General features: G+C 48.7%; 1 protein-coding gene across 6 annotated transcripts; it reads left to right on the top strand.

The window, feature by feature from the left end:
- The first annotated feature begins 14,805 nt into the window (after positions 1-14,805).
- Positions 14,806-70,023, top strand: LOC140711234 (presequence protease, mitochondrial-like). Of its 6 annotated transcripts, XM_073014162.1 has the most exons (7): positions 14,808-16,211; positions 51,807-51,919; positions 56,979-57,081; positions 57,201-57,290; positions 57,723-57,805; positions 57,931-58,206; positions 60,940-61,186. In XM_073014162.1, the coding sequence occupies exons 2-6, from the start codon at positions 51,868-51,870 to the stop codon at positions 57,948-57,950; spliced, it is 348 nt and encodes a 115-aa protein (XP_072870263.1). In that variant the 5' UTR covers positions 14,808-16,211; positions 51,807-51,867; the 3' UTR covers positions 57,951-58,206; positions 60,940-61,186. The 6 variants fall into 6 exon arrangements, with proteins under 6 accessions (XP_072870261.1, XP_072870260.1, XP_072870259.1 ...); XM_073014160.1 differs by lacking the exons at positions 57,723-57,805; positions 60,940-61,186 and adding an exon at positions 69,952-70,023 and having other exon boundaries at positions 14,806-16,211; positions 57,835-58,206; XM_073014159.1 differs by lacking the exons at positions 57,723-57,805; positions 60,940-61,186 and adding an exon at positions 63,936-64,264 and having other exon boundaries at positions 14,806-16,211; positions 57,835-58,206.
- The last annotated feature ends 1,148 nt before the right edge of the window (positions 70,024-71,171 follow it).

The following is a 71,171-nucleotide window of genomic DNA, read 5'->3' as shown; positions in this document are numbered from 1 at the left end:
GGGCGGGCCGGGGGTGGCGGCTGGGAGCCCGATGGCGGGGGGCGCCTGCACCCCCGGCGATGGGGCTCCCAGAAGCCAGGGGGGCGGGCCGGGGGTGGCGGCTGGGAGCCCGATGGCGGGGGGCGCCTGCACCCCCGGCGATGGGGCTCCCAGAAGCCAGGGGGGCGGGCCGGGGGGTGGCGGCTGGGAGCCCGATGGCGGGGGGCGCCTGCACCCCCGGCGATGGGGCTCCCAGAAGCCAGGGGGGCGGGCCGGGGGGTGGCGGCTGGGAGCCCGATGGCGGGGGGGCGCCTGCACCCCCGGCGATGGGGCTCCCAGAAGCCAGGGGGGCGGGCCGGGGGTGGCGGCTGGGAGCCCGATGGCGGGGGGCGCCTGCACCCCCGGCGATGGGGCTCCCAGAAGCCAGGGGGGCGGGCCGGGGGTGGCGGCTGGGAGCCCGATGGCGGGGGGCGCCTGCACCCCCGGCGATGGGGCTCCCAGAAGCCAGGGGGGCGGGCCGGGGGTGGCGGCTGGGAGCCCGATGGCGGGGGGCGCCTGCACCCCCGGCGATGGGGCTCCCAGAAGCCAGGGGGGCGGGCCGGGGGTGGCGGCTGGGAGCCCGATGGCGGGGGGCGCCTGCACCCCCGGCGATGGGGCTCCCAGAAGCCAGGGGGGCGGGCCGGGGGGTGGCGGCTGGGAGCCCGATGGCGGGGGGCGCCTGCACCCCCGGCGATGGGGCTCCCAGAAGCCAGGGGGGCGGGCCGGGGGTGGCGGCTGGGAGCCCGATGGCGGGGGGCGCCTGCACCCCCGGCGATGGGGCTCCCAGAAGCCAGGGGGGCGGGCCGGGGGGTGGCGGCTGGGAGCCCGATGGCGGGGGGGCGCCTGCACCCCCGGCGATGGGGCTCCCAGAAGCCAGGGGGGCGGGCCGGGGGTGGCGGCTGGGAGCCCGATGGCGGGGGGCGCCTGCACCCCCGGCGATGGGGCTCCCAGAAGCCAGGGGGGCGGGCCGGGGGTGGCGGCTGGGAGCCCGATGGCGGGGGGCGCCTGCACCCCCGGCGATGGGGCTCCCAGAAGCCAGGGGGGCGGGCCGGGGGTGGCGGCTGGGAGCCCGATGGCGGGGGGCGCCTGCACCCCCGGCGATGGGGCTCCCAGAAGCCAGGGGGGCGGGCCGGGGGTGGCGGCTGGGAGCCCGATGGCGGGGGGCGCCTGCACCCCCGGCGATGGGGCTCCCAGAAGCCAGGGGGGCGGGCCGGGGGTGGCGGCTGGGAGCCCGATGGCGGGGGGGCGCCTGCACCCCCGGCGATGGGGCTCCCAGAAGCCAGGGGGGCGGGCCGGGGGTGGCGGCTGGGAGCCCGATGGCGGGGGGCGCCTGCACCCCCGGCGATGGGGCTCCCAGAAGCCAGGGGGGCGGGCCGGGGGTGGCGGCTGGGAGCCCGATGGCGGGGGGGCGCCTGCACCCCCGGCGATGGGGCTCCCAGAAGCCAGGGGGGCGGGCCGGGGGTGGCGGCTGGGAGCCCGATGGCGGGGGGCGCCTGCACCCCCGGCGATGGGGCTCCCAGAAGCCAGGGGGGCGGGCCGGGGGGTGGCGGCTGGGAGCCCGATGGCGGGGGGCGCCTGCACCCCCGGCGATGGGGCTCCCAGAAGCCAGGGGGGCGGGCCGGGGGTGGCGGCTGGGAGCCCGATGGCGGGGGGCGCCTGCACCCCCGGCGATGGGGCTCCCAGAAGCCAGGGGGGCGGGCCGGGGGGTGGCGGCTGGGAGCCCGATGGCGGGGGGGCGCCTGCACCCCCGGCGATGGGGCTCCCAGAAGCCAGGGGGGCGGGCCGGGGGTGGCGGCTGGGAGCCCGATGGCGGGGGGGCGCCTGCACCCCCGGCGATGGGGCTCCCAGAAGCCAGGGGGGCGGGCCGGGGGGTGGCGGCTGGGAGCCCGATGGCGGGGGGCGCCTGCACCCCCGGCGATGGGGCTCCCAGAAGCCAGGGGGGCGGGCCGGGGGTGGCGGCTGGGAGCCCGATGGCGGGGGGCGCCTGCACCCCCGGCGATGGGGCTCCCAGAAGCCAGGGGGGCGGGCCGGGGGTGGCGGCTGGGAGCCCGATGGCGGGGGGCGCCTGCACCCCCGGCGATGGGGCTCCCAGAAGCCAGGGGGGCGGGCCGGGGGTGGCGGCTGGGAGCCCGATGGCGGGGGGCGCCTGCACCCCCGGCGATGGGGCTCCCAGAAGCCAGGGGGGCGGGCCGGGGGGTGGCGGCTGGGAGCCCGATGGCGGGGGGCGCCTGCACCCCCGGCGATGGGGCTCCCAGAAGCCAGGGGGGCGGGCCGGGGGTGGCGGCTGGGAGCCCGATGGCGGGGGGCGCCTGCACCCCCGGCGATGGGGCTCCCAGAAGCCAGGGGGGCGGGCCGGGGGGTGGCGGCTGGGAGCCCGATGGCGGGGGGCGCCTGCACCCCCGGCGATGGGGCTCCCAGAAGCCAGGGGGGCGGGCCGGGGGTGGCGGCTGGGAGCCCGATGGCGGGGGGCGCCTGCACCCCCGGCGATGGGGCTCCCAGAAGCCAGGGGGGCGGGCCGGGGGTGGCGGCTGGGAGCCCGATGGCGGGGGGCGCCTGCACCCCCGGCGATGGGGCTCCCAGAAGCCAGGGGGGCGGGCCGGGGGTGGCGGCTGGGAGCCCGATGGCGGGGGGGCGCCTGCACCCCCGGCGATGGGGCTCCCAGAAGCCAGGGGGGCGGGCCGGGGGTGGCGGCTGGGAGCCCGATGGCGGGGGGCGCCTGCACCCCCGGCGATGGGGCTCCCAGAAGCCAGGGGGGCGGGCCGGGGGGTGGCGGCTGGGAGCCCGATGGCGGGGGGCGCCTGCACCCCCGGCGATGGGGCTCCCAGAAGCCTGGGGGGCGGGCCGGGGGTGGCGGCTGGGAGCCCGATGGCGGGGGGTGCCTGCACCCCCGGCGATGGGGCTCCCAGAAGCCAGGGGGGCGGGCCGGGGGTGGCGGCTGGGAGCCCGATGGCGGGGGGTGCCTGCAACCCCGGCGATGGGGCTCCCAGAAGCCAGGGGGGCGGGCCGGGGGTGGCGGCTGGGAGCCCGATGGCGGGGGGTGCCTGCACCCCCGGCGATGGGGCTCCCAGAAGCCAGGGGGGCGGGCCGGGGGTGGCGGCTGGGAGCCCGATGGCGGGGGGTGCCTGCACCCCCGGCGATGGGGCTCCCAGAAGCCAGGGGGGCGGGCCGGGGGGTGGCGGCTGGGAGCCCGATGGCGGGGGGTGCCTGCACCCCCGGCGATGGGGCTCCCAGAAGCCAGGGGGGCGGGCCGGGGGTGGCGGCTGGGAGCCCGATCGGGGGGGGTGCCTGCACCCCCGGCGATGGGGCTCCCAGAAGCCAGGGGGGCGGGCCGGGGGGTGGCGGCTGGGAGCCCGATGGCGGGGGGTGCCTGCACCCCCGGCGATGGGGCTCCCAGAAGCCAGGGGGGCGGGCCGGGGGTGGCGGCTGGGAGCCCGATGGCGGGGGGTGCCTGCACCCCCGGCGATGGGGCTCCCAGAAGCCAGGGGGGCGGGCCGGGGGTGGCGGCTGGGAGCCCGATCGCGGGGGGTGCCTGCACCCCCGGCGATGGGGCTCCCAGAAGCCAGGGGGGCGGGCCGGGGGGTGGCGGCTGGGAGCCCGATCGCGGGGGGTGCCTGCACCCCCGGCGATGGGGCTCCCAGAAGCCAGGGGGGCGGGCCGGGGGGTGGCGGCTGGGAGCCCGATCGCGGGGGCGTGCCTGCACCCCCGGCGATGGGGCTCCCAGAAGCCAGGGGGGCGGGTCGGGGGTGGCGGCTGGGAGCCCGATCGCGGGGGGTGCCTGCACCCCCGGCGATGGGGCTCCCAGAAGCCAGGGGGGCGGGCCGGGGGTGGCGGCTGGGAGCCCGATGGCGGGGGGTGCCTGCACCCCCGGCGATGGGGCTCCCAGAAGCCAGGGGGCCGGGCCGGAGGTGGCGGCTCGGGGCCCGGTCGCGGGGACAGTTGGAAGAGTATCACATGGCGTTGTACATTGTGTGTGATACTGAGATTCATAACTGGGTGAACTTCCACCCTGTGCCACATTGCGAGTAATATCAACCTGTCCCCTCCGTGAATATTAGAAACAATATCCCAGACTGGTGTACGCCTTCTGCTGTACAGAGTGCAGTATCATCCTCTCCCTCCCAGGATAGTAATTACAATATCACTGGGCGGGAGCACGCAGCCTGCGAATTATTATCATCCTCTCCCCCTCCGTATACTAGGAACAATATCTCAGAAGAGCTGTACCCGCAGTGCCATATTCGGACTAATAGCATAGGTGTCTTCCGGGAGTATTACGAGTAATATTACCGGGTAGCTATCCATTCATTGTTATGTTTGGAGTCATGTGATACTCTACCCTCCTTTATATTAGGATCAGTGTCACGCGGTGAGTGTACACCTACTGCGATATTAAAACTAAAGTCCTGCTTTCCGTCCCTGGATATGAAGAACAGCATCACAAGTAGGTTTACACTTCCTGTGGTATTAGGAATAATAATATGATTATTAATCATCAATGATCGATTTTAATAATTATCAATGATACTAAAAATTCATAGGATACCATTATTAATGATGGATAATGATTTTAAACACATGATTACGCATGTTTTCAATTAATTATTAATATTAATGTCATGCAATAATATTATTAGTTCCTAATACTAACTATTATTTGATTCCCAGCGTCTCTGGGTATTGATTTAAGTCACATTAATAGCTAATATCATAATATTATTATTAATAGTGATATTACTAATAATTATTATTACAAATCGATACCATTTTAAGCCAGTATTAATTTTTACTCTCTTTATTGTGATCATTAGTATCAATAATAATAATTATTATTAATATAATTATTAATATTAATGATTAATAGACTTCTTCCTGATATCCACCGGGGAGAGGACGATGTTAATTTCTATATCACAGATGGTGTACACCCCCCGTGATAGTGTTTCGAACTTCTGCTTGGGAGAGGAGGAAATGACAATCAGTATCACCGGAAGTAGCAACACCTGTGAGATACTGTTCTGAATATTCAGGGAGGAAGAGGCTGATATGACTCCTAATACAGAGGGGGTTACTCCCTCTGAGGGTGTGCACACTGGGGGTGTACAATTGTCTGAGAAGAGTTGAAAATTTTCAGATGGGGAGATGATATTACTCAAAATATCAGAAAGAGGCTGTGAGTCCACAAGGGTCCCAGGAACCAGGGGGGCGGGCCGGGTGTGGCGGCTGGGAGCCCGATCGCGGGGGGTGCCTGCACCCCCGGCGTTGGGGCCCCCAGGAGCCAGGGGGGCGGGCCGGGGGGTGGCGGCTGGGAGCCCAATCGCGGGGGGTGCCTGCACCCCCGGCGATGGGGCTCCCAGGAGCCAGGGGGGGCGGGCCGGGGGGGTGGCGGCTGGGAGCCCGATCGCGGGGGGTGCCTGCACCCCCGGCGATGGGGCTCCCAGGAGCCAGGGGGGCGGGCCGGGGGTGGCGGCTGGGAGCCCGATCGCGGGGGGTTGCCTGCACCCCCGGCGATGGGGCTCCCAGGAGCCAGGGGGGCGGGCCGGGGGTGGCGGCTGGGAGCCCGATCGCGGGGGGTGCCTGCACCCCCGGCGATGGGGCTCCCAGAGTCCAGGGGGGCGGGCCGGGGGTGGCGGCTGGCAGCCCGATCGCGGGGATATTTGGAAGAGTATCACATGGTATTGTACAGTATGTGTGATACTGAGATTAATAACTGAATGAATGTCCACCCTGTGCCACATTGCGAGTAATATCACCCTGTCCCCTCCGTGGATATTAGAAACAATATCCCAGACTGGGTGTACGCCTCCTGCTGTACAGAGTGCAGTATCATCTTCTCCCTCCCAGGATAGTAGTTACAATATCACTGGGCGGGAGCACACAGCCTGCGAATTATTGTCATCCTCTCCCCCTCCTTATACTAGGAACAATATCTCAGAAGAGCTGTACCCTCAGTGCCTTATTCGGACTCATGGCATAGGCGTCTTCCGGGAATATTACCAGTAATATTACCGGGTAGCTATCCATTAGTTGTTATATTTGGAGTCATGTGATACTCTACCCTCCTTTATAATAGGATCAGTGTCACGTGGTGAGTGTACACGTAGTGCGATATTAAAACTAAAATCCTGCTTTCCGTCCCTGGATATGAAGAACAGCATCACAAGTAGGTTTACACTTCCTGTGGTATTAGGAATAATAATATGATTATTAATCATCAATGATCGATTTTAATAATTATCAATGATACTAAAAATTCATAGGATACCATTATTAATGATGGATAATGATTTTAAACACATGATTATGCATGTTTTCAATTAATTATTAATATTAATGTCATGCAATAATATTATTAGTTCCTAATACTAATTATTATTTGATTCCCAGCGTCACTGGATATTGATTTAACTCACATTAATTGCTAATATCATAATATTATTATTAATAGTTATATTACTAAGAATAATTATCACAAATCGTTACCTTTTTAAGCCAGTATTAATTTTTACTCTCTTTATTGTGATCATTAGTATCAATAATAATTATTATTATTAATATATTTATTAATATTAATGATTAATATACTTGTTCCTGATATCCACCGGGGAGAGAATGATGTTAATTTCTATATCAGAGATGGTGTACACCCCCCCCCGTGATAGTGTTTCGGTCTTCTGCTTGGGAGAGGAGGAAATGACAATCAGTATCACTGGAAGTAGAAACACCTGTGAGATACTGTTCTGAATATTCAGGGAGAAGAGGCTGATATGACTCCTAATACAGAGGGGTTACTCCCTCTGAGGGTGTGCACACTGTGGGTGTACAATCGTCTGAGAAGGAGTTGAAAATTTTCAGATGGGGAGATGATATTACTCACAATATCAGAAAGAGGCTGTGAGTCCACAAGGCTCCCAGTAGCCAGGGGGGCGGGCCGGGGGTGGCGGCTGGGAGTCCCAGCTACTTGGGAGGCTGAGGCAGGAGAATGGCGTGAACCCGGTAGGCAGAGCTTGTAGTGAGCCGATATCACTTCACTGCACTCCAGCCTGGGTAACAGAACAAGACTCTGTCTAAAAAAAAAAAAAAAGAAAAAGGAAAATGGGCCTATAGAGCTCCATTTAATGGCAAAAAATTAAGGAAAGAATAAAAAGACTCTGCTAATAATGATGACATGAGCTGCTCATATTGTCATTTTCTCTGGGACCTAATATTGGGGAGGAGGTGGGATCACCACCCACCAGGCTCCAGGTGACTTTCGGGCTGTTGCCCCAAATCACTGCAGCCTCTTCCCTGCTGGTCCCTTGATCCTGCTGCTGTGCCGGGCGTCCTGAGTGACAGGAGGCACCTCGGCAGCTTCCAGTGGGATAGGCCTGCGGCATTCTGAGCCAGAATGCCGTGATCACTAGGAAGTAAGGAGACATAAGCAGGAAGGGTTCAGGGATAGAGCGGCCACTTCTCGGGGATCAGTCTTGGGCCCGAGCTGAGAAGAATCCCCTTTCAGGATGATGGCTCCAGGCTGAGGTCAGTGCTGTTTCTGTGCATTATGATGACTGACCTGCATCCACAGGGAAGCGTATCCGGGCTCCTTTTTCCCAGGCAATGTTGGGAACACCTTGAAATGGGCCCTGGTGGATTTCAATTCCAGCCTTCCAGAAGCCACTCCAAATGGAAATTGAGCTAACGGATACAGGTGGAGTAAGTAAACAACTTTAGGTCCCAAACAACAATTTTCACATACAATATAGTGTACAGGGAAAAACAAAGCCTCGGGACCCCAACTCACAGCCAAAACGGAAAAATATCATTAAGTTGGAAGCTGAATCATGCAAGAAACTGCCTTTCCTTTTGTTCCTAAGCAGATAGCTACAGATAGCTACATCTCCACAGGAAGCTGGTCTACGTTCACCTTATCTTATATAAAGGCTTATGTAGAGGACTGATTTACTGCATGTGAGATGAAGACGTAACTGATCCTTCCCCATCTGCTCTCTTTCTCTTGCAACCTGAGGAAGACCACAGGTTCCCTCTCTCCCCTCCTGCCCACCATTTTCCTCCAGCCCACCCTTCCCCTCCAGCCCACCCTTCCCTCCTGCCCACTCTTTTCCTCCAGCCCAGCCTTCCCCTCCAGCCCAGCCTTCTCCTCCAGCCCACCTGGAAGAGGAAGAGGTCTGCAGCTTACATCAGAATCTCGAAGTTGACACCCAAAAAAGGTAAAAGATCCTGTGGGATGCTGGCATGTACAACTAACGAGATAACGCTCTGGGTGTACATCCTAGCATACAGGAAGAGCATTCTTGTTCATGGCGGTGGTTTCAAATATTTCAGTGGGTTTTCCCTTGAATGCCTCAGTCGGGAGCCACTTCAGTTCAGCGCAGGCAGCAAGGGAGCTTCAAGGACTGGTAGTTATGAATTCAAGCTTATACACAGCAACAGGTCACAGGTCTGTGGAAGATACTTGTCAATCAATATTCAGAGGTAGCATTCCATAACTGAAGCATAGGGCATATCTGACTTCATCTGACAAGGCTAAAATCATGATTGTTTTTCTAACTGGGAAATTTATGTCACTTATTTGCCAATAAACAACCATCTCTCTCTCCCCATTTTCTGACATAACGCTAGTCGTTAGAGAAATGTTCCGATGATGTTCATGAAAGAACAAACCAATGTCTTCCGCTTTAATACCACCTATTTCACACATATGACTCTTGCTGCTTCCATGTGACACTAAAAATATCAGGAGTGCCAGGAAGTCTCTTTAATCATCATTCTCCAATGTGCTCAGGAGATGAAGTCATTCTGTGAAATGGACTTCAGTTGACACCACTGAGAAAATGTCCTAGAGAAAGTAAAACTTGTAGTGGCCTCATACTTTACAGAAATAATCCAACTTCTTTCTTTCATTTCTTTCCAGTTTTTGGACATTAATTTTAATTGGTTCAGGGCAACCTGTTTCTGTATCAAAGTCTTGGGAAGCTTCCATTTGTTTTTAAACTATATTATATTATATTATATTATATTATATTATATTATATTATATTATACTATTTATTTATTTAGAAATAGAGTCGCACTGTGTCACTCAGGCCAAAGTGTAGTGGTATGATCACGGCTCACTGCAGTCTCAACCTCCTAGGCTCGAGCCAATCCTCAGGCCTCCACCACCTGAGTAGCTGGGACTACAGGTGTGCCACCATGTCCTGCTAACGTTTTATTTTTATTTTTTGTAGAGACAGGATCTGGTTATGTGGCCAAAGCTGGTCTCAAACTCCTGGTCTCAAGCAATCCTTGTGTCAGCCTCGTAAAGTGCTGAGATTATAGACATGAGCCATGGCACGCAGCTGATTTATTATTTTATTTTCTCAGAACTCTATGCAACCTGATTCTTAATACATAAGGAAAGAGAAGCCAGTCAAAAGTGGAAGTAGTTGCACACAATGAAAGTGTCATTTGGCACTTAGACAAGAGAGGCGGATTATAAAAATAAAAGATCTACATGTCGCAATTGGCTGTGGGCTTGGATATGGACTCCAGCACTTTTTATTTTTATTTTTTTAGGAGAGAGTGTCTCACTCTCTTACTCAAGCTGGAGTGCAGTGATATAATCATAGCTCACTGTTATTTCAAACTCCTGAGTTCAAGTGATCCTCCTGCCTCGACCTCCCAAGTACCTGGGACTACAGATGTGCCATCGCTCCAGGCAATTTTTTTTTTGAATTTTTGTAGAGACAAGGTCTCCCTGTGTTGCCCAGGCTAGTCTCAAACATGTGACCTCAAGCAATCGTTCCGCCTTGGCCTCTAAAGTGCTGGGGTTATAGGTGTGAGTCACTGTACCCGGCCAAGAAACCAACTCCACCTGTTTTCTATATAAAGTTTAGCATCTAGATACGAAGCAAAATAAGTTTTAAAGATCAAGGAGTCTGAAGGGAAGCTGCTGGGAGGGGAATGGGCTCAAGGCAGCGTTTTCTGGTCTACAGTTTTGCTTATTCTTGGACTTTCCAAAGTCCTGAAAGAAGAAGAAGGAAAGTGAGAAGAGAGGAAGAGGCAGGAGGAAAGGAGGAGTGCTGCGCCTCTGCGGTTGCAGATTAGCCCAAGGCAGCTCAGTGGCTGGGAAGGAAGGGAGGAAACCCCCAAGGCCGAAGGTGGAGTCAGAGTCCTGGGTCCAGCAGAGACTGGAGGGGAGGAGGGTGCCAGGAGCCAAAGACCTTCCTGCTAGCACTGCAACCTCTTAAACTGCTTAGGCTTTTATCTAAATTTGATATGTCCACATTTTGTAGACCTCCAAACCAAGTCACTCAGGGTAACCCAGACAGGAAGAGGAGGATGTTAGGAGAAGGTGCCCCACCTGATGATGCCCTTCTGGCTTTTATCCATTCCTGGGAATGACTCTTTCTCCAACTCGAGGGATGTCCCTATGGGAGAATACAGTGGCGTGGACCAGCAGTGGAGAATTCCAAGTCCAAAAAACGATTGGCATTTTCAAGGAAAGTAAGAAATCATCCTGCATATACGAAATATTGGGAAAAAGGTTGTTACTAATAATTCTCAAGCGACCACTCTGGTGAGACTAGGTTTCTCTGGGGATGTGTGGAGCAGGGTGTATGTACCGAGTGAGCACATCCCACCCTTCAGACTCCTTCAGCTCCTGTCTACTGTAGCAGTCAGAGGGCAACTCCTGTCCTCATCTCCTCTGAGCGACCCACTCACTCATTCACTCACTCATTCATTCACTCATTAACTCATTCACTCACTCACTCATTCACTCATTCACTCCTTCACTCGCTCACTCACTCATTCACTCACCCTTTTACTCACTTGCTCATTCATTTACTCATGCACTCACTCATTCACTGACCCATTCACTCACTCACTCACTCATTCACTCACCCATTCACTCACTCATTCATTCCCTCATTCACTCACTCAGTCATTCACTAACTCACCCTTTCACTCACTCATCCATTCACTCATTCACTCACTCATTCACGCACTTATTCACTCACTCACTCATTTCCTCATTCATTCACTCAATCATTCACTCACTCAAATCATTCACTTACTCATTCACCTCTTCACTCATTCATTCACTCATCCTTTACTCACACACTCACTCATTTATTGACTCATTCACTCACTCACTCGTTCATTCACTCACTCACTTCTTCACTTCCTCATTCACTTGTTCGCTCACTGACTCATTCACTCACTCTTTCCCTCACCCATTCACTCACTCACCCACTCATCTGTTCACTCACTCATTCACCCACTCACCCATTCACTAAGTCACTCATTCATTCACTCACTCACTCATTCATTCACTCACTCACTCATCACTCATTTATTCCCTCGGTCACTCACTCATTCACTCACTTATTCACTTGCTTATTCACTCACTCATTCACTAAGACACTCATTCATTCACTTACTCACTTATTCACTCACCCATTCACTCACTCACTCATTCACTCATTGACTCCCTTGGCAATTCATTCACTCACTCACGGTCACTCATTCAGTCATTTACCCACTCACTCACTCATTTCTCCTTCCCTCATCCACTCACTCACTCATTCACTGACTGACTGACTCACTCACCCATTCACTCATTTACTCACTCATTTACTCCTTCACTCACTCACTCACTCACTCTTTCATTCATTCATTCAGCAGCACCCATGACAGGTTCACTCTGTCCTGGGCTCTGCTGTTGCCCTGGGACTGCAGCAGGGAATAGTCAAAGATCTCTGAATCCACGGCATTCAGGGTTCAGCCAGGGGACCTTTCGAGAAGCCCAGCAGATAGGTGAAACGCCCCATGTGTGACACTGACAAGGATGTTTTAAGAGCAGCAGGGAGAGAACAGGAGTGTGCATGGAGCCCAAAATTTCTAAGAGGGTGATCTGGGGAGGCCTCACCATGCAGGAGACCTTGCAGGACAGACCTGTGGAAAGTGGGCAGAGTCGGTAGGGAGAGGAGGGCCTGGTTTGAGGAAAAAGCAGAATGGGTCTGAGGTTGTCGGGTGCCTGCATGGGCCTCTGGGCAGCACCAGGATCTGAAGGGACCAGAGGACAGGCCAGTGTGGCTTGTGTGGTGTCTGTGACACCGAGTCAGCAGAGAAGATGCCTGAATTACATCCTGATAGGTGCACCCTGACTTTGAAGCTGAGGACACCCGAGACATGGAGGTGGGGTGGAGGTTGGGGCAGAGCAGGGGATGAGGAGGGAGCCTGTTCCGGCCCAGGTCAAAGGTGGTGGCCTGGCCCCAGTGGCTCCAGATGCAATGAAGAGCCAATAGGGACTTTCCTGAGGGACTTAGATGCCAGGGTGGAGGAGCACTGCAAGGCTTCAGCCTGAGCCCGTGGGAGGATGGAGTCACCAGGAGCTGAGGTGAGGAAGACTGAGCGGTGGGGGGTTGTGTGGGGGGTGCAGAGGCCTGAGCTCAGTTTGGCCCCTGCAGATTTGAGATGCCCACTCCATGCACAGGCTGAGACAGCAGAGAAGGGGAAGAGGCTGCAGCTCAGGTAGCCCTGGAATGTGCAGCTCCACATGCTGGGGCACTGGGTCATGGTGTCCTCATGGCTGGGAGCTGCTTCCCTCCTGGGATGCCAGAACTCCTTTAGGGCACATCGGCAACTCCTGCGCTCAACACTGAGGGGAAGTGGGAAGGGCAGCTGTCCCTATGCATGTTCTCCTTCACCTTGTCCTAGGCAGGTCCCAGGCAGCACCTCCCCTCCCAAGTGGCTCCCCTTGTCCGCTGCCCCTAGTGTTCACAGCCAGACCCTAGAAGAGGGCTGGACTCAGTGGCTCACTTCTGATGAATAGAACCAGGCAAAAGAGATGGCGGTCTCTCCTGAGATTGGATTGGGAGGAGCTGAGGTTCTGTCCACTGGAACTCTCCCCCTGGCTCTTGGTAGGTGCTAGTTCTGGCAAAGCCAGTCACGCACCCAGGGCAGAGGGCAACCTGAAGCTGATGCCACAGAGAGACTGGGGCCTTCAGTCCAACAGCCTGCAAGCAACAGAATCCTGCCAGCAACACAGAAGTGAGCATGGAAGCAGCTCCTCCCCTGATGAGCCTGAGCCTTCAGAAGACACAGCAGCCCTAGGCAGACAGCTGCTGCAGCCCTGGAGAGCCCCTGGGGCAGAGGGCCCAGTGAAGCCTGCCTGAACTCCTGGCCCAAGGAGTAATCATTCCTGGGGTATAAGTGTGTGCTGGTGTGGGCCTTTGGAGTAATCTGTCAAGGGACAATAAAGAACATACACACACCTCAGGTCCTACTGGGTGGAAGCTGTATGGTCAGCACGGCATGTAATATCTTCCTCTTGAATTAGAAGATTCATTGCTAAGGCCAAAGTTAAAAAAAACAAAAACAAAAAAACCTCTAGTTGTAGCAACATTGACATACATGACTTTCAAAAAAAAAAGCCATAGCTATTCTTTTCCATCTTTGCTACAGGTATATATTAATATATGTTAATTCCCTGACTGACTGAGCAATGGGCCAAACTCATAAGAACAGATGTGTGAGGACCGTCAGTGACCACCATGACCCCAGTCCCAGCCCTTATACACAGACAGACTTTTGAACATAATCCGTAACCTTGGGGGTCTTGACACTCTAAATTTTATTGTTTTTCATTAACTATTTCTATTCCCTAAACAATACCTGTTCATCGCAGAGAAAAATGGCATTGCCTATACTAAGCAAAAGAAAGGAAATAAAATGCTCAGAAACATTTACATATGTATGCAGACTCACACACACACACACACACACACACACACGCACGCATGCACAGGCTCGCACTGTGTCTAGGCCTGCCTTTTCACTTATTTGTATGTCCTGAACATATTTCCATGTCAGTAGACACATATCTTTGTAGTGGTAACAGCAACTAAATATTATTGCAGCGCATATTTTTACCATCATTTATTTAACTCATCATATTTGAACTGTTAGGTTATATCTATCATTTTCTGTATTACAGACAATTTGATGACAAATGACCAATCCCCTAATGTTCAATATAAAAATATCAATTGCATAAGGAGATAACGGGTATTTGGCTAAAATAAAATTCAGTGTGGCCCACCTTCTCCACATGTAACATGTTCTAAAAAGGCATGAATAACTATATTAGCCCTTCTATTCTCCAGCACAGATCCTGAGCCCAGCTGTGGGTACAGGTGCTTAGAGCCTCAGTCTGCTCTTCTGCCCACCAGAAGGCAAAGGCCACTCAACTGCCACCTTAAGACAGCCAGGATTCTCCTCTCCCTTTTATTTAATAGAATAATGCTCAGGTTCACTGCATGAGAGCAGCGCTCTCTGACTTTGCATTCATCAGGACAACCAAGGTGGTTTGTTTAAAAATACACATTTCCTGGCTGAGTTCCCAGAAACTGGACTTCAGTGGTTTAATGGGGGTGTGCATAGGACAGGTGATTCAGAGGACCACAAGGGGTTAGGAATTTCGCCGTTAATTCTGGCCAAGGGAGCAATTAGACTATCCAGCACTATCCGCAGCATATTTTTTTTTCCTCTTTTGCAATGAATATTTGATGCTCAGCGGGATGAGGCCCAGGATGAGGCACACATCCAAGAAAAATCCATGCCTCTCCATCTTTTCCCCAGGATTGCCCTTTGGTGAGACTCTCCTTTGCGATTGCTTCACTTTCCCGGGTTCATAGAACAAACCTCTTCTTAGTCTCTTTTGTTGTTTCCTATCTGTTCAACAAACACCCACTGCGCAGGACCATCCTCCGGAAAGCCCTCGAGTGGGGCCGTTTGGGAGCCCTTCTTCGTGGGGTGAGCACTGAAGGAACCGGGATCCCATAAACCCGTGCTTTTGTGGGGGCTGCTCCCTCTCCCATCGCAGGTAACTGGCACCAGGCTGTTAAGCTGTGGATGGGCAACTGGCACAGTGCTTTGGATGTGCGTATTTCAGCACGTGGAGTTGGTCAGTGAAGTCAGCCGAGGTCAGCACAGTGTACGTAGGGAGGAAGGGTCGTCCCGCCTCCGCGCCAGGTCAGTCCCGTTGCGCCTCCTCCTGTCCCACTCTGACTTTCGCGCGCCCAGGCGTCTCTGAGGGTAGCGCCCCGACACTCTCCCCCACCCCAAGGATTCTTCTCCCCACGGGACGGGCTGGGGGCCCAGGAGCGCCACAGACCCCGTGGACCCGGGAAATCGCAGCTTCGTCATAGCTAAGCTCGCCGCGCTCAGCTTTTCCCACCACCTGGAGGATCCACTCTCCGGGCGTCCTTCCCGACCTCAGGCTGCAGAGAAAACTTGGGGGCGGGGATCGAGGAAGCCTCGCGCAGAGGCTCCTAGCGCAGCCCCAGGAGGAATCCTGCCGCCAGCAAGAAGCTGTGCGCACGGCCGGGCTCGGTGCTGACAACAGCCGGATCTACCGGGCCTACCGCGAGCCTCCGCGTCCAGGTGGGGTCTCCGCGCCCCAATTCCACCCCGCCCCGCCATCGGCGCTCCCCGCAAGTGCGGGGTTTCCACCGGCCCCTGCGTTCGCGCCCACTCACGGTCTCCCTTGCCCCCCCACCCGGAGATGCTCCCGGCGTTCTATTCCGCCCTGCCTTGGCCCGCCCAGCGAACGATGTGACCCCGCCCCCCTGCGGTCTCCCCTCCCCCGGTCGCTGCCCCTGCCCCCACCTGTGGCGCTCCGGGCATCTCTAAAGGCCCCAACCAGAGTCTTCCAACCCACCCGCGAGGCTAGCGCACCAGCAACGCGGCCCCACCCGCAGGGACCCCGCCCACTTGTGGTGCTACCCCCGCCTCCGCGACTTCACCCACCGCTGGCGCGGCAGCCACCTACGACGACCCCCGCGTAGGTCCTCCTGCCCACACCCGCCCCCGGCCAGCCCCTGCCCCTTTCTCTGCCCCTTTCCCTGCCCCTGCCCCTAGCCGCCCCCCCACCCCCGCAGCCCCTCCTGTGCGCTTGGGCCCCGCCCGTCAAGGCCCTTTGGCGCTAGGGCCGGGCGGGGGCGCGGGCGGGGCAGCGTTTCCGAGTCGGGCGCGCGCCCGCAGCGTCTCCATTTCCTGCTGCGCAACCGGACTAGCTACTGCCCTCGGCCTCCTCGCCTTGGACGCGGACGACTCCCGGGCCCCCAAGGGCTCCTTGCGGAAGTTCCTGGAGCACCTCTCCGGGTCCGGCAAGGCCATCGGCGTGCTGACCAGCGGGGGACATGCTCAAGGTGCGCGCCCCGCTCCGGGCGGCGAGGGAGGGACGGACGGAGAAGGAGAGAAGAGGGAGAAGGGGAGAACAGGGCGAAGGGGACGGGGGAACGGGGCAGAAGAGGGGGAAGCGATGGGAGGACCCGGGGAAAGGTGGGGAAGCGATGGGAAGAACTGGGGAGAACAGCGGCGAAGCGATGGGAAGAACTGGGGAGAAGCCCGTGCCCGGGAGCGGCAGGGGTACCTGCGGGGCGGCGGGAGCCGGCAAGGCAACCCCGGGGTCCTTGCCGGGTGGGGCGGAGGAGGAAGGGACATGGCGGTAGGAACCTCCATCCGGAAAATAGTGAGCTTTCCACCCTCTCCGGTTTATGTTTTAAATTGAGCCTGGTAGAGGGGGTCGCCTGGAGCACCTTCCGGGGTCGTTCTGCCTCTGAGCTATAGGATGGGGCCGGGCTTCCCCTCCGAATCCTGGGTACAGCGCGATCACTTCTTAAGTTGCCCCCGCCCCCCAACTCCGCCCCACGCCACCCCCCAGCATGTCGAGGAAGAAACGGCCGGATGCCCGCGGGCCTCCTGTCGCCTCGGGCCCCGCGCGGCGTGGGCAGGGTCCCGGCTGCTGCAAAGCAGGAAATGGCCGGGGTGCTCTGGGTTCCCGCCTAGCGTCTCCGAGGCGGTCCGGCAGCCCCTCGCGTTTCCGCTGGAAGATTTTAAAAAAGGGTTTCCTGCGCTCGCATGTGCTGTCGCCTTCCGGTTCGTGACAAAACCGAAAACTAAAATGGGTCCCAGGCCCTCCCCGCCAGCCTCCGCGGACGGGAAGGACCAGGAAGCGGGGACTCTGGGACGTCAGCGGCGCCGCAGCGCGGGCTCTGGGCTTCCCGTGTCCTGTAATGTGGAAAGGGCTCTCCAGTGGGGGCCGAGCCTGGGCCCACGACGCGGGCGCGCCGGGAGGACATTTAACATTGAAGAGCGGGAGGTGGTGGAGACTCGCTCCCCAGGCCCCGGGTGCACGTAAGGGCACCGGTGCCCGGGTTCAGGAGGGTGAGGCCTTCTTGGCCAGGTAGCCTTGTTAAATCTATCTGAAAATCACAGATAACTAAGTATCAAGTCGTCACAGATCATTTTAGTATCCTGAATGAGATGGCTACGGAAAACATGAAAACATCGTTACTGGTTACATGCATGATGCATCCAAAACATTGTTACCTGCACAGTGGCAGCACTGATATTTGTGGGCTTTTGAACGTGTGGACTGGAGTGTTAAGAGCCCCTCAGAGTTATGACAGTAGTTTGATTTGAATGTTCTTTTCTTGGCGAATAAATGCTGTACATTGAATTTACCCAGGAAACTAGGAAGGTGAACCCACACGAAGGACACAGGCCTGTGGGCTGCTCCAGGCGCCCTTAGGGCGTTGCAGGGCCTGAGCCATGCGCTTCCTGCTCAGCCTCCTGAGAGCCCTGACGGCGTCTCTGTTCTGCCTCACACTGGACCCGCTAGTTTCATATTCTTGTTATGGTTCCGAGGCTACAAGCGGTTGGATTCTGTGAGACACTCTCTGTCTTCCTCCTCTGGCTGCTTTCAAATGGGTCGTCTTTTTTTATAACTGATTTTTAAAGCAGTGATTGCTGGGGTGAGTTGTAGTGCTGTCCTGAACTGGGTTTTGATGCTGTGCACATCAGCTGAGTCACCAGCCCAGGGCCCTGTCAGTCCCATTATTAAGCTCTTTTCTTGCTCTTCTCATCATTTCTCAGACGCCTTAAAAAAAAAGCAAACTCCTGCTTGCCGTCACTGGCTGAGTTTGGCAAATGGGTGTTTACCCTGGAAAGAGGGGCATTTTGTCCTCTGGAACATCTAAGGCGCCCTTTGGTGAGGTGGTCTGTATCTGACCACTCTATCCCGTGGGCGTCCTTCCTGCTTCCACCTTCCCTTTCTGAACGCCTCCGCCTCCAGGGCTTTAATTTTCCTTCTGTGTGTGTGCCACGCAGAGGTTATGACTGTTGTGCCACTGCCCTGTTTTTTCTCTTTCTTTCTTTCTTTCTTTTTTTTTTTTTTTTTTGCTGAGGGCCCAAAACTTGCTGCATCTCAAAAGAAGCAATTGCATCCATTTGTTCACGATGAGCATAAACTGCTCTTTAAGGGAGACTAATTGGTAAACCCTGCTGCTGTGGGTAGACAGACAGAGGTGGCCATGGAAGGAAGGCTCTGCCTCTTGGAAGCCTGCACAACCGTCCTGCTTTCTTTCTTCAGTATCCGCGGGGGGTGGGGTGTGGTTAATTTTAATAAGCCCTGGAAACCAACAAAGCAGGAAAGTGCTAAGACATTGAGGTGTGAGATTTAAAATTACAACCAGCAGCCTCTCATTCTTCCTTCACTGAGGAAGGAAGGAACCAGTTGCCTCTTCGTTTTGGGGCTGCAGGGTATGTTTGGCAGCGACACTGGCCCTTTGTGCTGTGTGACTCATGAATTGAGATAGTTCTTTGCTAAGTGTTTTGTGCAGTAGGTATGAAAATGGAGAAAGAGGGAGCACTGTCCAGGGTGGAGAGGCGTGGAGAGACGCTGTGATACATAGCGAGTCCTTTTCTTCTGGGCTCCTGGTTTTCAATCTTTTTCTTTTTTCTTTTTCTAACAGCTTGAAAGATGGTTTTTGTGTCTTAATTAAAAGATTGAAGACTGTGGGTCAGACCCAAACTAATTCCATTGGCATCAAAGAGAAGGATTCTTTACATATTTATCTATAGGCATAATTGATTTTTTAATTTTTTGCTGAATTATCTGGTTAGTCAAATCATACATTAGAGAAGTAATATTAAAAATTAAAAATTAAAAAATGTATCTGTAAACATATCCCCCTTCCATTCCAGTCTTTGTCTCTGTGTAATTTTAGAACCTTGGGCCATGATGTACATAGAGTTTATATTCTTTTAATATCTTGCTACTTCATTATTTTCATGTTTAATCTTTGGGTTGATGTATCACAGGTCACTTGACTGTTTCTTACAGGTGTTTGGTTTAATTTTTTTTTTTCCCTTAACGCTAATGTAAATTTCAGTGTTTGGATGGTAGTTTTAGCAGAATTTAAGGCAGAGTCTCAGTTAGGGTGATGGATCGATTTATAGTCCCTAGTTTGAGGAGGAAGGTGGCAATATGCCCTTTCTTCTAAAATTGATATGTTAAATCACAATGGACATTTACTTGATTTTGAGCACTTGGGACTCCCCTGGGGTTCACTGGTATTGCAAGGTCAGGGCTGGGGATCTTCTGCTGGAGAGGCCCCCAGCGTGCCCAGCGCAGGGTCCTGAGTGCGTTGCTGCAGGACAGAAGCTCTGGGCTTTGCCCTCCAGCGGCCGTCGCTCTGGGAAGAGCTGGCTGCTCCAGGAATGAGGCCTATGCTCTGAAGCTTACAGTCAGCAGACCAGCAAAGGTCAGCACAGATGACCTTATATGAATCATTCATTTAACAGGCATTCATGGAATACACATTCCATGCAGCTGGAACTTAGAGTGGAAGGCCATCAGTTCACTGTTGTCTCAGCAGAACTTTGTCCCTGGGTCCCTGTTGAACTTAGAGTGGAAGGCCATCTGCTCACTGTTGTCTGAGCAGAGCTTGGTCCCTGGGTCCCTGTTGAACTTTGAGTGGAAGGCCATCAACTCACTGTTGTCTGAGCAGAGCTTGGTCCCTGGGTCCCTGTTGAACTTAGAGTGGAAGGCCATCAGCTCACTGTTGTCTGAGCAGAGCTTGGTCTCTGGCTCCCTGTTGTAGCCTCCGCTCCTAGGAGGTGCACGGTGAGTGTTGGGGGACCCTCCACAGGCACAATTGCTGAACAAGGACCCCTCCCAAGGGTGTCAGCCCTAGGCCCTGAGCTCTGAAGAGGAGGAAGGCATTCCTAGGGCCGACTTCCCTTCTGGATACTGAGCTCTGCCCAGAGAGAAACTCTTCCACATTCACTGCAGTGAAGTTCATACTTTAGAGACTGGGGCCTGCATTCCCCAGAATTTCATGGCCACAGGTGGTGGCCACACCATGCGACTGGTGTCTATGTTCCCTGGAATTTCCGTGGCCATAGACGGTGGCTGTACCATGTGACTGGGGTCTGCATTCCCTGGAATTTCCGTGACTGCCGGTGGTGGCTGCACCATGCGACTGGAGTCTGTGTTCCCCAGGATTTCTGTGACCACAGATGGTAGCTGCGCCATGCGACTGGAGACTGTGTTCCCCAGGATTTCTGTGATCACAGGTGGTAGCTGTACCATGTGACTGAGGGTCTGCGTTCCCCTGAATTTCCGTGGCCATAGGTGGTGGCTGTACCATGGGAATGAGGGTCTCTGTTCCCTGGAATTTCCATGGCCATAGGTGGTGGCTGTACCATGCGACTGGGGTCTGCGTTCTCCAGAATTTCTGTGGCTGCAGGCTGTGGCTGCACCATGCGACTGGGGTATGCATTCCTCGGAATTTCCGTGGCCATATATGGTGGCTGTACCATGTGACTGAGGGTCTGCATTCCTTGGAATTTCCATGGCCATAGATAGTGGCTGTACCATGTGTCTGAGGGTCTGCGTTCTCTGGAATTTCTGTGGCTGCAGATAGTGGCTGTACCATGTGACTGAGGGTCTACATTCCTGGAATTTCTGTGGTCGCACATGGTGGCTGTACCATGCAACTGGGGTCTACATTCCCTGGAATTTCCTTGGCCACAGGCGGTGGCTGCACCATGCATCAGGTCCTCTGTCTCAGGAGTTGGTGCCATTGTCTCTGTTACTCCCTCGCCTGACACAGAGAGGCAGTTCCTGACTTTATCACTCCCAGGAAACACACAGGCATCTGTTTTGGATCCTTGTTTTCTTTCCCCATCACTTTTCTCATCAAAGGGAAATTCACATCCTCTAAAGCTGAAAATGGTGTGGGGCCCCCTGGTGGTCTTTCCAAGGCATTATCAGCAGGTAAATTAGATCATGTGGGCCAGTGTACCTGAAGTGAAAACAGAAAGGTAAGTCGTGTCACTAAACTTTGCTGGGAGATTCAGGGTCTTTTTCAGTGGCAGAATCATCCAAAGTAAGTTGTTTTTTCACTGCAGATCTAGATGGTTGGCTGTGTCGGGATTAAACTTAGCCAGTGTCGACAGAGTGTTGCTTAATCCTCACGGAAGGGTGTCAAGTACATTGAAGAATAGCTGCCGAGTCTGCTATTGTCGGGAGAGGGGCAGGTACGTCTCTCGCTTAGCCCAGTGCTGCAGGAGGCCAGGCTCACGTCAGGCTGTGCGTGTGAGTGGGTTGGATTTTTAGCACTCTGGGACGGTAAAGCACAAACATCTATTTTTAACTTGTGGGTGACCTTCTTCTGTGCTGCTTGAGTCTCTGTGGGCCTTTCTCTGTTTCCTTCCTGAGGAGTCTGTGCCAGGGTCCCAAGCGTTCTCTGGGCTGCACCTCCGCACCTGCCCAGTGAGGAGCCTCCTCCTGGTGGCTGTGGGACTGGGCTGGGCCCACACTGTCAGCATCATCTGGGGTAAGCAAGCCCGCCCTTCCACACCTCAGTGTCCCCAGCTGTTGAACAGGGCTAATCAACTGACCGTCAGGATTAATGGGGATCAGATGCGCTCATCTCATAGCCCTGTTGGTAAATAGCCACTTCCACTCTGTCCTCCAATGTGCTACTCTAGACTTTTTCTTTACCTCCATTTAGCCAGGTGATTCGAGGTGACAGTGACTATCAAGAGGGATGTACAGAGGAAATCAGTGGAAGAGAGCTCGAGGAGCAGACATGGGTGCAGGGAGCACAGTGCGTGAAGCACGGATGCAGGGAGCATAGGCATGGGGAGCACAGATAGGTGTAGGGAGCATGGGCATGGAGAGGACGGGTGCGGGGAGAACGGGTGTGGGGAGCACGGATGCCCGGTGCACAGGTGTGGGGAGCACGGGCGTGTGACGCATGGGTGTGGGGAGCATGGGTGCTGGGAGCACAGGTCATGGAGAGCATATGTGTACTTGCTCTGCTCTGACAGATGCTGCCGAGCATGTACTCTGTGCTCAGATGGGTCAGAGCCTCAGTGCCTCTTTTTTAAAAAAAAAAAAAAAATTCTTTTTTTAAAGATAGTACTTCTGTCTTCCTGGTGGCCCCTTTTAGTCGATACTATTTTAAGCCTGCTTTTCCAGAGAAAAGCTAGGAAGGATGGCCTATATAGGTTCCAGTCTGGGCATATCTGGAAGAATGGGTCTCTTTTAGGTTTGAGTCTGGCGTACCTGGGGACATCTTTGAACCTCCACTCAGAGTCCCAGAACCACGTGTAGAGGCTCCCCAAATGTCTGCTTGGACTTTCCCCTCTGCTCGGGGATGATGAAGAGCAAAACCTCACCCTGCCACGACCTCTGGGGTCCTCCTTCCTGGAGGGCAGTGCCTTGGTGACCAGCGTGTGTAGGAGTCTGAGCTGGCACCTTCGGGCTATGCTGTGCAGCGGGGGCTCATGCCATGGGGCATTCTTGTGTTCTGCACCGGGACTGGTGATGTTGGGTATCCTCATGCACTGTGGACCACATGGGGTGCACATGAGCCAGACAGCTCCCGGAATTCGGAGCCTGGCTCTGTCTCAGGCCACCCACCTGTCTGTGGCACTTCTGAGGGATTGTGGGGACCGTATGAGTCTGTGTCCCCACCCTCACTGGCTGGACACCTGTGCCAGGCTGGAGCTTTATGTTTCACCATCCCCTGTTCCGAGTTGTGTGAATATTTATTTTCATTACCTACTCTCATGAGCTTTCCTTTTTAAAAAAAAAAAAAAATCGGAGACAGACTTTGAAGTCCCCTGGCCCCACCGTTCGTGGACCTAATGGTATTGCAGAAATTATGACTTCAATTATGTATAATAACTGGGGCTACTTTAAAAGTCATGTAAAGGAACAAGGTGGAGTAGCCATTTCAAGCTGTACATCATGCTGGATTCTTAAGTGAACATTATCAGGCTTTCAACACATTTTCTCTTTTTATTTACTTTGGAGAATATAATGGATGCTCAGAAGCTGTTGGAATTTAGTAAGAGGAAGTTATCCTTAAGAAGCTATTTAAGCAAGGGGACAGTTGGAGTAAACGTAAATTATGAACACACACCTATTCCAAACCAGAGAAATAAAAGCATCAACTGTACTGGGGTTGAAACTTGAGTGCTAGTGTGTCTTTCCTGCCCACAGTGACTCTGACAGTGCTGTGGGCAGGAAATTCTGGAAAGAAGACTTGGTGCCAGTGGTAATTTTTGTGACGATTCATTTGCTTTCAGCTCAAGTGACTATAGTCTTACTTGCAAATGGCTAGGTCTCCATCAATGGGCCACAACACTGACATAGGACAAATGAGAAATGACCCTTGGGTTTTTAACAATTATTATTTTTAATGGACACATTGTAGTACATATCCGTGGGATACAGTGTGATATTTCAATACATATTTTTCGTGTGTAATTAGCAACTCAGGGTAATTAGCATGTCCATCATCTCAAACATTTGTAATTTCTTAATGCTGGGAATATTTTAAAATCCTCTCTTCTAGCTGCTTGAAAATATACAATAAATTGTAAACTATAGTCACCCTACAAGGCTATAGCACACTAACCCTTATTTTTACTATCTAGATGTAATTTTGTATTCATTAGCCAACCTCTCCCTTTCTGCCTTCCCGTCGCCCTTTCCTGTCTCTAGAAGCCACTGTTCTACCTTCAGAGGGTAGAATATCGTTTTCCTCATAGAGATCTTTAACCTTCTTGATTAGATTTCTTCTGAGGTATTTTTATTTTTATTTTATATTTTTGTAGTTAAATGGGATTGCTTTCTTGATTTCTTTTTTCACTGGCTCGTTGTTGGTCTATAGAAATGCTACTGATTTTTATATGTTGATTTTGTATTCTGTAACTTTACTGAATTTGTTTATCAGTTCAAAGAGATTTTTGCTGGAGTCTTTTTTTTTTTAAATATATAAGAGCACATTGTCTGAAAACAGACAATTAGAGTGCCTCCTTTCCACTTTGGGTGCCCTTGATTTCTTTCTCTTGCCTGACTGCTCTTGACTAGGACATTCAGTGCTGTGTTGAATAGGAGTGGCACAAGTGGGCGTCCTTGTCTTTTACAGATCTCAGAGAAAAAGCTCTTAGTGTTTCCCCATTCCCCATTATGTTAGCTGTGGGTTTGTCACATATGGCCTTTATTGTGTTGAGGTATGTTTCCTTCAGTGCCTCGTTTGTTGAGACTTTCTATCAGGAAGCAGCGTTGAATTCTATCAAATGCTTTTTCTGTATCTATCGAAATGATATTATGGTTTTTGTCCTTAATTCTGTTGATGTGATGTAGCATGATTATTGATTTGTGTTTGTTGAGCAATCCTTGCATCCTGGGATAAATCCCACTTGATCATGGTGTATAATCTTTTTGATTTGCTGTTGGATTCAGTTTGTTAGTATTTTGTTGAGGATTTTTGCATCTGTGTTCATCAGGGATATTGACCTATAGTTTTCTCTTTTTATTGTGTCCTTGTCTTATTTTGGTATCAGGGTAATGCTGGTCTTGAAGAATGAACTTAGCAGAATTCCTTCCTCTTCATTACTTTTGGAATAGTTTGAGAAGAATTGAAATAAAAATGTGTAGAATTCAGCTGTGAAGTCACCTAGTTCTGGGGTTTTCTTTGTTGGGAGACTTTTTATTATTACTTAGTCATACATGTTACTCATTATTGGTCTCTTCAGGATTTCCGTTTCTTCTTGGTTCCATCTTGGTAGGTTGTACGTGTCCGGGAATTTATCCATTTCTTCTAGATTTTCCAATCTGTTGACATACAGTTGTTCAAAATAGTCTGTAATGATCCCTTGTATTTCTGCGGTATCAACTATCATTCTCCTTTTCTGTTTCTAATTTTATTTCTTTGGGATTTCTTTTTGTTTGCTTAGTGTAGCTAATGGTTTGTCTATTTTATTTATCTTTTCAAAAAACCAACATTTCTTTCTTCATTTTTATATTTGTTAGTTTCAAGTTTATTTAGTTCCTCTTTGATCTTTGTTATTTCTTCTACCACTTTTGGATTTGATTTGTTCTTGCTCTTCTAGCTCATTGCAGTTCCTTGTTAGGTTGTTTATTTTAAATCTGTTTTTTAAATGTAGGAGTTCATTGTTATAAACTTTCCTCTTAATACTGCTTTCGCTGTATACCATAAACTTTGATATGTTGTGTTTCTGTTTTCATTTATTTCAAGAAATTTTTAAATTTCCTTCTTCATTTCTTCATTGACCCATTGGCTATTCAAGGGTATATTGTTTAATTTCTATGTATTTATACAGTTTTGAAAGTTCACCTTGTTGTTGATTTTTTTTTAAAATTAAACTTTGTGTTCTAGGGTACATGTGCACAATGTGCAGGTTTATTACATATGTATTCACGTGCCAAGTTGGTATGCTGCACCCATTAACTCATCATTTACGTTAGGTATATCTCCTAATGCTATCCCTCCCTCCTCGCGCCTCCTCCCTCCCCACAACAGGCCCCGGTGTGTGATGTTTCCTTTCCTGTGTCCAAGTGATCTCACTGTTCATTTCCCACCTATGAGTGAGAACTTGCGGTGTTTAGTTTTCTGTCCTTGCGATAGTTTGCTGAGAATGATGGTTTCCAGCTGCATCCATGTCCCTACAAAGGACGTGAACTCATCCTTTTTTATGGCTGCATAGTATACCATGGTGTATATGTGCCACATTTTCTTAATCCAGTCTGTCATTGATGGACATTTGGGTTAGTTCCAAGTCTTTGCTGTTGTGAATAGTGCCGCAATAAACATACGTGTGCATGTGTCTTTATAGCAGCATGATTTATAATCTTTTGGGTATATCCCCAGTATTGGGATGGCTGAGTCAAATGGTATTTCTAGTACTAGATCCTTGAGGAATGACCACACTGTCTTCCACAATGGTTGAACTAGTTTACAGTCCCACCAATAGTGTAAAAGTGTTCCTATTTCTCCACATCCTCTCCAGCACTTGTTGTTTCCTGACTTTTGAATGATCGCCATTCTAACTGGTGTGAGATGGTATCTCATTGTGGTTTTGATTTGCATTTCTCTGATGGCGAGTGATTATTGTAGCAGGACTAGCCGCAGACAAAACATGATGGAAGGCTACATGCATCAGCTAACAGAACAAAACGTTTTACAGTGCTTTCTCAAACAATGTCTGGAATTTACAGATAACACTAGTAGTTTTGGTCAGGGGTTAATATTATTATTATTATTTTAACCACCAGGGCCAGGTGGTGGTGCCAAGGTCATCTAGCTATTTATCTTACTTCTGTTTCCTTCCAACTTTTTGTTTTCTCCCCCTTCTCCTGTCTTATAAACTAGGGAAAAAGGGAGATGGGGAAAAGCTGGGAAAGACAACAGGAGAAGTGGTGGTCTCCTTCTATATTATGAGCATTTTTTCATGTCTCTTTGCATAAATGTCTTCTTTTGAGAAGTGTCTGTTCCTTGTTGTTGATTTATAGCTTTATTCTGTTAGAGTCTGAGAATATCCTAGATGTTATTTCAATTTTAGAAAAAATGTATTGAGAATTCTTTTGTAGCCTAGCATGTGGTGGACTCTAGAGAATGTTTCATGTGCTGAGGAGAAGAATGTGCATTTTGTATCTGTTGGATGAAATGTTCTGTAAATGTCTGTTAGGTTCCTTTGGTCTACACTGGACTTTAAATTTGATGTTTTGTTGTTATTTTTTGTCTAGATGACCTCCAGTGCTGACAGTGGGATTTTGAAGCTCCTACTATTGTTGTGTTGGTATCTCCCTGTCTCTCTCTGTCTCTCTCTCTATATATATATACACACACACATATATATATGTGTGTGTGTATATATATATATGTATATATAAATTTATTTGAGACAGAGTTTTGCTGTTGTTGCCTAGGCTGGAGTGCAGAGGTGCAATCTCAACTCATTGCAAACTCCACCTCCTGAGTTCAAGTGATTCTCCTGCCTCAGCCTCCCAAGTAGCTGGGATTACAGGCATATGCCACCATGCTGGGCTAATTTTTTGTATTAGTAGAGACAGGGTTTCACCATGTTGGCCAGGCTGGTCTTAAACTCCTGACCTCAGGTGATCCACCTGCCCCCACATCCCTCCCAAAATGCTGGGATTATAGGCGTGAGGCGCCACGCCCGACCTCTCTCTCTATTTAGATCTACTAATATTTGCTTTATATATCTGAGTGCTTTGTTGTTGGGTGCACATATACTCGTAATTGTTATATCCTTTTGCTATTTTGATCTCTTTATTATATAATTACCTTTTTGTCTCCTTTTTACAGTTTTTGACTTAAATTGTGATTGATCTGAAATAAATATGGCTACTCTTGCTCACTTTTAATTTCCATTAATGTGGAATGTGTTTTTCCATCCCTTCACGTTTAGTCTATGTGTGTCTTTGCGGCTGAACTGAGTTTTTTGTAGGCAGCATATAGTCGGTTTTTCTTCTTTTAAATTCATTCAACCCGTCTGTATCTTTTAATTGGGAATCTTGGGATTATTTTGCTATTGATATCACAGTCCAGACATTAAGATTTTCTCACTTAAGGTGCTTGTACACAAATTAATATGAAGAGGAAGTAGAGTTTTTCTGTTGTCCTTTTGAAGAGAGTGATGGATTATTATTTTGACTTCATGCAAGTGAGGGACTCACCATGCCTGTTGGGATTTTAGAATTTCTTTCCTGTTATTAGGAAGAGCAATGATCTGTAATGGGTTCCTGGAATCATCCAGTGATGGTCTGAATATCTTAAAAGTTTCCTTTCATGTCTCATTTTCTATTTCTCCCCTAGTAACCATGCACCCGGGGCAGGACATGGCCTTACATTTCCTTGGTTTCTTGATGATTTCTTAGGTTTAGTGTTTGACACTGTTAGGATTCTGGATAAAATCAGCCCTTCTGGGAAGTGTGTAAGTCAAACAAGGACTTTCTGGTGGCGTTATACAGGTTTCCCATGCCCCATGAGTACAGGAATAGCTCCCTGGGGAAGGAGAATGGGCACATGATGGCAGGGAGCCATTCTTGGATGGTCCCATCGTTCTGTAGAAATTGTCGTGCAGGAAGAAGAAGCACGTGGCGAATGAGCTGGTAGTGATTCTGCTGATAGTTTTGATCGTTATGATTTGCTCCTAAAAGGTGATGTGGGATGAACTGCAATATTTAGAATGCTGACATTCCTTGAAACAAAGATATAGAAAAAGGCTTATAATTGCATGATGCCTTGTAGTTTTCAGCTGCTCTCATGTGGATCCTTTTTCGTCCTTCTGAAATGCTTTCCCAGGAGAGAGCGTTGTTTTTCGTGTATAGATGAGGAGCCTGGGTTTCAAATGGTTAGGAATTCAGCACACACATTGGAATCTTTAGTTTCCTGGAACATTTTCTATTCAAGTATAGACCACATGGCCTCTAAAGGCTGGCTCATTCTTAACACCGTGATTGGGGATCCAGCCTCATACCTGGGGTGGGTGGCAGGAACTCCACAGCCATCCTGGGTGCTCTGGGGTGGGGTGGCTGAGCTGTGGCAGCCCCTCCCAGCTGAGCAGCAAGGCTGGGGAAAGCTCATTCCATTCCCCTTGGTTCTAACCAGGTAGAGGCTTACACTGCACATTTCCTTAGCTGGGAACTTTAGAACTTTACATTTAAATCTAATCTGTGATCCAGGGGGTAGACACATGGGTATTCACTGTACAATTCCTACATTTTTTGTATATTTAAAATTTTTTTTTATATGTGTCATGGACGACAAAAGAAATGAGACCCCTTTGAGTTAGCTTTTCTGTATAGCATCTTCTAGAATCAGGAGGCTGGACAGGATTTAGTTCCATCAGAAATCTGAATCTTTCTGGTCAAGAGACGGCACATTAAGTTCTTGGTTGTGTGGTTTCTGGGAAAGAAATATTCTAAATGAGTTCCAGGAATCACCTCTGTGGGATTTCTACAGGAAAAATGACCACTCTTGAAGCTTCGCTGTCACTAACAAGAATAATGGTGACGGTTTCTAAGCTGTCTCCAGCCAATCTTTAGTTCTTTTATGCAGAGTGCTTTTATTCCAAGTGAAGTGCCCTTCTGTTTAATAGTGACCTCCAGTTATTACAGGGATTGCAGCTGCATTTGATGGACGTGAACCTGCTCATCTCTTGCTCCCCAGCTTCGCCTCTGGGGTGCATGGCAGGAGCTCCACAGCCATCCTGAGTGCTCTGGGGGTGGGAAGTCTCTAGGGGGAGTGGACAGTGCATGGCCGGGACGTTCCTGTCCGATGTTCCACACTGGTGTGTGGGCGTCTCTGCCCTGTTTCCTCCGTCCATGCATCTGTGGCCTGTTTTCTCCGTGTGTGCCTCTGTGGCACGTTTCCTCCGTCCATGCGTCTGTGATGTTTCTTCTGTCCGTGCGTCAGTGGCGTTTCTTTCGTCCCTGCGTCTGTGGCACTTTTCCTCCCTCCGTGTGTCTGTGGCTTTTCTTCCCTCCGTGCGTCTGTGGTGTTTCCTCCGTCCGTGCGTCTGTGGTGTTTTCTCCGTCTGTGGATCTGTGGCGTTTCCTCTGTGAGTCTGTGGCCTGTTTTCTCCATCCACGCTGAAGGCCGTCGCTTCTCTCTAGTCACCACTTACTGATCGCTCCCTGTGTGCTGAGCCTGTGTCAGGCATGTGGCGTGTGTCACCTGTGTGGCAGGGTTTTGCGTGACACACAGGGACACACGCTTGGGGAGCTGCAGTGATGGGGTCATAGCCACGCAGCTCAGCCCTCGGTCTGAGGGTCTTGGTGCCCACCCAGCTCTTCCCGAAGCAGCCTGGGGGCAGATCCCAGCTCTGCTTTCTCTCCTCGAGGTACCTCATGAAGTAAACTAAGCAAATCGAAAGTAGGAAACGGTTGTGAAATGAGGTCTGGTTTCAGGTGTGTGTGGTCATTTTTCTTTACATGTTTACTTCACATACCCCAAATGATATACTTTCCAGCTGGTATAACAATTAATTACCAGCCATTACTAGTACAAAATTCCATGAAGGATATTTGAGGAGGGCATAGTCTCAAAAACATGCTTGATTTTCACAGTTGTGATTTGCATGATAAAGCTGTCAGGACTGTGACTTTCTTTTGTTATATTATTTTTATTTTTAGACCCTTGGGAGGAAGTTATTTAGTGATTACTTATAATTGTGAAAATAATGTAATGATTACAGAATCTCATTAGAATAAATATTATATTTTCTGTTCCTTATGTCAATGAAATCATCTTAATCCAGGCCGATGTTGGCAGGAATTGTCACGTTTAAAATGGGTAAGATATTTATGTGATGTGACGACCTCCCGTATTGTCTCTGGAACATATCAGAACTTTCATCTCAATTCTCACTTGTTGACACCCTACCCTGTTTTGTAATTATTCTTGTTTGCATCAGAATTTTGAATCCATGTACCTGAGATGATACTTACGTATGCATGTACGCATGCAGGTGTGTGCATGTGTGTATGCGTGTGTATGTGCGTGTCCACGTGTCCATGTGCACGTGCATATGCATGTATGTGTGTGCATGTGTACGTGTGTATATGAGTGTACGTGTCTGTGCATATGCGTATGTATGCATGTATGTGCGTATGTGTGCATGCATGTGCGCTCATGCACACACGTGTACATGTGCATGCACGTGTGCACGTGCATACACGTGTATGTGTGTATGTGTATGCACATATGTAAACGTGTGTGTACATGTATAGGTACGTGTATGCATGTGTATGCATCTGTGTGCGCACAGATATACCTTCCCCTTTCATACAGGCTGTTTTGAGTATTGCTGTTAGGCAGTGACAACTTTCTGTTTCCTCAGTCAGAAAATGGGTAGCTCATCATTAATAAAGATGAGCATTCAACATCAAGAATAACTAAATACAAATGAAATTGTCACATTAAATAAATAAATTGCAAAACAAAGGCAATGTTCTGTACTATGTGTTCACATTGAACTTTCTTTTTTTTTTTTTTTTTTTTTTTTTTTTTTTTTTGAGACGGAGTCTTGCTCTGTCGCCCAGGCTGGAGTGCAGTGGCCACATCTCGGCTCACTGCAAGCTCCGCCTCCCGGGTTCACGCCATTCTCCTGCCTCAGCCTCCCGAGTAGCTGGGACTACAGGCACCCGCCACCTCGCCCGGCTAGTTTTTTTTTTTTTGTAATATTTAGTAGAGACGGGGTTTCACCGTGTTAGCCAGGATGGTCTCGATCTCCTGACCTCGTGATCCACCCGTCTCCGCCTCCCAAAGTGCTGGGATTACAGGCTTGAGCCACCGCGCCCGGCCCACATTGAACTTTCTTATAAAAATTGGTGTGAATGTTTCCCACTTATTGGAAATCACATGACTAGTTTAAGCCAAAACGTGGAATATTAATTAATTCTGTCTTCAGATCACTTTTGCATATTTATGATTGATCTGTTCTGCTGTTCTGGAAGCTCTGAAAACCACTCTGTCTTACTCTAGCTGGTGCCACGGTTGTGAGAATTCAGGGAAACAAGGTGTTTGCCAGTTTAAGTATTTTAGATCTCAAACTGCCTCTTTTCTGCATCATAAACCAGTCTTAAAGAAAGACATAGTGTGACTTGTAGTGAATTATATCAATTTTATTTTCTGTGGCTGAATCATCACTCTACATTGTGAATTAATGTTATCTTTCAGATCGTCTTCATAACACAGGGAGGTTCTCTAGTGTTGAGTGCAGGTTCAGTGAAAGTACTAACACTGTTACTACGGACTTAAACAGACTTGTTTTCTGAGGTGATAACCTTGGAGTCAGGCATTCAGTGTCCGCCCATCTCTTGGTTCCGAGTTCTCGGTCCCCTCCCGCTCTCCTCCCCCTGTACCCTTACTACTGTCTTACCTTCTTTTTGACTCATAGGCCCTCGGAAGATGGTGTGTTGGGTGCAGGTGCCTGCTCTGAATCTTTGATAACTTTGGGAGAGAACTTTTTCTTTGGAGCAAGACCTCTCTCAATAAACTTTCAGTAGCCTGAGTATCATCTGTTGTGTGAACTATTTGTGGAAAATGTTCAGCATTTTTCCTTGGATTTTGACTGATCTTTCTCCACCTGCCAGTTTCTTCTCAGTTTGCCATGTCTGTACCCTCACCAACCCGTTCCAGCCCTGGTTACATGTAAAGTATTTGAAGCAGAGCTCTGCAGATGAGAGAGTGTATGTCACCCCCCGAGTTCCCTTTCTGGCCTCTGAGTGTCGGTTGTGTTTTGTTCCGAGGGACGACTCTGAGGCTCCTGGCCCCTGTTTTGGAGCACCCCACACCAAATTGGGTGTAAAATGAAAAATGGGTTTATGCTGTATTATTGTAATTCATAGAGTAGATGATAAAAATGCTTGAATCTGAACAGCAACTGAAAATGAGGACATGGTACCAGTTTGGATGTTAGACGACTTTCTTGAAAAAAGTTTTCATCAAATTTAGAAACTGTGTGTGTGCTGTTTTCTATTTCATACTTAGAATATGTATAGTGTGTGTTGTATGAAGGTGTTGTATGAGTGTGTTGTGTTGTATGTGAGTTGCATGGGTTGTATGTGTTGTATGTGCATATTGTGTTGAGTTGCACTTATTGTATGTTTGAGTGTTGTGTGTTGTATGAGTGTGTTGTGCATGTATTTGTGAGTTGCATGCTTTGTACGTTGTATGAGTGTTGTGTGTTGTATGTGTGTATGTGTATGTCGTATATGAGTTGCATGTATTGTGTGTGATGTATGAGTGTTGTGTGTTGTATGAGTGTGTTGTACATGTGTTTATGGGTTGCACGTGTTGTGTGTTGCATGAGTGTTGTGTGTTGTGAGTGAATTGTACATGTATTTGTGTTGAGTTGCGTGTGTTGTGTGTATGTTGTATGTGTTATATGTTGTATGAGTGTGTTGTACGTGCATGCTGTGTTGTGCGTGAGTTGCATGTGTTGTATGAGTGTATTGTATGTATATGTTGTGTTGTGAGTTGCATGTATTGTGTGTACGTTGTATGAGTGTTGTGTTGTATGAATGTGTTGTACGTGAATGTTGTGTTGAGTTGCGTGTGTTGTGTGTGTTGTACGTGCATGTTGTGTTGAACGTGAGTTGCATGTGTTGTACGTGAGCTGTTTGAGTGTGTTGTATGTGTATGTTGTGAGTTGCGTGTATTGTATGTATGTTGTATGAGTGTTGTGTGTGCATGTTGTGTTGTGAGTTATGTGTGTTGTGTGTTGTATGAGTGTTGTGTGTTGTATGAGTGTTGGAGTCCGCGTGTTTCCTAAACAAAAGAATGTACACACAAGACAACACAGGACAAGAATACATGGCTTCCACGCTCAGAGCCTCCGCCTCACTTTATTTATACTCCATAAACCCCACGTCGGCAGAAAGAACACAATGCAAAACAAACTTTCTTTACCCAGATGTAACCTTCTGCTTAGTTCCTTGTCTCTATGCTCTTCCTTATTTGTCCACCTTCTTGGCGCCTACGGGAGTTCATTAAAAGTTCAATTGGAGATACTGTCCTTGAGCCCTATCTATTCTTAGCATACTGTTTTCAAGGGCCCCTGCATATGAGTGTGTTGCATGTGCATGTTGTATGTGAGTTGTGTGTTGTGTGTGCTGTATGAGTGCATTGTACGTGTGTGTTGTGTTGTATGTAGGTTACGTGTGCTGTATGTGTGTATGAGTGTGTTGTACGCACATGTTGTGTTGTGAGTTGCATGTATTGGTTATGTGTCGTATGAGTGTGTTATAAATGCATATTGTGTTGTGAGTCGCAGATATTGGGTATGTGTTGTATAGGTTGTGTGTGTTTGTGTGCAGTGTGTGTTGTCAGTGTTGTATAACCGCATTATACATGCGTGTTGTGTTGTGTTGCATGTGAGTTGCATGTTGTCAGTGTGTGCCATGTGAGAGGCGGGGCATCCACATGACTGCTCCTCAGTGAGTCCTGCCTTGCAGCCCCTTCGAGCTTGTATCTTCCCGAGCAGCCTAGAAGCAGCAGGCTGTTTGCCTCTGCCCCTCCCCAGGAGGCCTCAGCCAGGTCCTGTGCTCAACCCCCCGCTGGGCAGTTTGCCTCTCTTGTCTCTCTCTCTTCTCTCTCATCGTCCTCCTGCGCCTCCTCCTTCTCGGGACCTGCATCCTTCCTCTGTGCTTCCTGGCAGGCCACACCTGGGACGTTGGAGTTCAGGCTGTCCTCGAAACCGTTTGCTCCTCTCTGAAGAGCGCCCCCCTTGACTGGCCGTGAGCAGCTGGAGTGGATTGCAGGGAAGGGAGGTGGGTGTTCCTGTAGAGACGCCAGGGTCTTACCTGGGGAGAAGGGAGCCTGCACTGGGCAGGCCGCCCTCCTGAGGAAGGGGATAGGGTGGGAGGAGGCTCTCGTGGACAAGGGGCTCACCTCCTGCCCTCCTTCCCTCTATCCCAGTCTGTTGTGAGGGAGGGCGGGACCCTAGGTGATTTCTATGCAGATCTTCAATTATCCACACTGTGAAACAAATACTTCTGTTTTTTTTTTTTTTTTTTTTTTTTTTTTTGAGACGGAGTCTGGCTCTGTCACCCAGGCTGGAGTGCAGTGGCCGGATCTCTGCTCACCGCAAGCTCCTCCTCCCGGGTTTACGCCATTCTCCTGCCTCAGCCTCCGGAGTAGCTGGGACTACAGGCGCCCGCCACCTCGCCCGGCTAGTTTTTTGTACTTTTTAGTAGAGACGGGGTTTCACCGTGTTAGCCAGGATGGTCTCGATCTCCTGACCTCGTGATCCGCCCGTCTCGGCCTCCCAAAGTGCTGGGATTACAGGCTTGAGCCACCGTGCCCGGCCTAAATACTTCTGTTTTTAAGATCAGAGGAAATCTCCTTTGTTTGTCTGCCTTTTATTTTATTTTTATTTTATTTTATTTTATTTTATTTTATTTTATTTTATTTTTTTTGAGAAGGAGTTGCCCAGGCTAGAGTGCGGTGGCGTGATCTCGGCTCACTGCAACCTCCACCTCCCAGGTTCAAGCAATTCTCCTGCTTCAGCCTCCTAAGTAGCTGGGATTACAGGTGCCCGCCACCACATCCGGGTAATTTTTGCATTTTTAGTAGAGATGGGGTTTCACCATGTTGACCAGGCTGGTCTCAAACTCGTGACCTCAAGTGATCCACCCGCCTTGGCCTTCCAAGGGGTTGGGATTACAGGCGTGAGCCACCGTGCCCGGTCTGTCTGCCTCTTAGTTAGAACCTGTGTATTTTATGTTTTAAATTTCACTTTTCTGGGTCAGAACAGTAGTGTTTCTTTTTCGTAGTGTTGCTATGAATGTCCTTTACGATTAGGAGACTGGGTTGGCTGCCCACTGGAGAGTGGTATCACTGGGTCACGGTCACCATCTGCCCCAGCAGCGTCCAGAGTGTTTAGAGTCTTTCCTGGACGTAGAAACCCTTTTGTCTGACGTTCAGATAAAACCAATCACCGCATTCAGTTAATCAAAGAGGTCAGAGCTGGGAACCGTTAGTGCACATCCACCTCTCCCGAGAGTGTTCACGCCTCTTCCACACGGGGCTAGGCTGCTGCTGAGCATGGTTCTGCTGGCTGTGGCTGTGGCCCCTTTCCTCAACCACAGCCATCGCAGGCCTGCCACAGTTTTTGTTCTTCTAGAAGAGAATAGGCAACACAAGAGAAGCAAGGTATGTTAGATATGAAACCATTAAAAATTATTTCCTCAAACATTGTATATATTTTTTGCCCATACCTAATTTGATAGCAATTTTAAAAAGATTAAAATGAAAAAAAAAATCCCCTATATTAAGTCTTTGAAAGGCATCCAACTTAGTTTTCATACAATTATTCTCTCTTTGGAGTCATACTTTATTGGTTTCAGTAATGTGTAACAAATGCACCAGCATAAACAGATTTAGGAGCAAACAGCTGCTTCGTAATTATAGTTCAGCTCGCGGGGCCCAGCTGTAGGGGTGCAGCCTGTGCCTGCCTGTGCGCCAATAGGGCTGGTCACCTTGAGCATCTGGGAGTGTCTGGGTAAGTGAGGTCTGGGCAAGGCAGCATCCACACACCTGCATAGTTCTCACTTTGTCCACGTTATCCGACAAGGCCACAAAATTATCAAGTAAGTGTTCTCCAAGCGCATATTCAGTTAGTGTTTGGAAAGTGCATAGGTACCTCATACAGCACCTTTAAGAGGAGCTAGGAGCCCAGGAATGATAGCAGGTGTGAGGCCTGTACTCTCTTTGCATAGATAAAATATGCATGTGCATATCTGAGGCCAGAAAGTTTGATTGGGGCCAGAATGTGGAAGTCCTTACCTGTGGGATACTAGGGAACCACTGTGGATTTCGGAGAGAATCGTGTCTCTGATGTGCAGCATGCCGTGGAGCCGGGGGGTGACAGGGCAGGCTCATGCAGGGCACTCGCCGTGGCCGGAGGAGGAGAGAAGGCAGCCAGTGAGCTGAGCAATTCGGTGCCTGGGTCAGGAGGGGAAGAGGGAGTACAGGAAGGCGGATGAAGCTGCGAGTCTGCACCTCGAGGTCGCCGTTGCGCTTTGCCGGAAATCAGGAGAAGCAACTGTGGACCTGACTCAGAGATACTTAGAGACACCACTGCAAGCTGCAAGTTTGGAAATACAGGAGGAGGCTTGGGGAAAATCTGGAGCAGGGAGCATTTGGGAGCCTCTTAGGTAGAAGTGCAGGTCAAGTAGCCAGAGTGTGAGGCATGCACGTCTGGAGAGAGGAGGCCAAAGGAAAGCCCACATTTGGAAATGGAGGAAGGGTTGGAAGACCCAGAAAAGGCCCTGCTTAGAGTCCAGAGAAGAGCTGGATGGTGCAGTTCACGAAAGCCCAGAGCCGAGAGTTTCCAGGAGAGTCCCAAGTGTTGCTGAAAACCAGGGGGCAGGACTCCAGTTGGAGCCTGTGAGGGGAGCCTGGCGGCCCTGATCCCTGAGAGCAGCCAGAGCCTGGGCGTCATGGTGGAAGTGGGTGGGAAGTGCAGGAAGCAGGTGGAGATGGCCTTTCAAGGCCTGGTGCTTCACACAGGTAGCCAGCTGTGGACCGAGACACAACTGGAGAGGGGCCTGAACCCAGAGCATCTCCAGGTGGATGAGGGAGCCAGGAAGGGCAAAGGTATCCGGAAGAAAGGGGGCAGGCATGGAGCCAGGTCCCCAGGGAGGCTGCAGTCTTCTTTTTCTGTTCATGGACTGGTTGTTGGTTATTTTGAGTTCTCAAAGTCGTCCACTCGGTGTGGTCCAGAGAAAGTTCCCAGGGGTCTCAAGTCGGAGCAGGCCTTGTGCTTTTCTGAACACTGTGCGTGTTGACTCAGGGTTACCGTCAATGGCTAATTCTAGCGTGTCTTTTGTTGAAGTCTGCAGAAGAGCCTCAACCAGCACCAGCTCTTGAAGAAATTATAAAACTTGTGTTCTTCTGATTCTGGGATTTTTGCCTGAAATGCCTCGTATATTTTTGGGTAGGTGTTGTTAGCACTTGTGTTACAGCATTTGGAGCTCTGCATTTTTGTGATGTGCTAGCTGTGAGGATGTTTAAAATTAGATTCCTAGAAATCAGGTTATAGGAGCTCTCGGCCATGCTTCATGGGTTGTGTTTTGACTCCTCATAGTGGACCCCATTGCAGTGGCTATTCTTAGTATTTGTGGAACACCTGACTGGTGATGCTAGGAGAATGTGATTTGTTTTCTTTGTAAGTCTAAAGTCTAATGACCTTGTAGAGTCTTTATACCCATCTCTTATATATCAGCTTTAATATACTTGAAAATGTCCTCATTGTGCCCTTGAAAAGCAGGCTCACATTTTAAAAGTCATCCTTTTAAAATCCTTTTCTGCAGCCTGTGCCCTTTGTCTGTTTTGTTACCTTCACTGCAACATCATGAAACAGGGACAAGGGCTAGAATCTGTTTCAAACACAGAGCTTGAAACAGGGATAAGGACTAGAATCTCTGTTTCATACACAGAGCTGAACTGTGCTGAGCGACCTGCTATGCTAACGTCTGTTTCTGTCATGAGAGGGAACCCAGACCTCTTGACTTTTCCTTTTGTACATTTTCAAAAAGAATATTTTTTCCTCTCTGGGGTCCATTCCATTGTGGGATTCTCTCCTAAGGCTGTTTCTTTGCATTCCATTTTGACAAGTATGATTTAGTTTCCGAGATGATGAAAGGGCAGTGAAAAGGCCTGGGAAAGAGAAAGCAGGAAGAGAAGGAATTGTCTCATGATTTTAGTCAGAAGGAAATCACTCAGACAGAAACGCTATTCCAAGTGGGTCAGATCCCAGGAAGTGGGATTGAATAAGTGACATGGTATCGCACAACTCTGTTTTACATTCTTGCTGTTGCCAGGGGTAACGAAAAGAACGAGTATATTCATTCCGAGGTCAAATATATATCTTTGCTGACTCTGACTATAATTAGCAGAATTCGTTCAGTTCAAGTTTGAGAATACCTTTACAGAAGAGGGTCTTCGTGCCCGTGTGCCTATTTCTATTTATATGTTCGCACGTATTGGAGTATAAATGTGTGTGTGCTGTGTGTGAGACCTCATTATTTGAAACAAGAAATGTGCAGTAGAGCTTATTAATTACGAGAAGGTACATTTGGGGGATAAACTACTTTGTTTAGAATTGAATAATGGGGTCTTTGAGGGATGTATATATGTATGTGTGTTTGCATTTATGTGTATGAAAGTGTGTATTGCATGTATATGTGTTGTGCATGTATGTGTGCCTTTGTGTGTAATGTACATGTGCATGCATGTGTATATGTGTGCATGTGTATTTGTGTTGCATGTATGTGTGTGCATCTGTTACATGTTTAGGCACGACTGCACATATGTGCAAGTAGACATGCATGGATGCTCGTGTGTATATAGTTATACATGTATATTTGTGCACGTTATGTCTACGCATTTACATATGTATGTGTGTCAGAATGTGTATGTATATGCATGTGTGTTTGAGTGTTGTGTGTATGCTTGTGCATGTGTGTTTGAGTGTTGTATGTGTATGCATGTGTTTGGTGGTATTACGTGATTATGTGAATGTGTGTGCATGTGTGAATGTATGCATTGCATGTAGGTGTGCTTGTCCATGTGTATGTGTGTGTGTGATATGTGTCTGTGCATGCATGCATGTGCACATTTGATTTGTGAATCCTCTCTGGGAGGGGCATGTTCCTGGAGACAGTGCATGGGATCCTCCGCTGTCCTCTCAGGGAGAGAGACATTGTGAAAGTTCGAGCCATTAGGTAAACATGCCTGATGTTCTATAAAATATATATTTAAATATACCACTGGGGTTAAATATATGTTAAATGGGTGCAAAGCTGTTATATTGCATTAAAAGTCATGTTAGTACTTCCTGGTTAAAGGCTTTGTGAATGATTTCCTGTACATGGGACATAATACACCACAGAGAATTACAGTGGGTCAATGGTATTTGCCAGGAGGTCTGGCTTGTGATTGGTATTTCTAGTTGCAGACATGCAGGTTGAGATTTGCTGGACTTAGAGGAGGGTCATTGACTCTGCCCACTGAATGATACCAGCGTCTCTGCTGCTTCCTTTTTCTGCCGGCTTCATCCAGAGCTGGGACAGCTGCTCTCAGACGCATTGTACTTTTCTCTCCATAAAAATCTGCAGCATTTGTTAGCAGTCCAGTAGCAGACCGAGTGGCAGGTCCAGGGGCAGGTCCAGCGTCAGGTCCAGCATCAGGTCCAGCGGTAGGTCCAGCATCAGGTCCAGGAACAGGTCCAGCGGCAGGTCCAGCGGCAGGTCCAGGGGCAGGTCCAGCGGCAGGTCCATCCAACTTTCCACATGGCCCATGTGAAAATGTACCCTCTCCCTTCCATTTTTTAAAGCAGTATCATTAGTAGAGCCTACTGCCATTTCTCCTTGAGCTCCTCACAGTGGATGGTAAGCATTTGCTTTATTAAAGCAAAGTTCTGTGCTCTTTGTGCTAAGTCTCCTCTGCCTTTCTGTGAGAGGCTAGAATTGGGATCGACCCTCAGCTGTGCCAGAGCCTTGGTACACGTCTCAGTTCTGGAATCTACTCTGTGCTTGTTGCCTTCCATCCACCGACAGCCATCTGTCTTCCTGTCACTCCTTCAACACGGAGTCCAGCAGTGTGCACACAGGTGAGCCTGTGTGAATGCTGGTTTTGTAGGATCTTATCGGGACCTTAGTCATCTTTTCACTAGGAAACCAGACACTGCAAGGGACTTAAAGAAAAGCCCAAAGAAGCCGTATCAGTAGAATCATAGAGACAGAATTCTACAACCATAGGAAATGGCATTGATTATCATGAAATGTGCATTTATGTGAGGCATAGTAAAACATCACATTTCTTACTGGGTAAGAGCTTGGAAAAGAGATTATGAAAGTATAACTGACTCTACTCTTGTATCGTGGAACATGGTAAAATGATGCAAGGTATTGTATAGAATGGAACAAACAGAATAGAATTATATAGAGTAGCGCAGAATAGAACAAATAGCATAATGTTATATAGGGTAGCATAGAATAGAAGAAACAGTGTAACATTATGTAGTGTAGTATACAATAGGACAAATAGTATTACATGGTCTAGAATAGAACAAGTAGGATAGTATTGTAGAGTATACAGTTGAACTAATGACGTAGTATTGCATAGCATAATACAATCTAGATTAGAACACACAGCATAGTATTAATATTACGTAGTGTGGTGTGGAATAGTAGAGTCGCATGGCACAGAACAGAGAGGATAGTGTTCTGTAGCACTGATGCAGGAGTTTTGCTCTTTAGCTCAGCTGGGTCCAGGTTCTTGTCTCATGACCAGGAAGAAACAGGCACGGGGACATCGAAGAGTGAGTGCAGTGGAACTTGTTAAGCTAAAAGTTAAGCTCTCAGCGAAAAGAGGGGTCCTGAGAGCAGGTTGCTGGTCGCTCCCTTCCCAGTTGACTACAAGGGCTTTTATGTAGAAGCTGATGGGGCTGGGCTCGCTGTCTAAGGGGCAAATATCTGGTGGTTCCACCCCATTCCCTCGTGTGCATGGGGACCTTTAGTCTGCTGTGAGCATGTTTAGGCGAGCGCCCCCGTGCAAGTCCCCCTATCTGCACAAAACATGGGCTGGAGGCTCTCTGGGACCCTTCCCTTACTGTCTGCCTAAAGCAAGCTGGCTAACTCCTTTCTGTATAGAAGAAAATAGAATAGAATAGAACAGATAGTACAGTATTTTATCGTATGGAATGAAGCTGTAGTATTCTATCATAGAGAATGGAATAGTATAGAATAGAACAAACAGATCGTACTAGTGTAGTATAGAATAGTAGCCTCATGCAGCACGGAGCAGTGTTGTGCTCCCTATGTACAGAGTGTAACCACCATGAGAGCGTTCTTCAGTGGGGCGTCACTGGCCCTTCATATTTCTTTGGTTCTGCGTAAATGAGGAGAGGGAGTTAAGAGAGGGGGAGGAGGTTGGCTTTCTTACTTTTAAGGCGCTCATTACTTCTTGGGGATCATTTGATGGTCCCCTTTGGTAGTATTCTGTGAAGCAGTCTCTGTACTCTGTGTAGGGTGAAATGTGGGGCAGTCTGTGGACTCTGTGTAGGGTGAAATGTGAAGCAGTCTGTGGACTCTGTAGGGTGAAATGTGGAGAGGTCTGTGGACTCTGTAGGGTGAAATGTGGAGAAGTCTGTGGACTCTGTAGGGTGAAATGTAGAGCAGTCTGTGGACTCTGTGTAGGGTGACACATGAAGCAGTTGAGAAAGGATGAAGTCAGAAGTAGCTCAGCAGAGATGCACTAACTCTTACCTGGGAGACTGTGGAGCAGTCTGTGGACTCTGTGTAGGGTGAAATGAGGTGTTTTGTGTAAATTTTTGTCTCATGCCTGGCACATGGCAGAGCCTCCGTGGATCTTGCCGTCATGAACCCTCTGATAACTTCTCTACAGTGCCCTCCACACTATAAATACCACACATTGTGGGAAGTCCGGGCCTTTTCAAAGGCTGGGTTTCTTTTTAACAAAATTGGAATGCCCTGCATATTTGGAATGGCCAGATCATCCTGCACTTTTGACTTCACTTGTCCAGCTGGGTACACCTCCCTGCGTGCTGCCAAGGTTTACAGCGGAATTCCCTGACGCCACTACCCTCACTGCCTGCACCTGAATCTGCTGTGGGGTCATTTCCTTATTGGACTTGTCTGGGGACCTCCTGAGGGGTGGATGGGTCAGGACTGGGTTATCTGGGGAAGGTGTTCATGGCATTCCTGTTTGCAGTCTGTGTCTCTGTTGGAAGAGATGCTTTTAGCACATCCGTTAATCCAGACGTGATTAGCAAGGGGTGTCTCTCTCAGGTAAGAGTTGGTGCATCTCTGCTGAGCTACTTCTGACTTCATCCTTTTTCAAGTCTGTTACAAAGAGAACTTTGGTTTCTCAAGATTTAAGAATTAATGTCAAAGAGCAATTTAGTGTTCTTTTTGAGTCCCCAGCCTTGCTGTGGATGATTCATGAGTCCTTGGTGGTTAGGGCCACAGCACAAGCGGTGGGCCGTCTGTTCCCCACCCTGGTGGATACTTTATCACCCAAAGAAATGTATTCTGTTAACATGTCTCAATTAGAATATTTTAGTAGGAGACAGAGTTATGGCTCTTGTTTTAATTTGTAATAGATAATTACTGTAGCAGGGGCAAGGTTGAGACTTGCAGTGTGGCTCATGGAAAACATTGATTAGAAGCACCCAAAATATATCACCAGCTTTGTTGCTGCAGCTCCAAGGGACTAGGAATGCATATGTATTTTTTCTTTTGTTATTATTTATTATTTTTATTTTTGAGACAGAGTCTTGCTCTGTCACTTAGGCTGGATTGCAGTGGCATAATCTCAGCTCACTGTAACCTCTGCTTCCAGGGTTCAACAGAATCTTGTGTCTCAGCCTCCCACGTAGCTGGGATTACAGGTGCCTGCTATCGTGCCCAGCTAATTTTTGTATTTTTAGTAGAGACAGGGGTCTCACCGTGTTGGCCGCCACCCCCGGCCCGCCCCTCTGGCTTCTGGGAGCCCCATTGCCGGGGGTGCAGGCACCCCCCGCGGTCGGGCTCCCGGCCGCCACCCCCGGCCCGCCCCCCTGGCTCCCGGCCGCCACCCCCGGCCCGCCCTCCTGGCTTCTGGGAGCCCCATCGCCGGGGGTGCCGGCACCCCCCGCGTTCGGGCTCCTGGCCGCCACACCCAGCAAGTGGAGGCAGGATGAGATCACAGGATGGTGTTAAAATTAAAATTAAAAATGAAATTTTGGGAACTCATTGTCATTGATAACATCTTATCAGGAAACAGGGTTTGAGAACAGACAACCTGTCTGACCAAAATTTATTAGGTGGGAATTTCTTCATCCTAATAAGCCTGGGAGCGCTACAGGAGGCCGGGGCTTATTTCATCCCTTCGGCTTCAACCGTAAAAGGCAGAACGCTTCCAAGGGGGTTGTTTATAGGCCTACCCTCAGAGCGCATTCTCTTTCTCAGGGATGTTCCTTGCTGAGAAAAAGAATTCAGCGATATTTCTCCTATTTGCATAAGAAAAGAGAAGAAATATGGCTCTGTTCCGTCCAGCTCACCGGTGGCCAGTTCAAGGTTATCTCCCTTGTTCCCTGAACATCGCTGTTATCCTGTTCTTTTTTCAAGATGCCCAGATTTCATATTGTTCAAACACACATGCTCCACAAACAATTTGTGCAGTTAAGGCAATCATCACAGGGTTCTGAGGTGACATATATCCTCCTCAGCTTACAAAGAAGATGATGGAATTAAGAGATTAAAGTAAAGACAGACATAAGAAATTATAAAAGTATTAACTTGGGAGAACTAATAAATGTCCATGAAATCTTCATATTTTATGTTTTTCTGCCGTGGCTTCAGCCATTCCCTGCATTCAAGGTCCCTGACTTCCCGCAACATTCTCTCTCCCTTTTCCTCTATATAAATGTGCCATGGCGATGAAGGATTGTTCATTGTCTCGATTTGACGCAGGATTCTTCGGCTGGTCCGGCACACTAAAAACAAGCCGATTAAACAGAGACACATAATTCCAAAATTTACTGCAGTAGAGTTCCCAATAGACTTAATCCAAGTCGTTGGGTTTAATCCATAAAGATTTTTTGCCACTTGATCTAACGCCTCAGCTCCAGGCACAATATTTAAGTGACTTTGAGAGGCTTCAAAAATTTGTTCTTTTAATTTAGAAATGTCTAAAGTGAGATTATCTTCTCTTCTTACCATGTGATAAGTAATCTGCTGGTGGGACTGACAGTAGGTACTTCTACCAACCAATTTTGAATAGCAGGCATTAAACATCCTGGTGCTCTCCCTAGGCAAATAGGAGGATAACGTTACCCAGTGGAAATATTTATCATCATTCCTTCTTCCTCCAGTTTGGCAGGGCAACGATCATCTGTGGGACCAGGTACCCACACACTATTATTAACGTATGCTTCAATAGGATTATCCATCCATGTGACTGCCCCAATTAAGGGTGGGAAAGGCACATAGGCCCAGTAGGTATAATTAGCTGCAGCTGCTCCTGCAGGCATGGGGAGACTTACCACCGTTGATACAATCATTAGAGCTGCAAGCAGCATTTTTTTCTGGGGTTTGTGTCACCTTTGTGCTAGCTAGGCTTTTTCCAGCTAACGGTGTCAGCTTCTTTAACTGTGCCCAGGTCGGCAGCTCCGCCTTCTTGGTGCGTGGTGACTTCATCTGTTCTTCTGATATCACCACTTGGTTCATCATGCGAGTCAATGGCGCTCGATTGGGTGTTTCCGTCTCCGTGGAGGTGCTTTTCTCTGCATCTCCGATGGGTTCATTGTAGAACTTTAAATGTCTAGTGGGTATCCAAACAGGAAACTGATTTTCTCCTGGTGAAACACAAGCAAAACCTCTTCCCCAGTTATCACCTTCCCTATTTCCCATGTCTTATTTTTGTTGTCTTTCCACCAAATCAGTTTTCCTTCATGTGGATTGTTCTTTTTACCAGTAAGATGTTGTTCTGCGGAAGTAGTAGTCTGATTTCTACAAATGTTTAAAAAACTTAAAATATAGAGTGCTAGATTAAGCTGCATCTGAGGAGTGGTACACTCCTTACTGTCTCCCCCTTCTTTTTGTTTAACTGAGTTTTGAGTGTTCTATTAGGTCTTTCAACTATGGCCTGTCCTTGGGAATTACAAGGAATTCCTGTTGTATGTGTAATATTCCACTGATTTAAGAATTTTTGGAAAGCTTTAATGTAATAACCTGGTCCATTGTCAGTTTTAATTATTTTTGGAACTCCCATTACAGCAAAACAAGATAATAAATATTTTTTAACATGGGAAGTACTTTCTCCTGTCTGGCAGGTTGCCCATATGAAATGTGAATAAGTATCAACTGTTACATGAACATATGATAATTTTCCAAATGAAGGTATATGTGTAACATCCATTTGCCATAATGCATTAGGACACAGACCTCTGGGATTAACTCCTGCCTCTTGAGTGGGCAGGTGTAGTACTTGACACTGGGTGGAATGTTGTACAATATCTTTTGCCTGTTTCCATGTGACATCAAATTTGTTTTTTAATCCTGCTGAAATTACATGAGTCAAAACATGAAGTTCTTGTGCTTTTATGAATGCAGAGGATACCAGTAAGTCAGCTTGTTCATTTGCTTTAGTTAAAGGTCCTGGTAAATTAGTGTGTGCTCGAATATGAATAATATAAAATGGGAAATTCCTTTTTCTTAGTTTGTTATAACAAATTGAACAACTGGTTTAACTGATCATCCATGCTATATTTAATTAGAGCTGTCTCAATATCCCTTGTAGCCTGTACTACATATGCAGAATCTGATATAATATTAACAGGTTGATTAAAATCTTGTAACACTGTAATGACTGCAACCGACTCTGCCCTTTGAGCTGATTGATATTGAGTTTTGATTACTCGCTCTTTTGACCCTGTGTAAGCTGCTTTTCCATTGCTGGAACCATCAGTAAATACTGTCAGAGCATTTTCTAAAGGTTCATGTCTGGTAATTTTAGGTAAAATCCAAGTAGTCAATTTTAAAAACTGGAATATTTTTGTTTTTGGGTAATGATTATCAATGATTCCCACAAAATTGGCAAGGCCAATCTGCCATGCACCAGAATTGATAAAGGCTTGTCTAACTTGTTCCTTGGTTAAAGGAACAACTATTTTGTCTGGGTCATTACCACACAATTTTATTATTTGTAATCTTGCCTGACCAATTAATGTAGCTATTTGATCCAAGTACAATGTAAAAGTCTCAATTGTACTGTGAGGAAGGAATGACCACTCTACAAGATCAGTATTTTGAATGATGATGCCTGTTGGAGAATGTGTACTAGCAAAAATTAAAAGTTGAGTGGGGCTAAGGGATCTATTCTACTTATTTGCGCTGACTGAATTTTTTCTTCCACTAATTTAATTTCTTTTGTTGCCTCTGGGGTTAATATTCTTTTACTATTTAAGTCTGGCTCTCCTCTTAGGATAGAGAACAAATTTGACATGGCATAAGTAGGAATGCCTAGGCTTGGCCGAATCCAATTAATATCACCTAACAATTTTTGAAAGTCATTTAATGTTTTTAGTGTATCTTTTCTTATTTCTATTTTTTGTGGCTTCATTTTTCTATTTTCTCTCTGCATCCCTAAATAATGAAAAGGAGTAGAGGTTTGGATCTTATCAGAAGCTATTGTTAGTCCTTCACTGGAAACCTCTGCTTGCAGAAATGTGTAACAGTCAATTAATTTGTCTCTTGTTTCTGCAGCACATAAAATATCATCAATATAGTGAATAATATAACAATCTGAAAATTTACCTCTAACTGGTTGAAGGACTTGACCTACAAAAGTTTGACAAATAGTTGGAATATTAAGCAATCCCTGAGGTAATACTTTCCACTGAAACCTGGTGGCTGATCCTTTATTATTTATGGCTGGTATAGTAAAGGCAAATTTTCCACAATCTTGCTCTGCCAGAGGAATGGTAAAAAAACAATCCTTAAGATCAATTATAATTAAAGGCCAGTCTTTCGGGATCATGGCTGGAGAGGGCAATCCGGGTTGAAGAGGCTCCATGGGTTTAATTACAGCATTTACTGCTCTTAAGTCCATTAACATATGCCATTTGCCTGATTTTTTCTGAATTACAAATACAGGAGAATTCCAGGGTGAGAATGAAGGCTCAATGTGTCCCTTTTCTAATTGTTCCTTTGCTAATAAATGTAAAGCCTCCAGTTTTTGCTTAGCTGGCGGCCACTGATTTACTCATACCGGTTTTTCTGTTTTCCAAGTTAATGGAATGGGTTCAGGAGGCTCTACAGTGGCCGCCCTTAAAAATGATACCCTATTCCTTTTCTTTCTTAATTTTTCTCAGTCTCAATTGGGACTTTAATGCCATTTTCATTTTTTCCTAATCCCTTTCCTGGTATATATCCCATCTTAATCATGAGTTTTTGACTCGTGGAGCTGTATAATGGAGCGGGCATAATGATTTCTGCATCCCATTGTTGTAATAAATCTCGACCCCATAGATGAATAGGAATTGAAGTAATCATTGGCTGAACAGTACTTTCTTGATTATCTGGTCCTAAACAATGTAAAATCATGTACTTTCATACACTTCTGAAGCTGTGCCTACGCCGACAAGTCTTCTAACAGCCTTTTGTTTAGGCCAATTTTTGGCCACTAATTTAAAGCAATGCCAGAGATATCTGCTCCAGTGTCTACCAACCCTTCAAACTGTTTTCCTTGAATAATGGCCTTACACACGGGTATGCTCTCAGAGACCAGACTTACCCAATATGCAGCCTTTCCTGCCGGATCAGTGCTTCCGAACCCTCCTGTTCTTTTTATCTCACTCTTTCCAACTTTAATATAAGGTAGGAGTAATAATTGAGCAATCTTGTCTCCTGGCCTGGCACTCCAAGGAATTGAGGAACAAATAGCCAATTGAATTTCGCCTTTATAGTCTGAATCAACCACACCAGTATGAATTTGAACTCCCTTTAGATTTAAACTTGATCTTCCTAAGATTAGTCCTACAGCCCCCTCAGGCACTGGGCCATATACCCCTGTGGGGATTTTTTGTGGAGGCTCCCCTGGAAGCAAAGACTGCTTGTATGGTGCATACATCTACTGCTGCACTGCCTCTTGTGGCGGGGGATAATTGCTGTATTGTGATAACTGGCTTATTCCCTGAGACACTTGTGACAGTGGGGGTTGTTGTTCCTGAAAACCCTGAGGAACAAAGGGCTGAATTTGGAATGCCCCAGTTTGTTGCGGGGCCTGAGGCTGGCCCCTCCTCTCATTTCCTGACACTGGTTGCCCATTTTTATCAAATTTAGAACGACATTGATTACCCCAATGTTTTCCCTTTTTACATCTTGGACATAGGCCAGGTGGCTCTTTATCTGTTGTTGTAGTAGCTTCAGTAGTTACATTTTGCTTACTTGAGACTAGGCAATTCTTTTTTAGATGACCAATTTGACCACAATTATAACATTTTTCCCCAAATGTTCTAACTTGTCCTCCTAAAGCAACTCCTGTGATTGCTTGAGCCATAAGCATAGCTTTATGCATAGCTCCTCCAATTCCATTGCAGGCTTTAACGTACTCTGAGATTACATCTGATCCTGCGGGAACCCTTCCTTTTAATGGCTTAATGGCTGATTGACAATCAAGATTGGTGTTTTCATATGCCATCAACTCCACTATGACCTTACGGACATTTTCATTGGTAATTGACTTTTGAGTAGCATCTTGAAGTCTTGCTACAAAATCAGGGTAGGGCTCTTTAGAGCCTTGTCTTATTGTATTAAAGGAGGGGCAGGTGGTTCCTGTGTCTTGGATTTTCTCCCAGGCCCTAAGGCAGATAGCCCTGATTTGCTCAATGGCCTCATTTGGCATTATTACTTGTTGGTCAACAGTGCTCCAATTTTGACCTATTCCTAATAGTTGATCTGCATCTATGTTAATTGGAGGATTGGCAGTCCTATTTCTTTGGACCTGTACTTGTGCCTCATCAATCCACCAAGTCTTAAATTGTAAAAACTGAAAGGGTGAGAGTGATGATTTTGCCAGAATCTCCCAATCATAAGGAATGAGTCTATGTCCATGAGCAATGGAATCAAATAATGTTCTCATGTAAGGAGAGTTGGGTCCATACTGTTTTACTCCTTCTTTCATTTCTTTTAGCATTTTTATAGAAAAAGACTGATATCTGGCTTCAGCTATGGGAGGCTCTCCCTCTTGGACCCCTTCTCCAGGTGGTCTTGCTTCTAATATTACTGGGAATTGCCATGCCTCAATATCTCCTTGTTTTCTTGCCTCATCAATAATTTTATGTACTGCACTACCCTGTGTACTAGGCGGTGCTGTAGGATTAAGTCTCATGGTGGGCGGCTGAGGATATGGCACCCTGCCCTGTGGCAGTGGAAATGTTCCTGGTTGTCCATACGGATTTTCTGGGGGCTGCCGATACTGCAGCTCGGCTGGCAACCAGTATTGATAGACTACTGGCGGCTGGGATTTATTTTCTACTGGCTGATATTGTGGACACTGTATTTGGATTGGCATTGCCATGCCAGAGACTCTTTTTCTATTTGATCTTCTTTTGGAGTTTGTACTTGTTTAACCTGCATTTGAGGTTGTAAAGTTACAGGCATCTGAGGTGCTGTAAGAGGAGTTGGCCATCGTGGTTTAGATTCTGATGGCTCTGCTAATTCTGGACTCTTTTCTTCTAATTTTAACGTTTCAGGATATACTACCTCCTGTAATTGATTATCATAAACATTTTGCATTGACCGAGCCATTACCAGCTCTGCTACACATTTACAGTGTGAACTTTCCTTTCCTTTCCAGGACTCTATCCCTGCCTCTTTTTCACAATCTACTGCACAGCTTTTAGGGACATCAGAAATTGGAACGCTATCTTCTTCTGTTTGCAATGGTTCTAAAGCTACTTTAATAATGACTCAATCATTCCATACTGTAAGTAGGATGATTTTACCTTCCCTACTTGCTTGTTTTAATTCTTTGCCAATTTTTTCCCAGTCTTTTAGATCTAAAGTTCCCTGTTCTGGAAACCATGGACAAAACTGTTCTATTGTTTGAAATAGCATAATTAGATTTTTGGTAGAGACTTTAACTCCCCCTCTTTTTAAGAGAATTTTAATAAAGCTGTGATAAGAAGCATATTTACTTTCAGTTTGCCCCATTGTTACCCTAGGTTCTTCCGAGTGCACAAGCTTATCGCAAGGCTGACTGTAGACGTACTCGGGAGTCTCTCATCGACTTGTCCTCAATGACCACGCTCTGGTGTACCTTCACCTTAGAGAAAAGCTTCCACGTTGGTCACCAGATGAAGGGGTGGCCTGCCCCTCCACACCTGTGGGTGTTTCTCGTTAGGTGGAACAAGAGACTTGAGAAAAGAAATGAGACACAGAGACAAAGTATAGAGAAAGAAAAAGTGGGCCCAGGGGACTGGCGCTCAGCTTAGAGAGGACCCACACTGGCACCGGTCTCTGAGTTCCCTTAGTATTTATTGATAATTATCTTTACCATCTTAAAGATAAGGGAGTGGCAGGACAATAGGATCATTGTAGGGAGGAAATCAGCAGTAAGACATATGAACAAAAATCTCTGTGACATGAATAAGTTTAAAGGAAAATGCTGTGCCTTGAGATGCATATGCAAACATCTCCATAAACCTTTTAGCAGCATTGTTTCAGCCTATCACATGGGGAGAAACCTTGGACAATACCTAGCTTTTCTAGGCAGAGGTCTCTGCGACTTTGGCCATGTACGTGTCCCTGGGCAGTTGAAATTAAGAGAATAGTGATGACTTTTAACCAGCAAGCTGTCTTCAGGCACTTATTTAACAAAGACACATCCTGCACAGCCCAAAATCCATTAAACCTTGAGTCGCCGCAGCACGTGTCTCTTGCACGGACAAAGTTGGGGGTAGGGTCACAGATTAACAGCATCTCAAATACAGAACAAAATGGAGTCTCTTATGTCTACTTCTTTCTATATAGACACAGTAACAAGCTGATCTCTCTTTCTTTTCCCCACAGAAGTGTTAGTTTTTTATTTGTTCAATCATTTGGAAATGTAAAATCCATTCTTGATTCGCAGGCCACGAGAGCAGGCAGGGACAGGCTGCCCCTTGCCGACCTCTGGAAGGAGCTTAGAGAAGGAAATGACAGGCTGGGCCAGCGCAGCCTCCTCACAGCGAATTCGCTGCAGGAGGGTCCTTCTTAGCAACCACTTCTCATCCTTCATCTTGGCTTCAAATGCAGTTCAGGTGGAGAAAGAGAGAACAGAACTGGCCTCAGCAACAAGAAGGAAGGAGACGCAGGGTCAAGCAGCCCTGTGGACCGATCACACTCAACATTCACACCAAGCGGAGCACAGGCAGGACCAGCCCAGGGGGGCCGAAGTGGAGGCTCTCTGGGGTGGGGGAACTCTGGGTGGGCAAGATTCACAACCTAAAACTCATATAGAAGTTCTACACAGCAGTAGTTACAGAAAACACACACTAAGAAAAGGCCAAAATAAAAATAGGACAGCCACCTTTGACCGCACCTTATCCCTCAGGAACCCACCTTCAAGCCCTGGCAGATGAAGACTCACTTCCTGATGCACTTCCCGGTGAATTATGTGGGCGAATGCATCCGAACTGTCCCCTACACGGACCCAGATCTTGCCAGGTAGGAGGGTGGAGGTTGGGATCTCTCAGGCCTGAGCCTTACAGAAGCAGCTTGTCAAGCCTGTTCGAGTTCACAGGGCATGTTTTAGCACAGGAAGAGTCTGCACTGACTCTGAGTGTTGGACCTGGGGCTTTGTGAGTCTACGAGCAGCCCTCTTTAAACAGCAGAGTCTTTATGAACAAAGGCCCTAACCACAAACTCCTTTCAAAATGCCCCATGTACTCCCCTCATCTCTAGGTGGAAATTGAATGAATTTAGGTTGAGACCTCTGATAAACATGGTAGATTAATCCTTCGTGAGGACAGATGCATGGAACGACAGCAAAGGTAGATCAAGACACAAAGCCACAAGGGAGAGTGGGAGGTGACCCAGGCAGCCATGGGGGCTGCAGGAGAACCTCATGAGCCAGACTGTGGGTGGGTGGGTGGGGGGTGCCTGACCCGGGGCCACAGAGGGACAGGGCAGTGGGGAGAAACCAGGTGGTCCTGCAGAGCCCTGCAGATGGCAGGGCTGGAGGCTGCCTCACAGTCCCTCTGAGGAGTTTGCCTCCCCTGTCTCCCCACCAAGTCAGAAGCTCAGGGAAGGAGGCCCGGGGTTGAGCGGCCGAAGCCACGGCCGAGAGTGAGGGTCAGGCCTGTTCCCAAAGTGGCGTGGGGCGAGGGAGTTTGCAGCCTACGAACTGGCCCTCCAGCCCTTTCTTCCAAAGTGTGGCTGCCCCTCGGCTGTGTTCATCCCATCTGTGGAAACTGGCCAGACCAGGAGGACAGACTCACAGACATACACTTTTGGGGACCTGTCAGTTGGGTGTGGATGACACAGATCTGTGCAAAAATGTTATATCCCGGAAATTCACTTCCTGTATCCTTGTCCCAGGCAGCTACCCCCATGAGGGACTAAACCAAGGAGGAGACCCCCAGGGTCTGGCTCCAACCTCACTGGTCCCAACTGATGGTGCCTCAGCCACCCGAGTGGTAGAGAGGGGAAGGCAGGCTTAGGCCTGGGCAGTCTATCCTGATAGGAGAAGGTGCCGGGCCTCCAGGGTGTACGTGTGTCACAGTAGGACCACAGATGGGGAGGTGTGTAGCCAGGTGGGAGGAAATGTGGGGCTGCAGTGGGGGCCCAGAAAGAGCTCTTCTGTAGAAAAGAGGTGTGTGGTCAGCTGTTTTGTTCATTAATTTCCATATTTGTAGGAGATAAACAGATCTGTCTGCTGTGCCAGCAGAAGAGTGGTCTGTTTCCACCATCCAATAGGAAAATGCAGACAGAAAACGCTAAAAATGTGGAGGTTCCCCCTGGGCCAGGGGGAGTCTAGATCTTTTTTTCCTTGTTTTTTGTATTTTATAATCTTTCAACAGTGAGCATGTGTTTTTAATATACAAGTAATAGAAATTTCTCAAGGAGGAGGATGCATGGATGGATTGAAGGCCATCCCTGCTGGTGCTTGTAGAGGCTCCGTCCCCCAGGGTCTGGCTCCAACCTCGCTGGTCCCAACTGATGACGCCCCAGCCACCCGAGTGGCACTGGGTTTCTCCTGGAGGGCCCACACGAGATGGTCATGACTTCTCCCAGCACAGCCCCTGGGAACATGCCCACTCCTTCCTTGATTTCCCACCTGGCCTATTTGACTCCCTTCATCTGCTTTGGGAAATGGCCCATCTGTGGAAGTGGTGACCCGGGGCTGATCTCGCCACGGGCGCCTTTAAGGAGCCTGTGTCTTTGCTGCAGACGCTACCATCATTGTCTGCCCTGCCTTCTGTCGGAGGAGGATGTGTTCTGGAATCATCTAGAATGTGATGTCACCATTCGCAGTGGAAGGCAGATGAAATCAGCCCCGTTCCTGGAAATGTGATGTATCGGAGAGTGTGTGTTTACTTAAGGGATTCCTATAAAACTCAAAGAGTTTGACTTCAGTTTCCTTTTTTTTTTTGGTATCCTGATGTGAGACATTTAAATATTCATTTGCACATTTGCCTTTACAATAGAAATAACATCTTTCTACTTCACCAGATTTAAAAAATGCCACATATGCATTGGAACAAGTTAAGCAGTGTGGTGCTGGAAGTGTTAGATTCCCTCCCCACCACCACTGCTTTCAACCATGTAATCCAAGACAACTGCTTGAAAATTGTGCTTCCTTGTGCTTTTTAGTTTTTGTTAATTAAAAAGAAAATCTCATGCCTGTAAGCCCAGCACTTTGAAGGCAGGAGGATCACTTGAAGCCAGGTGTTTAAGACCAGCCTGGGCAACGGAACTAGACCCTGCCTCTACAGAAATTGTAAAAATAGGCGTGGTGGCACGCATCTGTAGGCCCAGCTACTCAGGAGACTGGTGGGAGGATCCCTTGAGCACAGGAGTTCAAGGCTGCAGTGAGCTGTGATTGCCCTTATGCACTCCAGCCTGGCGACAGAGCAAGATCCCGTCTCTTAAAAAACAAGACCAAAAACATGGGACCATAATTTATGTGGCATTATTGTACAACTTGATTTTATTTTCATTTTCACTGAATCCAATAATTACTTCATTGTCTATGTTTTTTTATCAGCCATGGTGTTTTAAACTTGCATTTTTTAATCATTAATTTCAGTCTTAAAATCCTTGCATGTTTGATGACTGCTAAATTCCTACATACAGAAATTCGAGAAAAAGGTGGCGCTTACAGTGGAGGCGCAAAACTCAGCCACAGTGGGGTTTTCACCCTTTACTCTTACAGGTGAGCTTTGCTCTAGTTCACACATTGGGACGCACACGGTGTTTTAGTCTCCTACTCATGATTATCAGTGTCATTTTCTTCTACTGCAGTGAACTTTAGACAAAAGTTGTTCTATGTGCTGCTTTTCACTTCTCGAGCACTTAGCCACACCCAGCAATGTCCTTTCTGGTGCAAGGATTGGGGCCAGCAGCGTAAACGGGAAGCATTCTGTCTTTAGTAAACCCTGGCTTAAGCCAGCATATTTTGGCAAAACACGGTAGTGCCTCCATCCATGGTTTTGCCTTCCACGGTTTATTACCCAGTCACCCTTGGTCTGAAAATATTAAATGGAGAATTCCAGATATAAACACTTCCAAAGTTTTAAATTGTACACCATTCTTCTAAGCAGTGGGATGAAAGCTGACACTGTCTACGGTACCTGCCTGTTGGTCACTCAGTAGCCGTCTAGGTCATCAGATACGCTGTGGGTGTCCAAGAGCTTCTGTTCACAGAACGCTTGTTTTACTTAGCATAACTTTTATTACAGTATAATTGTTGTATTTTGTTAATATCTTGCTGCACCTAATCTATAGACTTTTTCATAGGCATAGGAGAAAAACACAGTATCCATAGTGGCTGTCTGAGGTTGCAACCCTGCTCTGGGGGACCTGGGACACAGGCCCCAGGTGAGGGGCGCGATATAGCCTGAGAACATTCTTAGCTCATTTCATTTGGAGGTGCCTGATGTGGATGCAACTGTTAGCTTTCATAAACATAACACCGTTATTCTAAAATAATAAATTCTTGATTGTGTATGGCTTTGCTGCCCAAGAGAACCTGTATTCTGACACTTTTTAAGAAGGAGTTGGCCAGGCATGGTGGCAAGTGCCTGTGGTCCTAGCTACAGGAGGCTAAGGCGGGAGGATCCCTTGAGCCTAGGGAGGTTGAAGCTGCAGTCAGCAGATTGTGCCACCACACGCCAGCCTGGGCGAATGAGAGCCTGGCTCGTGGATGCAGAGATAGATTAGGTAGGTAGGTAGGTAAGCAGGCACGTAGGTAGAGAAGTCGGTAGCCGTTGCCACCCTGCTGAGTTCTCCCATTTGCTGTGCTGGAAGCCACTCTTCTAGACAAGGATGGGGAAGCAGCTCACAACCCCTCTGCAGCTCTGAGTCAGGGTGGAGGGAGGGCTGGGCTCTTTCCATTTACACAAAGGGAAGTCTGGATCAGCCCCCTCAGACTGATTCCTGTACTGCCCTGGGTGTGTCCTTAAGGGAGATTAAAGGAAAACCTTTGTTTGCTTGATTTTTCCATGTGAGTCTTCTGTAATTTCCTCGTAATCTTGACCTGCCCCCACCCTCCACATCTTTCCTCTCCTGATGTCACAGAGAGGTGGATTTAAATCATCTGGGGAGGACTTTATGCAGACAGACCCTGTCTAAGAGGGAGAACGTGTTGAAAGTCTTATGTGATCGGATTTAAACTTCCACTGAGAGTAATTGAGCAATTTGTCAGGGGGCTGTTTGGACTAGATCAGATGTAAAATAGAGCTGTTAACCCATAGAAAATGTTGAACTGTTAAGTCACAGGTTTGTCATAAACTTGTCCTTTGGTAAAATGCTTGCCTATTTATTTCTCTGGGTTTCCTAGGGACCCAAAAACAATAGAGACACTCCAATCTTTTGGGAAGGTTTACTGGGCAAAATCTGGAAAATTCACGCAGCAAGACATTGACGAAGGCAAACTTTGTCTTCTCAACCGTAGATGCTCCTGTCGCTCCTTCATACAAAGGTATTGTGAATGTAACAGTGAGAATCTCAGTCCACAGCCTCGCAGATGACATTGCTGTTTTCCGAGTTCCCTCATGCACAGGCAGGAGCACCAGCTTCTGGCGCCTCTGTCCTTGCCTGTGATACGATTTCCACGTCTGACACCCTAAATATTGGCCTTGGAAACACGCTTCCCGACATCTGGGCGAGAAGAGTGCATCCTGTCATTTCAGTGTTACTGACCTGAGGCCCAGTGGGGCCAACCCACGGCAGTGACTGGGCTCATTCGTGTGGAAGGATGACGTGACCACGGCCCAGGCCTGGCCACATTACACTGTAGAGCCACTTTTGCTCACAGCATTATCAGCCTCACGCGGTCCTGAATGCATCCACGCTGCAGAAGCAGGCCTTGGTAAGAGTCAGCGTGGCTCGTGGGAGCTAGAGGTCTGGGTGTGATCTCTGGGCTGTTAGACATGACCCTGTGGTTGAAACACGTATGTGAAGTAACAGTGAGATGCACCTGTCCCCTCTGGGACACGAGGGCATAGCCCACTGTGCGAGCTCCTGGGTGGCAGCCCCCCTGTGCCTGTGGTTTGTCTTCTAGGAATGGACCACTTCTTGTACGGCCTCTCGGATGAGATGAAGCAGGCCCACAGGGAGCAGCTCTTCACCATCAGCCACAAGAAGCTCCTGGCCATGAGCGATAGGTGAGTGGGGAGTGGGGAGTGGGGAGCGGGGAGTGGGGGAGACAGCGTCCGGGATTGGAGACCTTAACGGCACTGAAGTAGAAGCCAGTCCTCACTGACCTCGCCTGCCTTCCTCTCAGGTACCTCGGCACTGGGAAGAGCACGCATGGCCTGGCCATACTCAGACCCGAGAATCCCAAAATCGCCAAGGACCCATCCTGGATCATCAGGTGAGCGGCCCTGGTGCCCCCAACTGTGCAGGAGCCCCTGAGACAATAGGCCTCTAGAGCTGAATATGAAAAGTCAGAAATGCTACTGCTTTTCCAAGAATATTATATCATTCTTAAAGTGTTGCCAACTGACTGGCAAGTCAATCTTAAGAGCGACCAGGAAGATGTCCATTGAAATAGTCATACACGAAATGCCAAAGATGCACCACGTAGAATTTTCACTTTCTACTGACTGAAAGGCTTGTTTTACCTCATTAGTTCTAGAATATTTAAGAATCTAAAAATAAAGGGCAACTCTGATTTAACCTCTGCTTGAGTCATTATCTTAAGTAGCATTTAGGGCTTTTACTAAAAAACAGAAGTAAAATGAAAAGGTACACAAAGGTGTCCCGTGTCTGCCTGTGCTGATTCATGAAACTCGATTACACCGAGGCCCTGTGGGAGTGTCCTCCTAACAGACGGAAGTTCAACGGGGCGGCCGGATGGAAGCAGTCCTGAGAAGCAGGTGGGCTGGGGTGAGTAAGCGCTCGCTTCGTCTTCACAGAGCCAGAAAGGAGAGCCACCACGCCAGCTCTTCTTGGCCGTTGGACTCTGATTTCCCAAACAGCTTGTTTTTGGGGTCTCCTCTCCCTCCACACAGCTCTCCACCGCCGTTTCTGAGGCACAGCTGTGGTCTCCTGCAACCTAGAGCTAAGAGGCAGAAACGCTGTCCCTACAGGAGGTGGGCCCACGAGGGCAGCAGGGCCGTCACGCCAGCACCCATGTCTACTCTGGCAAGAGTCATCAGAGAATTCCAAATTAGGTCCCAGCAAGGACCGTGGCTTGGACTGGACGAGAAACTGGCTATCAGATTTTTCAAACCCCCACCTTGGTGGTTTTAACATGCAGCTAGGATTGCAATCAAGAGGCCGAGTAGGTAAGATTCATGTGTTCTCTTTTACTTTCTAAGGAGAGCAGGAGCCTGGGGTCAAGGCCCAGGGTCCTGGCCTGCTGCTGTGGTTGGAAACTGACACATGGCAATAAACATGGCATTCCCCTTGGCCTGTGTAAACTACTGGCTTTGTTCTCCTTTTATGACTTGTGCATAGTTCAGTGATCCCTACTAAAAATATTTTTATAATCTTTGCCCACAAAAGTGCTGAGAAAACCATTAGTAGCCACCCATAGATTGAGGTTTTAATCTCCTACTTAAAAAACTAAAACGGAGGACTGTTGGAGTTGTAGGCAAACGTTTAATACACACATCTGAAAGCATGAGACACAGTCCAGACAGCACGCACTGGAGCTGGTGGGGCACACGGTCGGTGACAGGTGCTTGCTTGTTAGGTATTAATGTCAATAAATACTTTCAGAAAGTGCTGATAAATAACTTAAGTGTTACAAAAACAGATGGTCCACGGTGAGTCCAGGTTGCAGGTACATGCAGGCAGGACTGGGTCAGACGCTCCAGGGCTGGGCTGCACGTGCTCTAGCTGGCCTGAGTCCGACACATCATAGTTGTCCATGTACTTGGCCAGGATCTTCATGAGGGGCCGCAGCTTGAGCCACCACTGTTCTTTGGGAATCCTGTGCCTGTGGAGGGATGGGGGGACAGCAGTGAGGCTGGGAGATGCCACGGCCAGCACAGTGAGCCGTCTTGCCAGAAACACGGGGTTTGTAGGGTCGGCTGAATCAACTAGATAATAAAGCCAATTTCAGGGTCAAATGAAACCATTGCTTTTATATTTCTAAAAATTCTTCCCAAAGACCTAGTGGTGGTTTCTTATTGTTGTTCTTTTGAGACAGAGTCTCGCTCTGTCCCCAGGCTGGAGAGCAGAGGTGCAGTCTCAGCTCACTGCAACCTCTGCCTCCCAGGTTCAGGCGATTTCTCCTGTCTCAGCCTCCTGAGTAGCTGGGACTACAGGTGTACACCACCACACCTGGCTAATTTTTGTATTTTTAGTAGAGATGGGGTTTCACCATGTGGGCCAGGCTGGTCTTGATCTCTTGACCTTGTGATCCACCCACCTAGGCCTCCCAAAGTGCTGGGATTATAGGTGTGAGCCGCCATGCCTGGCCAAGACCTAGTATTTTTTAACTGAGCTTCAGAAAATCTAGTTCCTCAAACCCCTGAATGAGTTGCCGAAAGCAACAGCAATGGCCATTCTCCTGTCCTGTACTCACGTTGGCTGGGTTTGCTAAGGCAATAAGACCCCAACTTACTCAAAATCCGTTTGCTTCTTCAGCTCTGCCACAGGTTGAAAAATAAGGTTTCTTTTGCTTATTCCCAGCACACAAACGGAATCATCGGTGGTAAATTTTTTTCCTATAAAAGATTTTAAAAAAGATTAACAACACCCTGTCACATGGGCAGGTGGGAGAGCAGAATCATGGGGCGAGATGAGAAGTGAGATTCCTGGCAACCATCCTGAACCTGGCCTGGAAGCCTGGGGGAGGCTGAGAATGGCCAAGAACGGCCGAGAACAGCTGAGAACAACTGCACAGTGTGGCCAGCGCCTGGCCTGGGCAGCTCTGCTCTTGTGGGATCGCCCTGATGGCTTCCTGGAAAGCAGCTTTTGTTTTTCCTCTCAGTGGAGAGAATTTTTCACTAAATAGTGGAATAGAGAAATTACCTTAAGAAATTGATGCCCACGAATACACACACAGAGGAGTGAGAAACATCCATAGCTAAATTAGCAAAAGAAAATCGATGTAGAAAGAATCAGTCAGTTCTTCAAAAAGACAAACCAATTGAAACTGTTCACATCACTGTTTTTTGTAGACTGTCATTCTTCTACGTTGCACATTGGCAGTGATAATGGTTTGCCCTAAAAAAGCACACACCTGGTATGACTGAAGAAAGCTGAGGGGGGTGGGGGCAAGAAAGATGCTGGCACAAACAGCCACTCAGGAATGAGTGGGGACCAGCCACATTGGAACAATTAACAATTGTATTATACAAAATGTCATGTTTTTTAAAACTTTTCAGTTTATCTAAAGATTTGTTAGAATATGTAACTTACAAAACTGATTTAAGGAAAAACATGCATAGTTCTACAAACATGAACAATTCATTCAGCAGCCAAATCTTCCTCAAAACTGGAAGTTCTGACAGATGGAGTTGCAAGGAGGTTGTCCTAACATACATCCAAAAAATAGAAGGCCCCACTTAAACTGTGAGGGAAACTGCGGGCTGATGCTCAAGATCTCCAGAGCAAAAAGCCTGCACAAAAGAACTTCAGGTTGAATCTAGCAGTGATAAAAGAGAACATGTTACCCACGCCCAAGCTGACCTTATCCCAGGAATCCAAGGTTGGTTAAATAGCAACGCTCAGAGACCAGCAGGAGTTAGAACATCACACGCAGCTCAGTACTGGACTGAAGAAGGAACCAGTATACCCTACTTCTCCCCGATAGGACAGCATTTTCACCAAGGCAGACGGCCTCCCTCCGCGGACCCCTTACCTCTGCCCCAGGCCTCCTTGAGTTTCGCAGTGATCCACTCCATAGCTCTGGCAGAGATTTTGGTTCCAAAGTTTCTATCAAATGGAGAGGGTGCCCCACCCTGTTGGTGGTTAGAGTCATATGAAATATCAGTTATACAGTAACACTTTGTTGTTAAATAGAAATGACGATTTCTATTTCACAGAATTCACGTTTTTATTTCTAGGTCTTTATGGATAGCTGGAACAGAAAAAAACACAATCTCTGTTTCCTGTAGCCTGAACTCAGCCTGTTAAGCAAAAGTGTCAAGTGTTCCCCCTGCCCAGTAAGAGGAGGATTTTAATAAATGGAATGAGTCAACTAACAATCTCCAATATTTTAAAATCTTCAATCAGGATTTCATAAACTCATCTGGGGTGGGGATGGGTCGCAGCTTTAAGAATCTGATAAACGTTGTGGATTCTTTAACAAAATCACACATACGCCTCCTATTTCATCATCATTTCAGGGGATTCATCAGCTCTCTGGAATAAATTCACGGGCTCTGGTTTAAAAGTATAAAGAATAGGAGGTTGTGAGGAAGGAGTGTGTGTGAGTTAGGAATGCTGGACCGCTGTGTCCCAGGCTCAGCTCATGACATGTGTGTGCCTGCATGCAGCTCATTCCAGGTCATTCTGATTTGGGGTGAGTGTCAAGTATATTACATGTCTGATAATCCATTTTAAATCTTAGGAAGCTCCAGTTTTTAACTCGATGAAGTGTTTAATTTGAATAAGCATTTCCAAGTAGTGGGGTTGTCACTGTTTTCATGAAAGCTGACAGTTCCCTTAAAATCCCCATTACTCAAACCTCACCAACAAAAGAATCCTAAAGCTGGTGATGTTTGGCATGACTTAAAAGTTTAGATGATTTGGCTGGGCATGGTGGGGATCACGCCTGTAATCCCACCACTTTGGGAGGCTGAGGTGGGCGAATCACCTGAGGTCAGGAGTTTGAGACCAGCCTGGCCAACGCAGTGAAACTCCATCTCTACTGAAAATACAAAAATTAGTTGTGCATGGTGGTGGACACCTGTACTCCCATCTACTCAGAAGGCTGAGGCAGGACAATCTCTTGAACCTGGAAGAGGTGGAGGTTGCAGTGAGCCAAGATTGCGCCACTGCACTCCAGCCTGGGTAACAGAGCAAGACTCTGTCTCAAAAAAAAAAAAAAAAAAAAATGTCTCCCAGCTAACTGGGTGTATGCATATACTGCAGATCGTTTTGTTGTATAGTGACAACACACGCGACACATAATGTGACACAACAAACTGACACAGGATGTCGATTTCACCTAAGCCCAGCTAACAGGGAGTGATGAAATCTCGTGCTGTGTTGCTCTTTCCCACCCAGAACGCAAATCATCCCTGTGCCCTAAGTCTCCATGCTGTCTGTGCCTCCTGTCCCTGAGTCACTCAGTAGCCGCCTTGGTTATCAGATGGTTATCAGTACCCACCCCCTCATGTATACAGGGGGCGGGTACTATCCCCAGGTTCAGGCACCCACTGGAGACTTGGGACACATTCCCTGAGGCTAAGAGGGATGACTATTTCCTTCTTCCTTCATAAACATCAGGTGCTAATTAGAGAAATGATTTTAAGATATCTAAAAGAGTAAGACTATAAAGCAAAAATTTTAGTTGTCTAAATGCGGGCAAGTCTGTAGAGCAACACACCACGACTCTGTTCTGCAACTGCTCAGCGTATAGTGCACTCCAGCGGCAAAGAAATTACCACTCATCCAGCCCAAAGTCACAGAGCAGAATCTAAGGACCGCAGTGTTACGGTGACCATAAGATCAGCCCTGGTCTCTCACTCACCTGAGCACAAGGCCCCTCTGGATAGTAGTCTTCATTTTCTGCGTCAGGCGCTCCACATTGGACTGGAAAAGAGCATTTTGTTAATCAGACAATAAACTTCTGCTAAGCACCTACTGTGTGCCAGGTCCTGCAGGGCGGGAAGTGCCAACCACACGTGGTGGTGAGCGTGGCCAAGGAGGCTGCAAGCTCTCACAGCTTGGGTCTCGGGGAGCCTCCCCAGGCGGCGAGAGCACGTCTGCAGCAATGAATGCTGAGCACAGGGCACTGATGTGAGCAGCCCTCACAGCGGCCACTAGAAACGCCTTCCGGAATCAACAGGGTCCCTCTGAAGATGATAATTCCGTGACTGGCCTAGTGCTCATTCATGGCTCTATTGCTCCTTATTTTCATGACGATGTTCTCTCGGCGCTCTCAGAGGAAAAGAGCGACCTGTGGCCTTTCAATGGAATCTCCTATGACGGCCTGATGAACAGTGTCTGATCAGAGAATTTTGTAAACTCTCATTGACACACAGATTTCTTAAGGAACAGATTGTCTTAGAAAAGGGTAACATCCTATATCAGATCATCCTGGGAGGATTACAAGAGGGAGGTAATTCTCTAATGACTCATCCTAAGAAAATGGAGATTTTTACATCTAATCAATCTGTCACTGGGCACGGTGGCAGAATTTCACAAAGTAGGAGCCTGGGCGCAGTCGCTCACGCCTGTAATCCCAGCTCTTTAGGAGGCCAAGGCGGGTAGATTGCCTGAGGTCAAGAGTTTGAGACCAGCCTGGCCAACATGGTGAAACCCCGTCTCTACTAAAAATACAAAAATTAGCCGGGCATGGTGGCAGGTGCTGTAGTCCCACCTACTTGGGAGGCTGAGGCAGGAGAATCACTTGAAGCCAGGAGGCTGAAGTTGCAGTGAGCTGAGATTGTGCCACTGCACTCCAGCCTGGGTGACAGAGCAAGCGTCCATCTCAACAACAACAACAACAAATCATAATTTCTCTTCTGAAGCTCTTGCCAGGTTGAATGCTGGTGAGGCAGGATCTTTGGACAGATTTCTGAAATACGGTCATGAGTCACATAACAGGGGGATATGTTCTGAGAAATGCATTGCTAGGTGACTTGAGCCTTGTGCAAACATCCTACAGTGAACTCTCACAAACCCAGGAGGCAGGGCCTGCCACATATCTGTTGTTCCTGACTACAAACCTAAATGTCTGAGACTGTTGAATACTGCAGGCAATTGTGTATCTAAACATGTCTAGATGTAGAAAAGCACAGTTAAAAATATATATATATGTATATAACATATGTTTTTTAATATATATAATCTTTCTATAAAAGATAAATAACAGTGCACCTGTTTGGGGCAGCTCCAATATCATCTTATGGGACCCACCGCTGACAGAAACATCATGATGAAGTGAATGACTCCACAAGTATTTAATATGACATAGTGAAGAAATTCGTGATTCACATGTCACATAATTAGTGACAACGCCAAGGCCCTTTTTACTTGATCTACTTGGCCCAGAAACAAGTAACATCCTAACCTTTTAAAAGACAATGGTGCCGGGTACAGTGGCTCACGCCTGTAATCCCAGCACTTTGGAAGGCCAAGATGGGCAGATCACGAGGTCAGGAGTTCGAGACCAGCCTGACCAACAAGGTGAAACCCCATCTCTATTAAAAATACAAAAATTATCTGGGCATGGTGGCACGTGCCTGTAATCCCAACTACTCGGGAGTCTGAGGCAGGAGAATTGTTGGAACCTGGGAATCGGAGGTTGTAGCGAGCCGGGATCATGCCACTGCATTCCAACCTGGGTTGCAGAGCAATATATAACATTATATATTTATTTATATAACTAACTAAAGACAATTGTTCAAGTTGCATTTTATCTGCCAAGGCCTGTCATCCTGCATGGAGTTTAACTGAACACTGCAGGGTCCAGGCCTGGATTCTGCTGTGCCATCCAAGCAGGGGCAGACCCCGGGCTCGGTGACACTCTTCCCTAAAAGAGCCACAGATGCCAAAAAACCACGGCCGTGTGTGTGTCAGTTTAGAGGCAGACGCAGCATCAGAGGCCTCAAGATTTAAAAGAAGCTGCAGCAAGCTTCAGAGCCAGTTGCAGACGTGGGTGGTGATTGTTAGCGGAGGCGCTCAAATCGTTTGTGACAGAAGTGAGAAAACATTAACTACACAACAGACTACATCAAAAAAACAAGCTCGTGTTTCACACAAGAGACTAGAAGGTGTCCTCAACCAGGCACGTCCGCCTTCACCTGACACATGGGAGAGGCATCTGGGCAATGCGAAGGGCATCAAGCATGGCGTGTTCTGTAGTACCTGTCTCCATGCCCCCTCGAAAAGCAAACCACCCTAGATACGATGTTTCACTCCACAGCACCGAGTGGATCCAAAGGGGACGGTCCCCCTAGGCCAGCCCCCGTCACATACCTGCAGATCCCTGATGTCGAAGGGCTCCTTCGAAAATGTATGCGGCAGCGGCTCCGGCCGTGAGCCCCCCATGTTGGCCAGGTAGCCACGGTAGCCGCCCATGGACTTGATGAACACGCGCCGCTTGGTTCCGCTGGCGGACTGCTTGATGTGGTCGCAGGTCTGGTCACAGAGATCAGTCACTCCAGCCCAGGGCCAGGGTGCACCCACCATCCCAGAGCTCCCCGACGAGTAAGTGCAGCAAGGGCCCCCACCGCGCCTGAGCATGCGGTCCCAGCATCGCAGAGGTGAAGGGTGTACAGCAGCCGGGATGTGCCCTTGGAGTGGGTGTGAACATGCCCCCAACCCCCCCACCCCACCGTGGCAGCCACCTGGAGATGACCTCAATGACCTGTGGTGGGGGCCTGGCCATCTGCCGCTCCCTTCTCCCAGGACCCATAAGAGGAGACTGAAAAGACGACCCCACAAGCCAGCTCACTCCACGCTGCTCTCTGTCCCTGCTGAAGCAGCTTTCACCAGACACGGACACCGTTAGGTGTGAGCTGAGAAGTTAGGGGGCTCTCACCTACCAGCTTAGTCCATGGGAACAGCTGTGATCTTCTATTTTCTTCCATTAAAGCTCCCTGTGATTTTAGATCTGTGGCCATCTTCCATTCATCAGTGAATGTTACGTTTATAGAAACTCTACTCAAAGGCAGACGGTGGTTCTTAGACCCAGGTGCCTGGGGAGTCTTTCGGATGCATAGGCATCAGGTCCCCAAGTGAAATGTCTGCCATCCGCCCTCCACGAGGACCCAAGCTCAGTGGGGAGAAAAGCAGCAGAGAAATGCATCGGCCACCTTCCCACCCACACACGAGTCCGGGCTGCAGCGCCCTCTCCTGGGACTCTGCAAAACCTCTGCCTGGGCCTCAGCTCCCATCCCGGCACCCTCCAATCTGTTCACACAGACTGGAGACCCATCTATAAAAAACATAAATCTGATCCAGTCATTCAAAACCCTTTGGCTCACTTCAAGTACACGTCAAGACTTTCTCGGGAATCCCTGGCCCCGCCTGCTTCTGATACCAGGTCCCGCTCTAGATCCAGCAACCTCAGGTCCTCCTGGGGCCTCTGGATATGCTGGCTGCTGTGTGCATTCAGGTACAGTGGTGGGCGGGAGAGCAGCCCCCAAAAGAATCCCGGTCCTAATGCCTGGAACCTGAGAACGTTCCCTCATGCGGTGATAAAGGAATCCTGAGGACTATCCAGGTGCGCCCTAAGTGCCACCACTTGCATCAGCAGATGAGGGGTGTAGAGGCCCTGGAGCAGGATGCTGCACACCTACATGGGAGGCGGCGGCACCGGGGAACAAGGCGGGCAAGGCCCGCAGCTCTGGGCACCTGAATGGGCCACGAGGGACTCTCCTGGAGCAAACACTGGCCTCAGTCCATGGCTCCTGCCTTCCAGAACTGTGTGACAGTGAGTATTATTTTCCAGCCCCAGGTGTGTGGTCAGGGTCACAGCAGCCACGGAACACACACAGGCACCTTCCTCAGCTCTGACCAGGAGGGAAATGTCATTTTCTCACGAAAATGCCGCCTGGTTTCTAATGGCAAAGTTCGTCTGTCAGGGGTTCTCGGGGCACCCCATGTCCTCTCTTCATAGAAATCACCCTGGAGTCTCTCCCTGCAGTTAGCTCGTGGTTATTTGACTTGCAGTCCTCACTAGGCTACAAATTCCATGAGGGCAGGAACTGTGGGCTGGACTTCCACCACTGCACCATCAGCAGGACCCGGCCAAGCACCCACAGCAGGCGCTCAAGAAATGCTTGTCTCTGAATGACATAAGCACAGTATTCTCCAGCCAGCCAGCCATCCTGGTCAAGGGCTGATCCTGCAGGATTCCCTAACCGGCCTCCATGGGACTCAGCCAAGAGTAAAAGCATGAAGTGGGGGTGTGGACTTGAGACTGGGGGCCACATGAGAGTCTGTGCACCAAAGTTTAACACCCACTGGGAAATTTTCACTTGAGATCTTCGGATGAAATTTTAAAACACACTTTGTTGAATAAACACAGGCTTCATTAAACCATTCCAACCTATACTTCGTTTCTTTGGCAGATTCTTTTCCTCCCAAAATAATTGGTTGATGTGTTCAAAAGTGAACACGGGCTCTAGTTAGCGGGCCACTTTGCATTGTGTAGAAGCCGAGATGGGGAGAGAAACAGGCAATGGGAAGAATTCCCATCTTTGTGCTTAGGAAGGACAGAGGACAGAAGCCCGTCAAGGGTCCAAAGAGCCCACAACTGCCTTCTTGAAGGGCCAGTGCAGAATTCTGAGGGTGTCACTGTTCCACCTGTACTGGGTTCTCTCTCTAATTGCGATCTAAGACTTAGGATGTCGTAAGGCTTTAAGACTTACCCTTTGTCTTAGAGAATCCCGGGCATGGGAAGGAAAATGTGGGTGGGGCATCAGGACCCCCAGAGCCACAAAGCCTTATGGGTTATTTTTCCAACTGAATCTCCCCCGCAGCCCACCCTGAGGTGGGGAATTACTGTCACTCATTCAAAGAATGACATCAACCACTTAATGGCAAAAGAATTCTGCAGGTAAGCAGCTCTCCCAAGAGGCTGATTTGTGCCCGAGCGTGTCTGAGTTCTAGTCCCACCAGGCTGCTGCTGTGGGTGCGTGGAACAGCGCAGCGCTGACACCTGAGCCACGCCCCCGATCGTGTGCTCCTCTGAGTGTAAACACAGTGACAGCTGGGACGGAAGAGTCCGCCTTTACTGGAGCTCAGACACAGCTTTCCTGAACTCTCTCATTACCTAGATGGTGTCTTAAACCTGAATTAGCTTCTAAAAATAGCAAGTCCCTCCGGCGGTGCCTCAGGCAATTAGTCAAAGTAGTACTGACAAGAAGAAGGCTGATCCCAGGCATGGCCCTGCCTGCCTGCAGTGTTTCAAGCCTGGACATCTAGAAACTGCTAAAGGAGAGCAAAGCCAGCGATGGCCGGACCCTAACGACATTCAGTGAACAGGAGTCAAGCGCGGGGCCCAAGGAAGTCCATGGAACGAGCCGTTGCCAACCTCTGCAAAGCCAGTAGAGCACCAGGGAACACGACAGGGAGAAGCCCAGGAGAGAGATGGCCCTCAGCTCGAGTGGGAGGCACAGGAGGCTGCAGCTGACCTCACGGCCCCTCTGCTCCCTTCCCTGCACTGGAACTCAGTTCTGAAGGAAGAACCCGGAACAGAACTGCTGTTTTCCGAGGTTCTGTGCCAAGCTGAACTAAGGAGTCTCCAACAGGGCTGGGAGTTTTCATGCAAACTCTGGAGCTGGTTTGGACGTGAACATCTAAGGTAAAGGCCAGCGGCTGCTCTCCAGGAGGCACCAGGCGGCCAAGTCACTGATGTAACCCCATGTGCCAAGGGGGCCACTGTCCCATTTGCAGATGAGGACCCTCTCTGGGTCAGCTTATCAGGGACCGGAGGGGGCCACCATGAGGGTGTCAGCACCACGCCCATGACTGGCAGAATCCACTCCTTCCAAAGCACATATTGGTGAAACTGCCTGCCCAGGAGGGCATGATCTCGGCTCTCTTCAGAACCTCTCGTCTCACCAGGAAGGCTGTGGTTCCAGGCAGTGGCCCCCAGTGGGCACGCCTCTGTCCCAGAGCTCGTACGTACCAGGCACTCAAACCCCTTCCTGCAGGCTCCCACAGCTGACCCTGCGGCCTCGCTACTCAACGCAGGCGGGAGAGGCAGTCTCCAGAGAAATGGTGCTCACCACTCCCCTAGTCTAGCAGGGATAGAAACACGACCCCAAGGACTGGATATATCCTCTCACTTTTAATCAATAAAGACAGGTTCTTCCTAAGGCAGAGAAGCTAAAAAATTTACCCTGTTCTGGCCAGTGTGACTGACATAAAGCCAAGCTAGAAAAGGGTGAGGGGGAAATCTGGCTCATTCTTAACACAGAAGAAACACACTGCTAAAATAAATGAAAGAAAGCAATGGGAGGAAATGATGTTTCTTGCATTTGAAACATCAACTTGCTTTGTTCAAGAGGTTTAAGACACACGTAAGCCATGCTCCACACACACGGCCGGCCGTTTCTGAAGTCAGTGTTTCTGGAACAAAAGCCTTGGCCTGCCCAGTGAACATTCACACTGAGCACACTGTCGCGAAGCTGCTTGGCCAGCCAGCAGGGGGCAGGAGAGAGCCGCAGGTGCCATGTGGGGTCCCTGCAAACTGGCCTCACTCCCTCAGTCAAGGGCCTTGCCTCTTGCCAATCCAGGGGCTTCCTCCAAGGGGAAGCGGCCTCTTCAGCTGCCACCGCACTGACTTCAGAAGGCTTAGCCAATGGGACAATAGATTCAACAGAGTTCCATGTTGTTAAGGGAAACTTCTGTTACCAGGCAACCTTAGTATCATATTCAATGTAAAATAACCAACAAGATCGTTTCCAAACAAACATGCTAGTAGTGCCTTATCCTTCAATGCTGCTTAAACACGGAGAAGAATGAGGAAAAAAGAGCATGGCACTTACTTCTTAAAAAATAACACCTCTTCCAGGTTCCTTTTACCCATATCATAAAGACTTACAACTGGATTCCCTACAGGAAGGTGGAGTGGGGGTGGATCCCCACGCTGACCCAGCCTCCCCCCAGGTCAGTCACCCGCCCCTCACCGCGGGGTTCACAGCTCTCCAGACACTGTCACCTCAACAAAGAAAGGTGGCATCTCTGAGATCTCTTCACAGGGAGCACCCAAACGGGAGCTAGAGAGACAGACACACCCACAACTGCTGTAAAATCCAGAAACGCAATACATATTTAAGGACTTCATTATTAGTTATTTAAAACTTGAAGAACAAAGTGAGCCTGCTTTTAACCTCTCTGCCACAATAACATCGTGTACGTCTGTCTTCTACCGTTTGTTCCTTCTCCAGCAGCTGCCGCCTGGCTGGCCGCCTGCAGAAGAGCCGCCTCCGGTACTCCTGCGAGGCCCTCGGTAAAAGCGTGAGCACCACGATCACATCTCAGGACGCTGCACACTTTAGGGTCGCCCACAGACCGCCATTGCCAATGCCTGGAAGGCACTGAACGGGCCCTCCTGCTCTTTGTAAATGTCACCTCTCGTAAGCTATGTTGTGTTGAAAATTTTTAACTGCAGTCCACACATACTTCTTTGTTTCTGTCTTGTTTTTATCCTAGAGGCATATTATTATGGAAAATTAAGTTTGCAAGTGTGAAGGGTTTTCTGAAAATCGACTTCTAATCCTGGAAGGACCAAAAAAAAAAAAAAAAAAACTGCCAGATGTGGTGCTCACGCCTGTAATGTCAGCAGTTTGGGAGGCCGAGGCAGGCAGATCGCTTGAGCCCAGGAGTTTGAGACCAGCCTGGAAAACATGGCAAAACCCTGTCTCTACTAAAATTACAAAAAAAAAAAAAAAAAAAAAAAAAAAAAAAAAAAAAAAAAAAAAAAGGATTAGCTGGGCGTGGTGACATGTGTCTATTCCCAGCTACTCAGGAAGCTGAGATGGGAGGATCACCTGAGCCCAGGAGGTAAAGGCTGTAGTCAGCCAAGGTTTGCGTCACTGCACTCCAGTTTGGGCGACAGAGTGAGACCACTTCTCAAAAAAAAAGCAAAAACTGTATAAATCAGTACAGAAGGGAACTGGCTGGGCACGGTGGTGCACGCCTGTAATCTCAGCATTTTGGGAGGTCGAGGTGGGCAGATCACAGCTGAGGTCAGGAGTTTGAGACCAACCTGGCCAATATGGCAAAACCCCATCTCTAATAAAAACACAAAAATTAGCCGGGCATGGTAGTGGGTGCCTGTAATCTTAGCTACTCAGGAGGCTGAGACAGGAGAATCACTTCAACCCTGGAAGCAGAAGTTGCAGTGGGCCGAGATTGCACCACTGCATGCCAGCCTGGGCAACAAGAGCAAGAGTCTACTTCCAAAAATAAAAATAAAATAAAAATAAAATAAAAATACAAAAAAGAGAGCTAATGCTTTTCATTTAAGGGAAGGGAGAAGAACATTCAGTATTTACACATCTCACGCACACATCTGCAGTGGTGCCCTGAAGTATTCAAAGATACACATTCCTACAAACATAGCTCAAAACCACTCACCAAGTTACATGCTAAAAGCACATGCATTGGA

Source organism: Chlorocebus sabaeus, unplaced genomic scaffold, assembly GCF_047675955.1.
Source record: "Chlorocebus sabaeus isolate Y175 unplaced genomic scaffold, mChlSab1.0.hap1 unalloc_scaffold_362, whole genome shotgun sequence".
In the NCBI taxonomy this organism is placed as follows: Eukaryota; Metazoa; Chordata; class Mammalia; order Primates; family Cercopithecidae; genus Chlorocebus; species Chlorocebus sabaeus.
The sequence above is the reverse complement of the archived record's forward strand: the minus strand, read 5'-3'. Positions and strand labels throughout refer to the sequence as shown.

Bases quoted from the DNA above. Each gene is read 5' to 3' on its own strand.
- LOC140711234 (XM_073014160.1), top strand. From the start codon at position 51,868: ATGTGGGCGAATGCATCCGAACTGTCCCCTACACGGACCCAGATCTTG. The intron at 51,920-56,978 runs GTAGGAGGGTGG...TTTGTCTTCTAG, and splicing joins ACGGACCCAGATCTTGCCAG to GAATGGACCACTTCTTGTAC. The intron at 57,291-57,834 runs GTGAGCGGCCCT...TCGTCTTCACAG, and splicing joins GACCCATCCTGGATCATCAG to AGCCAGAAAGGAGAGCCACC.